Consider the following 72,089-nt stretch of genomic DNA (forward strand, 5'->3'; position numbering starts at 1 on the left):
CGCATAATACCGTTTCAGTGGTAGCTCTAGCCCAATGATTTCTTGTGTAGTGACTTTGAGGAATAAATCCTATAGTCACTTCCCCATATTGTTGCATGTGCCTTACTCCACCATGCATATTGCTACAAGACAATGCATTTTCAGCCACTTTCTTCTCTTTTCCACATGTTGTCCACTAATTAGTAGCATCCCGCATAGATAATCCAATACCGACTTCATACTCATATTCAACCCGAATACCTAGCAAACCAGTTTCCTCTTCAAATTGCAACAATGCACTAGTGGTATCGCCAAGAAACTGACGCTTTCTCTTAATTATGTCAATGATCTCATCATGAAATTCTCACTTGGTGATGCCAAGCACCTTTCCCAAGGTGAATTCCACCCGAATCTTTAAGATCCATTCTTCAAGAACCTTCTTAAGATCTATGGCTGTCTCAATGTCAGATTGCAACTTATATCCTGGCTACTTGCCCTTCTTTTTGCCCTCTTGTTTGTTATCCCGTTTTTTCTCTTGACTGACCTCTTCCATAACATGCTCAGGAGGTGGCTGATTTGGAGCTTTAGGCTGATCCACACTTCTTCTTGCCATTCTTTTAGATGTCCCTGCATTATCTTCATCTCTTTTTCATTTTCCTCCACAAGTACATCCGTGTTTTATACCTTTGCTAAATATGCATACACTGAATATGTATCTACCAATCATTCCCAACTAGTTATGCCACGACTGTATTGCCCTGCATGAGACATTTCACTATCAATGACCTTTCTCTTTTTAGTTGCATGTAAAGCATGTGTCTATATTTCAGTCTTTGGACCATGTTGGCCATGCATTCTATCCAATTGTAGATCAAAAGTAGAAGCATGTACCACCGCATAAGCATTTCGAACTGCCAAGTCTTCCAACAACTTCTGCACACCTCCCTTTCCGAAATTCAAAGCAAGAGGCAATCCCATTTCTTGTGCATGGATCTTGCCATCTTTCCAAAAGATGAGCTGTCATGCCAAGGCCTCCTGATAGGAAGCACAATTCTTTCTCTCATGGTGCAAACTATCACACCACATACATATTTTTCCTGGCTTAGGGGATGCTGCCCGTCCCCTTTCCTCTTGTCCCTTTTCATCCAATTTTGCAACCTTCAATTGAAGATCCCGCATGCCTTTGACCAATTCATCTAAGACATCTTCCCTAACAGAGGGAACAATAGTAGGTATAGCCATAGGGTTAGCCACAGAAGTAGGTGGCTTATTGGATACATCAACTGTCTTGCCCGTAATAGTGGGCAAGCTAGAGACATGCAATCTTTCTCTTCTTCCATCCTTCTTCACAAGTGCAGTAACAGCTTCCTTGAAATGTCTCCACTCTGTTTTAAGACATGTCTCTGTAGTCTGATCCTCCAGCAAATCATCAAGCTTCTATTGAAGCTCAAGATCAGCTGCCTATAAAAACAATTCAATTTTCTGACTTGCAAGAGCTTGCTCTTCTGCAAGATTCAACTGCTCAAATGGACTTTCAAATTCTCTTAACAATTCTATAGCCACAAGACCCTTATTGGGTTGTAAAACCCACTCCTGAAAAGTCTTGCGCATAATGAAATCGGTATCCTCAATGTAAAATTCTTCCCTGAGTGTCTTCTTGAAAGATACCCAATTAGCATCCGGCATGTATAATTCAGTAATCCGCGCTGTCAGTTCATGTACAGCAACACATACAAAATACCGGCTCCATGCAAGTTGAGCCACCCCAAAGAATTCCATCTTTTGAGCATAGGTATGTACATATGCAGATACATTCCTACCATTGAATAACGTCACCTCACGCTCAACTGCTTGCAAAGCATTCATCACAACACTTTCTGTTTAAGAAGAAGCTTGCATCACCTGTTGTTGTTGTTGTTGTACCTACATAAGCATATTCATATTTTGCACCAACTATTGCAAAACATCACTGGAGATTGTGTTCGAAGGTTCTCCCATCTTCTCTTTCCTTCTTCTCATGACCTTTCATGTTAGATTCACCAATGTTGGAGGGGTTTTTTTCAAAAGTTCGAATCTATTAGGGATCAGAGGTAGAACCCATCATGATCACTCCCAACAATCAACATGTCATCAACATATAACACTAGAATGAAAAGACTACCATCACAAGCCTTCTTCATGTAAAGAAAAAAATTTATATCACTATGAGAGTAACCTTATGAATGTATAAAGGCATCAGAATTATGATGCCATTCCCTAGTTGTTTGCTTAAATTCATAAAGACTCTTCCTCAACTTGCACACTAGGTGCTCCTGCTCTTTTTCTTTAAGCCTTTAGGTTGCTATGTACAGTTATCCTCATACAAGTCCTCGTGAAGAAAAGTAATTTTCACATCCATCTTGTACAAGTCCAAATCCATCCATGTAACCAAGGCCAATATCAAGTGTAGGGTAGTCACCTTGACTATAAGATAGATTATCGTATCAAAATCAACTCCCTTCCCTCAGTAAAACCAATCTGGCCTTATATACTGGCTTAAGGTGACCATGGGTACTCTTTAACTTGTACACCCACTTGCATAGCAATGTATTAAGTTCCCATTGGGCAAAGGAACTAAATTCCATGTACAGTTTTCCTCTTATGAATTATACTCAAACTGCATGGCCCTCTCTTAAGAGTGAATATCACCTCTATGAATAACCTCCTTATGACCGAGAGGCTCACTAGCATCTATCACCACAAGATAATGCATAGAGAACTTAAAATGATCAAGATGATGTGATGCTTTAGTAGAGCATCTCAAGACTATTAGTGAGGCCTATATAGCTTGCCCTCTCTGTTCAATATCATGATCTTGCACAATAATCAGATCATGAACCACTACTAACTAGGGCTACTTGTACTACTATAATAGGAGGCTCCTCTTGAAATATCACCTTATGTATCTTAACTACTTGCTCTGGTTTCATATGCATCTATTTCTATGGAATATTACATCATAGCTACAAATACCTTACAAGCTTATGGATCCCAAAGGTAATAGCCTATCTCACCTACATCACCATATCCAAGAAAGATGCATTTGACAAATGCATATTTGGCTTATTACATTTTCCTTTGGGAATATAGAAAAAAGCCTCACATCCAAAGATCCACAATTATACATACAAGGCGGTTTACCAAGCCTACCTCCTCTATAACTCTATCATCAAGAGAAATGTATGGGGATCTATTAACCAAATGAATGGTAGTAGTAACTACCTCAGTCCTAAAACATTGTGATAAGCCTACTTGACTAAGCATACTATGAACTCTTCCTAAATAGTCCTATTCATTCTCTCTATAATACCATTTTGGAGTGGGGTGTATAGAGCGGTCAACTAATGCTTAATACCCCTCTCATCACAAAACTTCTCAAATGTCTTAGAGTCATATTTGCCCCTATTGTTAGATCATAGGTATATTAGTCTATCCCTAGACTAGTTCTCGACTATAGCAAGAAAGTGCTAAAAGCAGCTAGCATCTCTCTGATTTCCACTTAATAGGATAAGCCCAAACTTATGCAAGTAATCATCAATAAACATCACAAAGTACTTAGAACCACCTAATGATAGATAGGGCAATGGACCGAAAATATCTGGATGCACAAGAGCCAAAGGCTCACCCACACACATAAAGCTAGACTTTTTATGAGAGTTACATGTTTGCCTGCCATATAGAAAATGATTATAAGAGTAAAAAAATAAGCAATCAAAAGGTAGAAAATACGACAAATCAATTAGCACTTTTATTCATTTCAAGGACATGTGTCCAAGATGATGGTGCCAAAGAGATACATAAGGAATATTGATCATAGCTGAAACATGATCGATATATCTAAAATACAAGTAAAGGATATAGACTATCAACCTCGGTGCCTCTTGCAAAAACAAGGCTACCATGAGTAGTATTTCATAAGAATTACCAAAAGAGACATGGTACCTATCATCCAAGTATCCAACAAAGACAAGGCTTTAAGTCGTCAAAGCTACTCGGGGAAGTTACTATATGTATATTCTCCATATACATTCAACAACCACTAATGTATGATATGCACCCAAGGCCTTATTACCCTAGAGGGGACAAAGTATGGCTCAAGAGTTGTACAAATGCCGAGTATTTTGATCTATGATCCAGGGGGACGCTTTCTTATATGCATGATGAGCAACAAGATCCTATATGCATCTGTGGTGAGCAACTTAATCTATGCCATGATCCCTTGCCCTAAATAGTGATGATACCTATTGGTTGAATGGCTTTCAAGTTCCTTTTCTTCATCATTGACATATATCACCTCTTCAAAAACCCTTGCTAGCATATCTCTTTGTAGACTAGAATTACTTACTAGCACCTTATAGAGTTCTCATTTTGAATTCTGTTAGTAAATATGGTGGAGATAGCTTTTACATTGGTTGCTCACCTATTGGGATTCTCTTAAGGGACTTTGGATGTGGCTACAATGTAGTTGTGGATTTCTTCTTTGTTTTTTTTACAAAAAATCATCAAATTGACAATAAAATTATTCATATAGCATGCTCCAAAGAATCTCTTGATGAAGAGGTTCTTAAGCATGTCAAAATCCTTGTGTTCAACATTATCTAGGTTGGTGAACCAAGTTTGACCTTTTTTCGCAAGACACAATTTGAAATCTTACGCTCGTTAACTAGAGTTTTGGAGGCTATTAGCCTTATTGCAAAACAATTCAAATTGTTCCACAAAACTATATAGATAATCTCCCACCTAGTACCTCTCAAAAAATTTTAAACTAGAATACTTATTTTGGTTTGGCTTCATGTAGTGTGTATTATACCAAGTCTAGCTAGGAGTGGGGACTAATGGGACACCACACTTTGCTCAATAATTGAGGTTTCTAGCAAGCACTTGGTTAGAAGCTCACTTTGGGTGAGGTCCACCTCAAAGGCTCTCTCCTTGTTAGCATTTCCTTTGGCCCTCACTCTCTCGATAATTGCTAGATTTGATGGATCTCGTTCCACATTATTTATCTTTGTAATCTACTCATCTGGGGTGTTGCTCTTGCAATGTGTAATTGACAACTAATTGTAACATGTCCTTTTCTAATTTTCTCTCCTCTTACAAATCTATAATTATGTCTTCCACTATTCTTGCGTGATGTAATATCCTAGTCTACTAATCATATTGTGTGATTAACTACTAAATATTTGAAGGAAAATCAATAGTGTTGAAATCCACGCCATTTGTATTTGAGTTCAGTTAGACATGGTTACTATCTCTTCTTGTGCAACTGGGGTTTCAATGAGACAGATGAGATTAGATAGGATAACAATAGCTCCTAAATGAAGATACTTATCATTATAGCAGTATATCAAGTGACCATTGTGTTGCACACTAGGTGTTGAATTGATCATTCCTAATCACCCTCCTTGACTATTAAGGCTTGTTAAGAATTAGATCTTCTTCAAGTGTAAACTCGAAGGTATGTTTGATGGTGGGTTCCATTGTTTAGAACATGTTTCCTTGTCTAATCTATGGTCATCAAGTATTTTAGAGATGGATGTTTGATCCCTTTGTTTTGCAATTCCCTTGATTTCCCCCCTTCTCATTTACATATACTTGGTTGCATTTGAGCTATATAAAATCTCTCTTGTGCATCTCCTTCTTAGATTTATCATTTTGGTGTTTAAGTTCCTTTACAAGCAAGTGCTCTTCAATCCATGGAAGTGAGTCCAAGTGTGCTATGGTCAATCATGCTCTTTTTCTTTTTTGTAATAAGTGTGATTTAATGCAATGCAAGTCGTTCCATGGAAATTGTGCTCAATCTAGCTCTTTACTTTCAAATCCAAATGTGATGTGTATAAACAAGAATTAACCATAGTCAATACATTCCAATAGTTTGCAAAATTTTTACTCCCTTCTTAGTGATTCAACCCCTTGTGAATACCTTTTGGGTCAGTTAGGGCATAGCTAGAGTCCTTTTGTGGTTGGTCATTTCCTAGGTATAGTTAGGTTCACACAACTAGTATTGTCACTCTTAGCACTCCTATCACTTGAGATTTAAGGTTTTGCTTGTTCCATTTAGTCCACACCCCCACTCAAGTTATCCTCACAATGTGGTCCTAAATCTTGACTACTACTCTCTCCTAGTTTTATTTGCTAGATGGAGACTAATCTAGCTAAATTTGAACATGAGTCCTACCTTAATTATGGGATTTGAGCAATGGAATCAAACACTAGATCCAAATGGAAATTTGAATTTCTAGGAATAGTTCTAAAGATGATTTGGATACAAGGTTGAGTATCTTGCATGCATGAGGCAATTAGACTAGCAAAGTTGTATGTGAACTTATATGCACAAAGAGGTTTGAAGATTTGTTTTGGGTGTGAGTTGAATAAAATGGGATGCTTAGATTGATAGATCTAAGTACTTCTGAATGCAAGTTCTAGCGGTAGGCTACTTTGGCCATAAGAAATTTTACTTGGAATGCAAGACTATTCTTAATTTGTGAGTAAGACTTGAGTGATTGGTAGATTCAAGTGCAAGAGTAAACTGAAATGTAAGATTTAGCTTGGATACTAAAATTGAGCAATTGATTTGAGTGTAGAGTGTAGTGGTTCAAATCAAGCTAGAGTACTCCTAGGATTTCCAACTTAAGAATAAGATAGAGTAAGTGATACGCCTATCTAAATTGGTTTCTTGCTACTATTTCTGTTGTTTGAAAATTGATCATGCTTCAAAAGCTTTATCAATCAACCTTGGAGGACCCCATTCTTCTTCCTCAAACTCAAGGACTTTATGAGGCTTGCCGAATGTGATGGAGATTTTAGAACCATTGGAAGTTGAGGCAAGGATGCTTATAGAAGCCATTCAGAGATGTGCATGCAAGCTCCTTTTTCAAACTCTATTTGTTTCAATTGAGAAGGCTTGAGAGGCATCCAACTCTAAAAGGGGCCACTAACTCACATAAGAAATTTAGAGACATGGTTTTTGTTCCACAACTTTTGTGATGAAAGGGTAAGGCTTTGTGTCTAAATCCTCAATAAGGGGCAGCAAGATAGAATAAGAAATATTTTGAGTATCTTCAATAGGAGATAAGATTTAGTGCTCAATAGATATTGGCATTCATCTTGAGGTTCTCCAAAGAGGAAGTAGACCCAATCAGAAAATTAAGCTCTAAATTGGCAAGTCGATTCTTTCATGCACTCAATGGAGAACTTGACTCAAAGGCACTTGATTAAAGAAAGGAAAAGACAATGCACATATCTTTGCATCAGGTTCTAAGTTGAAATAAACTTAAATGGTTGATACCTTATGAGGGTATTTGATTCCAAGTCCATTTGAATGGTGTATAGCAAGAGTGGCATTGAACTCCAAGCCATTTTTCCTTTAAGATACTTGGATATTTGATACGGTTTCGATGAGGCATGGAACATTGGCATGGAAAAATAAAGAAAATTGTCTCCCAGTTTAGGTTGTTTGATTTGATTCTCTAGAAATTTAGAGAAGCATCATATTCAACTAGTATTCCTACACATGCTTAGCACACACAGAACTCTAGGTTGTGTCATGACAGAGAGGCAACAAACAAGTGAGGTTCCCGTGCTATCACATAGTAGCATCGCTTAAAAAACACATACATTCTTTGAGTGATGTTTAGAAATTGGAAACCCCCCCGCCCCCCCCCCCCCCCCCCCCCCCTTCCCTCTTTCTCTCTTGCATCAAACTTAAAACTAAATGTAATTTTAAATTGATAATACAAAATGCCAAATATATACACAATTCTTTTATGGATCAAACTTATAAACTTTCATCTATACATGACTGTAAGAAAACACATCCTTGCTTTGTATGATATTTTGAAATAATAGTGCTATAGTGAAACGGATCATAATTCAAACACATATACACACACACACAAGTCTAAGCATCACAAAAGGACTTTCTCTAGGAGCCCTAATCAAAATGGAGATGTCTCCTTTTTCATGGAATAATTTTTATCTCCGAGTAAGACACTCACGACTATAAGAAAACACATCCTTCCTTCACATGATAGTTTGAAATAATAATGTTATATCAAAATAAATCATGATTGAAATAGACACACACACACATGCGTGCGTGCACATGCATGTGCATGCACATGCACACACATCAAAGTTCAATCATTACAAAAATACTTTCTCTAGGCAACCTAGTCAAAATGAAGTTATCTCCTTTTTTGAGAAATCATTTTTATCTCTAAGTAGGACTTTCAAAGGTGAAGTAAAGTTTGACACAAGTTTGGCCTCTTTCTAGTATTAACGCCATGAAGGGAAGGTATAAGACATCCTACTTTCCATTAGCAAGCCATGAAGGCCACGTTTAATACATCCTACTTTCTGTCTATCCATGCTTGATTGTTTTCAAGTGTTACAAAATGGCTTGATGCTAACAAAAAAAGACAATATCTATAAGGAACCTAACAAAAATAGAGCTTCCTTTTCTTCAAGGATTATTACAAAAATCTTCATCCTTGAGAAAAACATACAAAGGTGAAGCAAAGGCTGATACCACAGTTTTTGCTGGTAATGGCGTGGGGGATGTGATAGTCTTACCTCTCTTGTTGGCACTTGTAATTGAAGAAAATCACAATATAACTACATGCAACAACTAAAAAATACCATTTTATTCCAAAAATAGCAATACCTAGTTGAACATTTGCAAACCATTTAGTAGCTATAGATAGACGTCGATGCAATGTCACAAAACAACCCAAACCCTTGGATCCAAACTTAAGCCAATGCCTTGATATCTTATTAGTATGAGAGCATAGAAACTTCTTTTCGTGGTCAACCTCATACATATGCACCTGAAAGTATTGAATGTACCTACAATGTACACCTTTAATTAAAATTGGAATATTAATGTCTATATTGACATCATCATGTAAATGCTCAACAACTCTTGCAAGTGCTCTTTTTATTATATAATTGATCTTCACATAATGTACATTGTAGCTTCTTTTAATAGTCAAAAGCTGGGTAATAGCCCCACTCTAGGGTAGGCATATGCAAATGTCAAGTAAATATTAAAACATACAAAATAATCTACTTCCAAAAGAGTATATGCCAACCAAACATGGCATGAAGAGTAATTCACATATATGCCAAAATAGTGACCCTACATGATTCTCAACAATTGTATTTTTGCAAAAAAGCAATGCATATCACTGCATCTTCCAAAGTACATCCTTGTATTCAATGTTTGTAGTCATATAATCATCCCTTGTATCCAGTAAGACTTTCACACCATGTGAGGATTTCACCCACCATGTGTAAGTACTAGTACTTTTAAATAAAGCCTAATAATGGACAAAGTCTATCCTTATGACTTGTTGATCGTCATAGAAATGCCAATTGAATGGAAAACTACCTCTATTTCATAGTAAATGGCAATTGCAAAGCACTTGGAATAAAAGTAATCTTAGGAGTAAAAACTTGTTTGCCTACATTTTCCCCTATTATTATCTCAGTGTCTCACTTTTCTATTGAAATCCCTACATATCAACCATCTGCCATTATATAGACCGGTTCGGATTTCTAAGGAGAATAATAGATGCATGTATCTCTAGCAATAATAAATGGGAAAAAATACACCTCCAAGCTCTAATGTATCTAAATACTCTACAAAGTACAAAAATGAGTTATCATTTGTCTCTACAATTGAATTTGCACTATAATACTGCCTAACCTCCCATGGCATCAACTGCAATTTATGATCATTTATAGCTACTAGCTTTGTATTCCATGATGTAAGTATACCTGACTCACTGGAATACGTTGTATACTCACCCACACTGTGGACATGTCACTCTAGACACTATTAATCAAGGTTTTGATTAGAGTGCCCTTTTAGTTGGGTGGAACATGTAACTTATCTTATATTTTGGTAATCCCTACTCCATCTCTTATTCCTTGAATGTAACCAATGAACCCATTGTCCATCACATTATGAGCTATTGACACTCGCATATTCCTAGATAGCCTTAACACCGTCACATATTGCCACAAATAAGAGTAACATAGTCTAGCATTAACAATATCCTTAAGTGTATCCTTTACCAAAATTGACAACACCTTCATGAAATTCTCTCCCAATAAAATAACCTTCCTACTAAATGGCTTATCACAACTCATAACGTCTCTTAATGTTCTATCAATTGCTTCAAAGGTACGTTGATGGCTCATAGGAGCCTCATCCCACAAAATAAGGCTCAATTGTCTCAATATGTAAGTGAGGTCACTTTGAATAGAAATATTATAGGTAGATCAATTATTTAATTCCATAGGGATTCTAAATCTAAGTGAGTTGTACAACCACCCAGTAGAAGCTGTAAAAATTACATGGCACAGCGAGAACAAAATCTGAGAAAGAGATAGAGAGTACACAATAGAAGGGAGGAGAATTAAAAACTTTTCTTTATCTCCAAACAACTGATACAAAGATGGCTTTGTCCACTCGTGCGCTTCCAATGTGAAGCTTAGATGGCAATCTAGACAGAAGATAGGTGAAGAGCTTAAGGCTAGCTAGAACAACTTTGATTGGGTGAAAGATAGATGATAGATGGCTGTGAAGGGGTTAAGCTTTTATAGCCTGCAAAGGTGGTTAGGTTGGCCTGACCAACCTACCATATGAGCCTCCACTAGTCAGCCACAAAATATTCCAGGGAATATTCCCTTTACCATCAGGCCGAGGGCACTGCCCCTGCCAGGGGGCTAGCACCAGGGGCTGCTTTCATGGCCCTTGCACCCCAAAATAGGGGCCCCTAATAACTCCCTTAACCTACAACTCAATGTAATGTGCCTCGAGTTGCTACCAACTTAACTACTCTGTCTAACCCAAAGATTAGACCCACAATGGTCACCTTTTTGCCATCCGGTCACATAGACCTCATCTGACATACAAGTTAGGACTCAACTAATATCCAAGCTCACATATGGATTCTCCTCATAATGGGGGCCTTATAACTTTCAGCACCATGGATCATTGGTGGCACCTTATGAGGGTGGGGCATTGAGCATATCTAGCACCCCCCCTCAATGTCCACCTACAAGTGAACTATCTCCTCGGCCCGTCTCTAAAGATGAACTTGAAGAAGATCATTTGTATGTGCTTTGGTGAAGATATCTGCTCCATTATCCTTTGTAGGATAGTAGACTAGTTCCACTATCCCATCCTTGATCAAATCATGCACATAATGATACTGGATCTCTATATGTTTGGTGCATGTATGAAACATTGGATTTTTGGCAATGGCGATGCAACTCTGATTGTCACATCTCACCACAGTTGGTTCTTCATCATGCACTCTCATATGCCATAGGATCCTTCTCAACCATACTGGTTTACATACAGCAAAACAAGCTACCTTGTACTCTGCTTAGGTAGAAGACAATGCCACTGTTGGCTGCTTCTTACTAATCCAATAGAAAATTCATGAACCCAAAAAGAAACAATAACCAAAAACTGACTTCCTGGAATCAGTGTCTCCTGTCCAATCTGAGTCATAGTTCCCCACAAGAGAAGTTCTGGAACTGTATATCATACCATAGTCAAGAGTTTCCTTCAAGTATCTGAGCACCCACATCCCATCTTTCCAATGACTCTCATGAGGTTTGTTTGAGAACCTGCTCAAAACACCAATAGCAAAACTAATATCTCGTCTGGTGTTATACAAGTAGATCAAGCCAACCTTCTATACCTCCTAATGTGTACTTGTGCTGATGTATCCTCAACAGATAACTTTGCATTCTCCTCCATAGGTGTAGCTATCTCCTTGCACTCAGTCATGCCAAATGCCTTCAAGATCTCCCATGCATACTTCTTCTAAGAGATGAAGATCTTTCCTAGCTCTTGCTAGACTTCAATCCCCAAACAATTGTGTAGCAAGCCCAAGTCTGTCATTTCAAACTCAGAACTCAAAGGCTTTCGAGTTTGGTTGATCATATCTTCATAGTCACATGTAATAAGAAGGTTGTCCACATACAGGACAATCACTCTACAGACTTTTCACCATCCCTGTAAACATTCAAGTTAACATCTGAGGCACATCTTTTGAAGTTTAAGCTTAAAAAGAACTTATCTATCCACTGGTACAATGCTCTGGGGGCTTGTTTCAGCCCATACAATGCCTTCTTCAACTTACACACTTTGTTCTCAGAATGGGGGGCCTCAAACCCTGGTGGTGGTGGCTGAGCCATGTACACCTCCTCCTTGAGCTCACCATTTAAGAACATTGACTTAACATTCATTTGGTAAACTAGCCACTGCTTGTGGGCGGCCACTGCAAGTACCGTGCGAATAGTGGCCATTTTGGCAGTTGGGGTAAATGACTCTTGAAAATCAAACCCTTCAATATGTGAAAATTCCTGGGCAACCAGTCTAGCTTTGTACTTTTCTAAGGTACCATCAGCCTTGTACTTTAGCTTCCAGATCCACTTGGTGCCAATAACCTTCCACTTTGCTGGCCAAGATCCACTAGCTCCCAAAGTGTTATTCTTCATTATGTTGTCATACTCAGCTTGCATAGCTGCTTTCCATGCTAGATCTGCGAGTGCTTCTTCTAAGGCAGTTGGCTCCTTTACTTCTCTCATAATCTCAGTCATCAAGGCCATATTGACTATGTGAGCAGAAGCCCTCCTTTGCTCCTCTATTCTTTGAGACCTCCTTGGTTCATCTGCCTTATCCTCAACATATGTAGGCATAGGATTATTGTGGTCATAAAGCTGTTGCACCCCTCCTCCTTAAGGATAGGGACAACTCTCAGGTCATGTTCATAGTGGACTACTTCTTCTCTTGATCATAAAGTGGAAGAACTTGCCTTCTCCTCCTCCATTGTATGCGGCTGCTCCTTGAACACCCCATCACGGCTCGCAATGGTCTTATTTTCCTCTTGGTCATATAATTTGTAAGCCTTCTGCTCATCACTATAACCCAAGAAGATACATTTTCTACCTTCTAGCTTTAACTTACTTCTCTTCTCATCTGGAACATGTGCATAGCATTCACATCCAAAAATTCTGAAATGTGAGATAGATGGTTTCTTACCAATGTAAGCCTCATGAGGTGTTTTTCCCTTGAGATCCTTTGTATAGCTATGATTTAGAATGTAGACTATAGTATTAACAGCTTCAACCCAAAAATGATTAGGCAATCCCTTGCCCTTTAGCATGCATCATGCCATCTCCACAATGGTGTGATTCCTACATTTCACAACACCGTTCTACTGAGGTGTGTGAGGCGTCATCAATTGACGCTTGATCCCTTTGCTCTTGCAAAAGTCTTCAAACTCCTTTGAGTTGAACTCACCACCACCATCTGTTCTAAATTTCTTCACACTTTTCCATGTTTCATTCTCGATAAGTTTTAGACATTCTTTAAACTTACCAAAAGCTTGAGCCTTATCATGAAGGAAGTATACCCACATCTTCCTACTGTAGTCGTCGACAATCAACATAAAATAAGAAGATCCCCCCAAGGCCTGTGTAGGCATCTTACCGCACAATTCAGCATGCACCAACTCTAGAGGAGCATGTGCTCTATTCTTGCTTTCCTATGGAAATGCCTTTCTCTATTGCTTGCCCATCATACAAGCTTCACATGGTTCCTTCAATTCAGTCTCACTACAGGTACGTGAGCAACCATACCTTGCTTGTGCATCTCCTTCAACATTGCAAATCCGATGTGTCCAAACCTTTCATTCCAAAGCTTACTTGTACCCACTCCAATGGTGGCTGTAAGAGCACTTAGCTCATATAGGTTGTTCCTTCTTTCTCCTTTGCCAACAACTTTTTCAGCACTATCGAGAATTTCTGCACATGTCTTCTTAAACCTCACTTCATGACCAAGATAAATTATGGCAGCAAACTGATAACAGATTTCTCCTAATTTTAGGAACATACAACACATTTGAAAGCTTTTTGACTTCACCATTTACAACAACAAAAGAAATAGTATCCATGCCCCTAGCAGGTCATTTTGCATCATTTCCAACCATTACAGTGATGGATTATTGTAGAGGTTGCATATAACTATATAGACCTTTCTTATTGGTCATGTGACGGCAAGCCCCACTATCCAACACCCATGAGTCAGTGGTAGATTCTTTTTGCGTCGAGGAGCACACTTCCTCAATGGTCACCATGAATAACTCCAGCTTTGCTTCAATCGTATTATATACTAATCATATGAAAGATTAGTAGTGTGACTCGTGGTGATTGCATGGATTGAATTGATTAAGAGATAGTATGCATTAGTAGAGATTAGAAAAGAAGTGAAGAATCACTAGTACCAAATTAGTGCAGTTAAACTCAAAAACAAAAATAAAGTAGAGAAGCATTTTAAACCTAATGTAGTTAGTAAAAGTAAGTAATCTATGCTATTTGGAATGTAATAGAAATCACGCATGACATAGAGCAAACACGCTTTTTGGGGAGTGGTGATCATTCATTGCCTTGTAGAATTACTAAACATTTGGAGCAAGGTTTCTGATTTGAAGACACATGCAATTGTGGTCACAATACCTAGATTCAAATCAAAATTTACATTGCATAATCTATTTTAGTTGAGATAATGAAATAGTAGAGAGTACTCAGGGAAGAGTAAGGATATAGAACCACCAAAGACTAGGGATACAAAACCTGCAGTAATAGAGGGGAGAGAGGAGCAGAGATAGAAACATAGAAGATTAGGGATACAAAATAATCTACAATAGTTAAAATGCAATAGAGAAAACACTCAGGTCAAAGAGTTGTATGGAAGAGAGAGGGAGGAGAAGAGAAACTCATTTTGAAAAATCTCATGATTAGTTGTAAACATTGACCTTGTGAAAAGGATAATTTAATGTATGACACTATTCAAATTATTATAACTTGTTACAGAATACGAGTATATTTAGATTTTATTTTGTAATTAATTTTTAATTTTTTAAAAATATTTTAAGTCATGATTTTTAAAATATCGTATAATGGCTATATTATTGACCCTAGATCCCATCATGTTAGGAGTGTTGCTCCCAGACCCCCAATCGGGGGGCATTACCCCCTAGACCCCCAACTAGCGGCGTTGCCCCTAGACCCTCACTAGGGATGCTGCCCCCAGATCTCCATTGGGGGGGTGTTGCCCCGTGGACCCCCCGCTACTGGGGCATTGCCCCTAGACCCCCACTGTGGGTTATAACCCTCGGACCCTACTAGGGACATTGCCCCCAAACCCCCATGAGGGAATGCTACCACCGAGATCCCCTACTGGGGGGGCATAACTGCCAAACCACCCACTAGGGGTATTTCCCGTAGGCCTCCATAAGGGGATGCTGCCCCCCAAAACCCCCCGCCCAAGGCATTGCCCCTAAATTTTCTTATAGGCGTGTTGCTTCTCAATCCCTTGTTGCTACGCTTTCCCCTAGATTGCCACGTCGAGGGATACCCTCAAAAACCCACAATAGGGATACTATCCCTAGATCCACAACTAGAGATATTGCCTACACACTCCCTATCCTACCCTGTTAGAGATTTTACTCTCAAACTGTCACTAAGGTGGCTTCTAAATCTCTAATGATATTACACATTACACATTAGATGCATAAATATACATAATCTTATAGAATATGATTTAATATATTGTAATTATATTTATTAGTTATTAATAAAAATAATATAATATATTTTAATATTTTTAAAAAATATTTTAATACTATATTCCATGATATGTGCATATTATGATATATTAATATAACATGATTTAGACTAAAATAGTATAATATAAAAGCAGATTGCAATGTGATACATTTTACTGATATGAACAAGTAGGTACTATAAGATTTATAAATATTTAACCATGATACAAATTATCTTTCCTTCTCAAATAGCTTTTAATTGATGGTGAGATTTTCTCAATCTTTATAGCTTCATGTCATAGGAAATAAAATCTCATATTCTTTGGAGGTCCTTGTAGTTTCAGCATTTCAGCATGAGGTTAATGTTTCTCATAAAATCTCTTTATCCTTGTTGTCATGTGGAATATATGAAATAATGATTTTGATCTTTTGATCAAATGTTTTCTTATGGAGATTACAAAGACTATTTATCCTTGTTTTCATGTGCAATACATACAATAGAGGCTTTGACCATTTGGCTAAATATTGTTATATGGACATCACAAAGGATTATTTATATCCTTGCTATAATCTAGGTTACATAGAATACATGTTTTGACCATATGGCTAAATCTTTTCTTGTGAACATCACAAAGACTTTTAATCCTAACTCTTGTGTAATATACTTACAATAAAGGTTTTGACCATCCGGCTAAATCCTCTTCTATAAATATCACAATGAATTTTTAACCTTGTTGTATATATTTTACTTAAGGTTTTAACCATGTAGCTAAATATTTTTCTATGGAGACCACAATAAACTTTTATCCTATTTGTCATGTGTGGAATAGATATAATAAAGGTTTCAATCATTTGACTATGTCTTTTCCTATGGAGATTACAAAGAATTTTTATATTTGCTATGGTGTGCTATACATACAATAGATTTTTGACCATGTGGCCAAATATTTTCCTATATTCATTATAAAGGATTTTTATCCTTGTTCTCGTGTTGAATAGATATAGTACAAGTTTTTACCATCTACTATATCTTTCGCCAATGAGAACACACAAAGAAGTTTTTTATTACATAAAGAGTAGCTATTTAAAAAAATTAAAATCAAGGGAAACTAAAAATAATAAAATAATATTTTCTTATTTAGTTTAGGGCATAGTTCATGAGAAATTTTATTTTTGGCCATATGGTCAAATCTATCCCCTTTTTGTAAGATGTTTCCATTAGTACTTTGTATTATGGATGTTTGACTCATTCTATCTAATACTTTAATACTTTTTTTTTCAATGAAACTTGATACTCATTGTATTTATCAACTTCATTACTATTTTCTTATTTTGAGAGATGTGACAATATACAAATTATAAAATCTCAATTTTCTCACTTGTACATGTATCATGGATAACAAATTTTATTTTAGAGAAACTATGAATTTGTTAGTTGATCATGATATTGTTGCGCTTGGGGGAGTGCATGCAATACGTCTACATGAGACATGCCATGGAAAAACACTTCAAGATGGATATATGTCAGTAGCTATTGATAAATTTCTAAATGTAGCGGTATATTTGCCATTCCCAACAATTGATCCAATGAAGGTTCATGAAGGCGCAAATGGTTTTGCAAAATGGGGAAAGAAAGATGTAATGGTTGTGTCAAACTTAATAACAATTCATGACGCGAAGATGATTATGAATCAAACCATGTCCTACCTTTTGAGGATATTGATGTACCTAGCATTTGTGAAAGTTGGAGAGAGCGTAGAATGATGCTATGGATAGATGACAACATGATGTGTGTTGGGACAAAGGTCATACGATTGGCTTTTCCATATGATGTGATAAACTTTGAATTGCTAGGAGAAGAGGATGTTGGTGTGGTGCTAGATAAATTCCTTGATCAAACCACATGAATGTATATAGGTGACAACCTTTATTATGTCACTTTGGAAAGATGGCCTATTGAATAGGTCACCTTCTTTGATGATGGAACAATGTTGCTACAACAACAATTATACATGCAATTTATCTCTATAAATGCTTGTGCCAAAAACATGGAAGATACCATTTAAGATTCTGTTTCTGCAAAAAATTCAATTTTTGTTTTAAAAATATCATATTGTATGGTGAGTAGAAAGCCTCAAAATTTTTCCCCTAAAGGTCCAAACTTGATAACTTCTATGGACTTTATTTCACAGATTTCCACAATTGATTACTACCAATAAAAGTGTTGTCAATTCGTTGATAGAAAAGCAATGCAACCATCACATAAATACTTTTGGGGATTGCAATTTGAAGACCGCACAAACTATGTTTATGACAAGTTTGAGTCATCATGCATGATTGATCATGTGGGAACAAGGAAGTACAACTTCATCTTCAATTGGACAAGTGGTATGTGGAAGGGTGTGGTATGAGATTCATGGAATCCTAACATAGCTTTTTACAAGTACAAAACACAATTTGATCATGGTATGAGGAGGGAAATGCATGGAAACATGAGGGTAATAAGAGTAGCTTGGGGATCACACAAAGATGGGAAGAGCCATCCTTAGAGACTTTGTCAAGAAGAATGTAGAGCAAATACCACATAAGAGTAGAACAATGCAAGATGGATCAAGGGAGGCACAATTGGTCATCCCAGATGTTTACAAGTAGGTAAATATATGGGCATAAGTAAATGCAACATTGAATAGTATCGTATGTAAGCAAATGTCATTGTTCACCTTCAATCGTATTTGGAACATAGAGTTCAAGCATGTAACCTTAGCAAAGACAAGTGAGTTCTCCAAATATACTAATTTTCTCAGAGGTCAAAGAGCAACTTACAGTAACAAAGTGTCGTCAAGAGCAAAATGTGCTTCTAAAAAAGTGTCAATGTCACAATAAAGTTGAGAACATATACTAGAGTTGGCACTTGGCCTCAATATTAAATCCAAATAAAAACTTGTGCATCATACATGATAAGATGGACCAGAAAAAGATAGATATCCCTAGGTTAAGGCTTTGATCAAAAGAGACTAAAAGATCTACTCAACTACGAGATTCTTTAATAGGCATGATTACACATGGACATGGAGAAGGCGAATATGGGAATTTCTCACTTGTTATATGGCCTCACAATCCTAACTTCACAAAATTGCATAATTGTCTTTGTGCTTCAAAAACTTGGAGTGACTAGATAGGCATGCAAGTGGTGATTTATAGGTAGATGGAATGTCAAGATCAACCTCTGTGCTACTAAAAGCCCTCAACTTGAGAAAAGTAGTAGACCACCATCAAGGTGTTGTACAAAATAAAGCATGCATGGAAGATAATCCACCATAGAATGGCCATCATCATTTCAAATGATTGCCAAAGAACTTGCTACTTCAACTTGATATGGATTAGAAATCGCTACTCCTTTACATATCGATCATTGCTTGTTGTATGAGGAACATTCAAGATGATTCAACTTGCGTTTCTCATGGTGGGTTATAAACATGAAGACATTGATGAAATGTTCAAAAAATTTTTAGAGAAGCCCAACATATCTATAATTGCTTGTTGTATGAGGAACATTCAAGATGATTCAGCTTGGGTTTCTCATGGTGGGTTATACACATGAACTAATTGGGATATAGGATACTATGGTAGGTATGAACTTGTTGCTCATCAAAGCTAGAAGTGTACTGATAAGCATGACCATTATTGTCATGTCCATAAGAATTGGGCTGCTAAATTAAGGAAGGTTCACATGTATAATCATGACTATGTTGCTAAAAAGGTCAATGCTCATAAGCATAAGCACGTTGCCCATAATAGCCATTTTGCTACTGCCAAGGTTTAATGGAATGATACTCTACATTATGACATGGTACATCATATCTATAAGCATTAACATGTTGTCCAGATATACTTGCATACTTCTCATGTTCATTTGCATGTTGATATTGTCATATTCATAAGATGCATGTAGGTCATAGTGTGTACCATCAACATATACATGTTGGCCATAAGCATAAGCATCTTGTGCATAATGCCCATGAAAATACTCATCATGCTGTTGATAATACTCAAGGTGATGAGAATCCATACTTGATTCAAGTCTTGCTCCTTTTTCTCTGTTTGCCTTCATAAGAGAAATATATCGATAAACTAAAGCTCCAACTTTATCAATATTACCTTGTTTTTGAATCCAATCTTGTTCAATAGAGCTATAGCTATTGATCTCAGTTGCCATTGTAATCAATTTGCTTTCAAAATATTCCAAAGCATGGTAAAAGTCAACTACAACACTATCACATGACCATGAATCTTCAGAGAATGCAAGGATATCTATAGCAGTAGAAGGTGCAAAAGATAATTCAGGGGCATAGTACTAGATTGAGTGCAGAAACTATCTCTCATAACATTACTACACCATCCACGAATGATGCTGCCCTGGCAACTAGTGGAGGTCCGTGTGCTGCAGATGGTGGCACACGTAGAGACAAAGTGTCTGATGGCACTATAGGTTCAAAGCCCGACCCTTCTCTTCAAGGGAAAAGTTTTGATGATGAAGATGAGAGTGATGCATGTGCTGGTGATAGGCAGATCTCTTTGGAATCCTAAGCTACACATGCTTGCTGCTGCAAAAATGTTCACAAGAGTTGAACCAAATAGCTCAAGTAGTATATCACAAGGCAAAATTACTCTTGCAGATGTTTTTCCAAATTTGAAACAGACATCAAAGAGTCCACTCAACTCTTCTCAAATATCCAACTTACTTCCAACATATGTGGTAAATGATTTGTAAGCTACTGCTCCTTTTGCATCCAATATAAAAAATACATTGCTCGACAATATTATCAAATAACAAGAAGCCAATGTCATGCATAAGGAAGACAAACCTTTAAATGCTCAGATGGGTGGATATGGACAAAGGGAAAGTCATTTTATTGCCAATGCTGCCCTAAAGACTACAGCATGACCTTCCAATGACACTGAAAAGACAATTCCTAGAGCTATAGGTCACCCTTCAGGCATGAGACTGCCACACGGATTTGGTCCTTTACATAGAAAGCTCAGTACAAATGTCCCTATGACTTCAACAGCTCCAGGTTCACAAAGTATAGGAGGGTAGCTGGTTGGTGCATCAGTGCATCCCAAAGTTGTTCTTGATAGTCTTCCCTCCCTTATATGTTATGAGCATGTTGATTATTATGGTTGGTTGGATGGTTATATAGCACATTATCTCCTTTTCTAGGAATGAAGGTCTTTAACTCATTTGTCAATTCCCCTTCTATATTGTAGTAGCAACACCAGATTGCTCATTTGCAACAAGAGCTCTTCAAGAATCAGCAACTTCATCTAGAACAAGAGCGGAAATAGATTCTTCAAGAACATCAAAGGCAGCAAGTGCAACAACTTTACAATGCACATCTCATAGCCCAAAGAGATCATCTCCATGTTGAGCAGTAGCTATCATCTCAAGAGCCATTGTCCCTGCAGCAGCAATAGCAACATTAGCCACACCCCCCATGGCATGGAGCAAATTCAATTGTGTCGTGATGCATTTAGTTCTCATTTCTTGTCTGCAATAAGGTGAAATTGGGAGCCAGATATCTAAGTGATGACATGAAGCGATGTCCAAGCTATATCTAGAAGTTCTTGGATAGAGGTGGGACTATGTATTAATGAGGAAGACTTGAAAAAGATGCATTCAGGCCCATCAGTAGAGATGGAAGCTTGGAAACAACTTTTTTGTAGAAGTGTGGTGTTTCTTTATGTGGGTGTGTGGGGTATTGCATTACTCATCCTGATTGGAATGGGCCGTAAAACTATACTGGTTGGAGCAAGCTAAGTGCAAGGGCACCAAATCAATGTTGTGAGGTCCTATGGATGTCACTTTCAAAGCACTATGACAGCCTGAAGGGCCTATGGATCACTCTGAAAGTGTTAATGGCTCAACTACAAAATTCAATCTTGGTCATGCCAGCTACAAAAAACAATCACAAAGATTGTTCCAAAGGAGCTGAGTATTTGAATGGGATAGAGATAAAGAAACTCTTCTCATGCAGAGAGTGTCTGCCTATTTCTGTAATGGCTTCCAGCTCTGTGTGGATTGTGGCTTGGTGGATGAAGATGAGCTTACAAAGTGAGACATCAAGTTATTCATCTAAGAGAAATTTTTGATACCCTTTCATATTGCATTTCTAAAGAAATTTGCATTTCAATTGCTCATATGGAAAATAATCTTGGAGCCGATGCAATATTTGTGTACACAAGGCATGGTGGGATGGCCTCACTTCTTTCACGTTGCCGACCAAACTGTCCCATCTTTGCCTTCACCTTGCCTGCAGAAAACCTAGACGAGAAATTAAACTTAGTGAACGAGTTTGTGGCAGCAGAATTGTGCATGGTTAGCGAGCAATTCCAATAGACCATAAACTCTGAAATGGCTATTGATGAACTAGAATAAAGCTTTGCTTGTGAGGCACGAGAAGTAAGAGACTATGCAACTATAGGAGCAGAACTGGATGGCATGGAAGATGTTGAGGCTTCATCTGTAGCGTTAAGTTTCATATAATTTGTACCACTATAATTGTTTGTGAAAAGTGACTACACAGCTTGCTTACCATTGCATGTTATCGAGATCATTGCCAAGTGTTGATGTTAATGGCACAGTGGTGCATGTGCCTATTTTACTTTGGCACCTCTGGATCTTGTACCAGATCTTTCCACTGTGCATTAGTGATCAAAGGTGCAAAATGCAAATCCAAAGGAGAGGGTAGAACAACACCCGAACGTTGTTGAGGAGGATTTGCAGGTATTCCAACTATGTAAACAAAATTCCTTTGGATCACGTGAACATTGCTCAAATTCTTTCTTCCTTCCACTGCCTTTGACTTTGCTTTACCATAGAATATTGTTGAGAAGTTATGGACAGTAATGAAGGTGCATCCTAATTGTGTTTAACGGGGTTGTAGAGACTGAGGTATCAAAGCTGCAAGAGGGGATTTTCATCCAAAAAAACAAACTCAACAACCTAACAAATGAGGCGTTCCCAGACAAGGAGACTCTTGATGACCAAGAAGTTGCTGATGCGCTTAACAAGATCTAGTTCGAGAGCTTGACTGACAAGAGAAAGCTCAACTCTTAGCCAAAGCTTTTCATTCACAGTGTTCCTAACAAGGCAACCAACACATTGACCACCTGAAACATTTCTGAAACGTTTTTTGAGGTGCAATTCATGCTTGGTAGAAGGAAAAGGGAAACTTGGGATGCATTAAGCTCTTCAGTACGGCCCTTTGTTGTGCAGCTTGATGCAGAGTTTGATGTTGCCTAGTACTCGTACGTCCACCAATTTGTGGCTTGGGAGGTGCAAGATGCCCAGAAGATCTTATACGGGTCGCTTTGCAATTGGAGCTTTCCATGTTACAGAAGTGCCCCTGGGTTTCTGATGACACCGATTATGCTAGAGCTTATGCAAGCCATAACAGTCATGCTATTCAAAAGCAGATGTTGGAAGATCAACAACTTTTAAGAGAATGAGTGCTCCATCTCACTGGGCCTACAGGTGTAGCAAGAATGGAAGAAGCATTATCTAAAGCTCATACCCATTTTTCAAAAGCACATGAGAGAGGAAGTCCTCCTCCTTCCCCATTTGCATCTTCGCAGAAGTCCAAGGCCTGTGCCCCTACTCCTTTACATTTAATCAGTCCATGTAAATTAAAATGAGTTCTACTCTCAACAAAAGGCATCACATCAAGTGATGTGCTACTCATTTTACTTCTTGATAGCTTTGTGGAGCACTTCTTGGAAACGCGCTTTCACATGCTTCCTTCTGAGGATTCAATCCAGAAGAATAGTCTCACTGGAGCTTCAAGAAATTATGTAAAAGCTTCCTTATGATGTCCTTCATCCACCACTAAAATGGTATATGTCATGTAGCTCTTGATGCTTAGAGGCTCTCTATGTCATTTATTCTTGAAGAGCAAATGGATTCATGGAGTAGAGTGGAGATAATGGGCTGATCTCCTCCATGGAAGCTTGATAGGAGCTTGAAAAGAAAGAGAGAGAAAGACTCTCCCTAAATAGTAACAGTAACTACGCCCTCTTTTACTCGTGTTACCACTGTTTTTAGGAAAATACCTTCAAAAAATAGCCTAAAATGACCAAAAAGTTGCTAACTTGAGCCTTCCTACCACCAAACTTGGTTCAAGACTCCATTAATGCACACCTATAGTCCTTGTTGTGGTCCAAAAGTCCTTGGTAACTCCACTGCTGCTCCATGTCATGTCTATACCTATGTACCTATGGCTCTTAGATCTTTGTAACTAAAAAAAGATAATTGAATGGAATGTTGGCCAACTGGATCAAGAACCTAGGCTCTGATACCAATTTTCAAGGAGAGGATTGGGAGAGAGAAAGAGGAGAGAGAATACTACAAAAAAGAGAGAAGAAGAGAAGCAAAAGAGAGAGAAAGAGAGTGATGAGGAGAGAGAAATACTAGAATAAGAGAGAGAAAGACAAAAAAGGATGGAAGGAAGCCATGAAAGCTGGAGAGAGAGGGTAAAGATGAAGGAGACTTATTATTTTAATTTGATGGTCAAAAATCCAATCCCTTACACCTTTTATACCAGCTAGTATAGTTGGTATTTTATCCTCATTATTTTATTTCCCCTCTCTTACATTTATATTACATGATTCAATTTGGTCTATATTATACCAAATAATTAATTTCTTTTTTTGTTAATACTTTAACACAATACAATACTTGGAAATACATTAGTACTATGCATCCAGATGTTTCAAGTCCTTTGTTCTTACTTCTTTAATATGTGACCAAGTTTAGTATATACAACACCAAAGCTTGAAGTCCATTGTTCTTGCTACTTTTACATAATATCAAATTTGAAGCTACATAATGCCAAATTCTTTAGGTCTTTTGCTCTTGCCAATTTAATAGAGTGTCAAGTTTGTTTCTTGAAAGCACTAGAGTTGGTACTACATAGTCCTAAAATAGTACAAACATTTGATACTTCAAAGTACCAAGTTTGATATTGTATAGATAATACTAGCACCAAAGGTACCATAATTACCACTCACATTTTTAAAAGCCCTAAGAGTACCACCTAAACAATCATAAATAAGTAGACTCCAATGACTTCAATAGTACTTCAGAGTACCAATGCAAAAAAACATTAAAACTTTTATTAAAAAAACATACTAGATATGGCTAGAAGTACCAAAAAGAAGGTTTTGATATTTACAAACTAATACAAAAAAATCAATGTACAATGTGGTAGGTAGGAGTGGCTATGAATAGCAAGGCGATTATACAACTTTTGAACATTGGAAGTAGAGATGGATTACAAAGTACACAAAATGTCACTTACGAGTTGGAAAAAATTGTAGATTTGAAAGGTCAAACTAATATGAATAGTCTTCTATCTCAATTAAGTAATTAGCCACCAATGGTTTGCACTTTCCCAAGAGTGGATAGGACTGCCCCCCAAATGGGTTGAGTTTCCCATTGTGATGGGACCTAAAATGGGCTGGCACTGGCTATGGCACTAGCCGGACCTCATGCACACAACAGACAACCCCACCACACGGCCTCGCAGGCCAGGAGCGTCTAAGCCTCACTCTACACTAATCGATTATGCGTTTATATTGAGTCATAGTCTAACGTTCACCATCTCTTCTCCTTAAAGGGAGATCCCATAACATATAGGCATAGTGCCACGTAACACAAGCATAAGAAAGCACCTCTCGACTAATTGTCGTGGCTCCACTGCGACTCTCCTACACCTCATGGATTGGCCCCAAGATGTGTCGCTTCAACATAAAGTACATGATACAAGTTCCATTTTTTCATTCTGAACATATTCCAGGAGATACTATGTGTCCTTACCAAAAAATTCCCAAAAACGATCAACTAGCCTACAAATTAGGTTGTCTCAAATGCTCAAGTGTAGGTCATCATAATGGAAAATAGGTGCTATGTGTCCAATTCTTCATATTCCAATACCATGATTGACATGCACATGAAAAAGTGGACTATCCTAATGTGCTCAAACATAATTTTCAATCAAAAATGTGTCGTGCACAACCAGGCTTTCCAATGCTCATTTACTAACTCGTTGCGATGATGTAAGGATAGCACCGAGACAACGCTTATGCTACTATCCTCTTAATTGAAATACAGTGACCCTATATCATGATATGCATCAACAAAATCATCAATAAAAAGTACCCAAAATGCATCATTCAAACACCCCACCCCCTACTTTTAAGTATTGCTTCTGTTGCATAGGTGTAGGGGTTCATTTTGTCATGTTTTGATGTATGAAAAGTGATAAATCATGAACTTTGACAAAAAGATAGAGCAAACTGAGGCTAAACCTCGTGCTCCACCACTACCATACATTCACAAACACTCATTATATTTTTTATTATTTTTATGGTGTATTTCTATTTTTTCCTTATTTTCATGCGTTTATTTGACAATAATCACTATTATTTTCTACTTTTTTCATGCCAACCATTCTAACATACTAAAATTTAATTTTATTTTCCATTTTCTTCCATAGGAACACGTTTCACCCACGCGAAACGACACAACCATCATTTTACCCTTAAAAACCGCATTTCGGGTTTTATGGGATTTAAATAGCGCATGTAAATCATTATGAAATTGGAATTTTCTTATGGAAAGAAATTAAAGATGATGCAACCAGCACTCAAACAATTTTTCATCACATGAAAACATCATTTCCATCATAAAATGTTAAAAAAGCTTCATTTCCTTCATAAAAAATAGTCATACCGTGTTTCTATGAAACCCAAGATGCATTAAATGACTGCATGACCAACGCACAGAGTCTCCATTACTCTCAATTGCATGTTGCACATCAAGCTTCAACATCTCCATTAATCTCCATCATCATTTGCTTCAATCTCCTTTCCGATTCTTCCTTCAAGATAATGCGCATGAATAGCCCGTAGAGGGGAGAGGGAGGTAGGAGAGAGAAATACTAAAAAATGAGATTTTTAAATCCTCCATTAAAATGGGCAAGCTTACAACCATATTATTCCTCTTTGCCCTAATCGAGAATCTCCCTCTCTCTCTCTAAACAGGTTTGAATTGGAGAGGCATGGAGCAAAAATGAGAAGGTGCATTGATGCTTCTCTCTATTCAATAGTTTTTGCATTAGTTTCAATGCTTTTATTAAGCCTAAGGTTTAAAACATTAAAATAACTGGTTCATCTTTTTGTATTCACATGGTCATGCAAGTGGATATTTTGGTTTTGAGGGGGCAAACGAACTCCAATTTGCAATCTGACTAGACAAACGACTTCATGGTGTCAAACTCCATCAAGGTGGCCTCTCCCACACACTTTACGGCTTCCCGATCCGGTAGCTGCTTTATAATACCTAACCTTGTGGGGATTAAATGGGGAGTCAAACGACCTCCGATTGACAAATCGAGACTTGCGTTGGATTCTTGATGTCAAAATGCATCTAGGAAAACTCCAGCTTAGCCATCTGCCACCATTTGATTTTTCATGAAAATTGGCTCTTTAACGCCTCTCGAGCACTTTTCGACTCCAAAACGAGCTTCAACGCTTCAAGAACAAATCCAAATCAGGTCCTAAAATCCAGATCTCATTGGTGACCATGAGATAGGGCGACTCAGCCCGTCGAATCCCACGAACGAATTTGCACATGCATAATCATAAAGAGCATCAAGCTGATACAAAATAGATACACAACAAAAGACATCACAGCTCTCACCCTACCCCCTACCAAAACCAAGGCATGAAATCCATGAGGAGTAGGCCTAGCATAATCTAACAAAAAGACCAAATCTAGTCACTAACCGACTGCTCCAACATGGCCAAGCTAAAAAGAACTATCAAAGAGGTCATCCTAAGTGGTGGTCTAAACTACTTACCTAACTCAGGACAACTCAACCAGGAGCTCCTCCTAGGCAAGGATTCCTATAGCCTAATCAAGAAATATTATCTTTTAGCACACTTGTCTATTTAGCCTTTTATTTTCCATACTCGGGCATGTAAAAAGGAGGGAGCTGAGCATAGTGACCCAAGGAGAACAAGGCATCGGCCTCAAGTCCTATCTCAGCACCCAAGAATCTACCAAGTCCTTGCAAGGTGACACGTAATCCTTTTCTAACGCTCACTTTTATTTTCGTTCCAACCTTCTCTTATTCTTATTTTTAGCTAGATGCCACCCCTAGGAAGATAAGGCATCGGCCCCGAGTCTTGTCTTGTCCCCAGGAACCTACCAGGCTATCGCAAGAAGGCGATGCACAACTGCTCAAGGATTTTCTTTCTTTCTTTTGCTATTTTTATAGGGTTTAGAACCCCTTTTTACACACCTTCATATTCATATATTTTCATCTATTCAGGATTTTGCTTCTTTGCATCATCATTTTGTCTTGCAGGCATTTCTAATTGCCTCACAACTAACAGAAACTCCTAGAACGGCCGCCTAGCAGGTTAGCAAAATAAGGTCACTAGGATTTCCTTCTAAAATAGTTCTTTTAATGCCCCACAATGCCTTTATAGGAGGCAATGACTACTCAGACCTCCCACGGGCATACTAACCTATACCTGGGACTTCATGCCTTGATTGCTGGCCCTCAATAAGAAAAGAAATCCCTCACAAGTAACTAGACATATATAGTATAAAAACAAGGTACTCATAAAGGAAAGATATCACATGGATTAGGACACAAGAAGCTTTGGCATAGCAAAGGCTCCCCCCGATTCCATGTAATCTGTTTGGCACAGTACTAAAAGAGTAAACTGTAAAATGCACTTGCACTACACAGACAAATGGCCCTCTTTGCCTAAAATGGATAGGTCATTCTAATCCATGCAATACATGGTCTTCTTGGCATAAACACCACATCCTATCAAACTAACCAAGATACCAGGGATAGCATACAATAGGACGGCTAGCCCCATGCTACTCACGCCACATAGCGCAAGGTTTGATCTTGGGCTCTTGTAAATCCACTAGCCGAAGCCTTTCTACTGATATAACCTCGATATGGCCTATCCTTCCTTGGGTACCATTGGCTAGGTGAATGACATCATTGGGCTCGCATGTCCCACATTTATTGTCATCCAAATGAACTGGTCGTTCAAGCGGCTTAGAGGCTCCTTCGGCAGAAAGAATCACAGCTTGGTGCTCATTCAAACCTTCTCTATTTGGGTTTTGGCATAAGTCAGTGTTGCAACCCAAACTAGGTAGGGTTTCAATCCAAGACCCATCACATGATTGTATCCTAGAGCGGTGCATATTGTTAGATGTATCATTATGGCCTTTTATCACACCTATGTGGGAATTGATCACAATATATCCGCATGGTGTTATTGACCTTGTATCTAATGCACTAGCCACATTTTGAGAGATCTTGGGTTTCCAACCCCATCTCACATCCCTTGTTTCATTCTTAAGCTACCTCAACTGCCCACATTGGTCCAATGGACTCACTGTGGATTTATCACTATTACCATATGGCCTCATAGCCTTATGGCTTCTATTTAGTACAGGTGGCCCTTTGGCATGCCGCATCTTCTCTACGTGAGATGTCTTTACTTTCCTTTGTCCACTCTACAATTGCCTATTTATAGGAACCATGCTTTTACTGGTAGAAACAACATCTACTCGAAAGCATGACTCATTTAAAGATGGCAAAGGTCTCTTTAGAGCCTTTCCACTGGCAAAACTAGAACCTCCCATAGGATACTTATCCACACTCATAGGCCCAATGGTTCTATCAATGTTACTGTCACAACTACCTCTCATAGAAGCATTGCAAGCCTTGATGGGACTTACTAGGTTTGGAATCTTTTGATCCCCAAGGGGTATATTATCCCTACTATCGCCATTTTCTGCTTGGAGATTTTGGCTACCAAGGTTCCCCTCATAGGCTGCCTTGGTATCAACAAGTGAGATGTCTCCGTGTAGAAATGGTTGGAAGGTGGGATGCACTTGTACTGAGTGGGGAAAACTCCAAAAGTTTTCCCAACATCTGTGAATATGTCTCTCATAATCAATGGCATGCATCTTTGCTTCTCGTAACGACTTAGGATTCCGCATTCCCACTTGGATTTTCATGTTAATCTCTAAGCCACTCAAAAAAATCTCACATATCACATCACTTGGCAATGCAATAGCTCTTCTTGGCCAAAGCCTCACAATAGCATCAAAGGCTCTAGTGTATTCTTTAGCAGAAGGATAGGACTTGTACCTAATCTGCATCAATTGTCCTAAAACTTGGGTCATAGGCACCTTCTTCTCATATTCATCTAAAAATCGATCATTCAACTCCTCAAAGGATTTAATAGACCCCCTTAGGAGGCTCCAGTACCATTTTCTAGCTACTCCCTTCAGGGTGCTAGAAAATACAAGCATTCGATGAATATCATTGAACCCACTTGCAAGGCAAGTTAGGCCATATTCTTTTAAGTGCAACATTGGGTCCTCATTTACCAACCCATGAAATACTGGAAGATCCCTATAAGGAGGAGGGCATTTAGTCCTCTCCTTTGGGATTAGCACTAGGCCATTAAAATCTTCGTATTCATGACCTAACTCTAGTGTCTTGGGGTCTCCAACCTCTTCCATTTCCACCTTTACTGGTGTAGGGATGTTAATATTATCCTTGCCATCCCTTTCTACCAACTCACAGAGTGGTCTAGGGAGTCCTATAGCTCTTAGCATGTCATTCCGAACCTTTCTTAGAGGATCTTCCATATCTTGCCCCTTCCTAGGCAATTCCATGATGGCTTTATCTAGGAGCTTTTGCCCCTCATCAAAAGCAAACTTATCCTTAGCACTTAGGACCTGGGGACCGTGCCTTTTAAGCAACGGTTTTCCCTTTATAGCTAGGGATTCTAGCATCCTTGACATACCTAAAATTTTGGCATAATTCCCCACCACATGGGATGTTTCATCCATAATTGTACTCACTGTATGTCGAGTTTTTCCCATGGCACTATGGCTTTAGCATAATCACTTGTTGATGCCATGACTGTCATAGCTTCCAACATACTTGTTCCATGCCCTCTAGGTTGATGGATGGTTATACATGATTTCTCTTGGGTAGAGACCACACTAAGGCAAACCTCGGCCCATGCCATCGCATTAAAGGATGGGGTAGCCACTAACTAGTTACTCTTCTCATCACCTAAATTATCTTCTGTAGAGGACTCATGCTCTACATGACTAACTAAATCCATCAGTAAGTTTTGTATAGGGAAAGCCAAGGTTTTCCATCCTTGAACGTGCCTTGAACGAACCCCATTTTATGGGCAGCTTAGCACACTACTAATGGAAATTATAAACTTAGGTCCCTTTACGACCTAGATTCAGAAATCGCCACTTATAGGCAGCTCCCAATAGACGCACCACTAATGGGACCTAAAATGGGCTAGAACTGGCTATGGCACTAGCCGAACCTCATGCACACAATAGACAACCCCACCACATGACCACACGAGCTAGGAGCGTCTAAGCCTCACTCTACACTAATCGATTCTGTGTTTTTATTGAGTAATAGTCCAACATTCACCATCTCTTCTCCTCAAAGGGAGATCCCATAACATACAGGCATAGTGCCTTGTAACACAAACATAAGGAAGCACCTCTTGGCTAATTGTCGTGGCTTCAATGTGACTCTCCTACACCTAAGGGATTGGCCCCAAGATGCGTCGCTTCAACATAAAGTACACATGATACAAGCTCCACTCTTTCATTCTGAACGTATTCCAGAAGATACCATGTGTCCTTACCAAATAATTTCAAAAAACGATTGACTAGCCTACAGATTAGGTTGTCTCACACACTCAAGCGTAGATCATCATAACGGAAAATAGGTGCTATGCATCCAATTCTTCATATTCCGATACCATGATTGATATGCACATGCAAAAGTGGATGATCCTAATGTGCTCAAACATAATTTTTAATCAGAAATGTGCTGTGCTCAACCAAGCTTTCCAATGCTCATTTACTAACTCGTTGTGATGATGTCAGGATAGCACCAAGACAATGCTCATGCTAATATCCTCTTAATTGAAATACGATAAACCCTATATCATGATATGCATCAGTAAAATTGGCAATAAACAATACCCAAAACGCATCATTCAAACATCCCACCCCCTATTTTTAGGTGTTGCTTCCGTTGCATAGGTGTAGGGGTTCATTTTTTCATGTTTTAGTGTATGAAAAGTGATAAATCATGAACTTTGACAAAAAGATAGAGAAAACTGAGGCTAAACCTCATACTCCACCACTACCATACATTCACAAACACTCATTATATTTTTTCTTATTTTTATCAAGTGTATTTCTATTTTTTCTTTATTTTTTCTTATTTTTATATATTTATTTGACAATAATCACTATTATTTTCTAAATTTTTCATAATAACCATTCTAGCATACCAAAATTCAACTTTATTTTTTATTTTTTCCCATAGGAACACATTTCACCCACCTGAAACGACAAAACCATCATTTTACCCTTAAAACCCGCATTTCGAGTTTTATGGGATTTAAATAGCACATGTAAATCATTACGAAATTAGAATTTTCTAATGGATAGTAATTAAATATGATGCAACCAGCACTCAAACAATTTTTCATCACATGAGAACATCATTTCCATCATAAAATGTCAAAAAAGATTCATTTCCTTCATAAAAAATAGTCATACCGTGTTTCTATGAAACCTGAGATGCATTAAATGACTACGTGACCAGCGGACAGAGCCTCCATTGAGCTATGGTAGGATAGAAAAAGCAAGAGAGAGAGAGAGAGAGAGAGAGAGAGAGAGAGAGAGAGAGAGAGAGAGAGAGAGAGAGAGAGAGAGAGAGAGAGAGAGAGAGAGAGAGAGAGAGAGAGAATGGAAACTCCAATAGTCACAATGTGTGACCAGGCCTTCCTATATTCAAACTGTCACTAAAAGAATAAATAATAAAGTGAGGGTGAAAGGCGTCTGCCACCTGCAGTATGCAATGGCGGGTACTGTCAGTGTAGTAATACATAGGTGGCTAGGCAGAGGCGCCTTTACCCCCAACAACCACCCACTTAAAGGTGAATCTGTCCCATTGAGGAGTGAAAAGAAAAAGAAAAGACAGTACAATGTACACATGTACAACACGATGAGGAAAAACGTCATCTCATCCAATGCCATCAATCTCCTGAAGAAGGAAAAGCGCTCAGTAGTGAGGCTTTTTGTGACCAGATCTACAGGATTTTTGTTAGTGGAGATCTTGACAAGGTCAATAGACTTGTCCTCTACGACCCCATGTATGAAGTGATACCTCGCCTCAATGTGTTTCGTCTTCACATGGAAGACCAGATTCTTGGCTAGCTGAATAGCACTCATAGAATCCGAATGCAATGTAGGTACAGAATCAATCCTAAGTTCATGAACCAAACGGCCCAACCATATGGCCTCCTTGCAAGCCTCAATGACTATAGTATACTCGGCCTTAGTGGTAGAGAGAGCTGTATACTTCTGAACCCTGGACATCCAAGAGACAACACCTCCAGCATAGGTGAATACATAGCCAAAAGTAGACTTCCTACTATCTACATGTCCAGCATAATCGAAGTCTGTGTACCCCACAACTCTAGTATCTTGGCTGCCATAGCAAATACACATATCTATTGTGCCTTTCAAGTATCTCATGATACCCTTCATGGCATCCAAATGTTTCTTGCCAGGTGTAGCCCTAAAGCGAGCCACAACACCAATGACAAAGGCAATATCTGGACGAGTGGCTATCATGGCATACATCAAACTATCCACAGCTGATGCATAAGGGATCTTGGCCATCTAGCCTTCTAATCATTTGTCTGTGGACCTTGTCTATGAAAAATCGACCTATGAAACCTTCACATAAGAAGGTCATGGACATCCAATAGGCTTCACGTCATGTATACGTGATGCCAAGAGGCATATTCCACTATGGATTCCGTGAGGTTTTGCGGTGGATTCTGTAAAATTATATTTATTTGCTGGGGCTCGTACACAAGGTGGATTCCTTATGCGAAAAGTTGATGGGGATGCCTGCCCTTTTCGGGCGTCACGTTAATTTAATGTGCAAGTGGGTGATTCCATAGCGGGTGATTCCACAAAAAACCATATTTAAATTAATGGACGTTTATGAGTTTAGAGTGTGCACTCGTATTAAATTAAGGTTAAGAGAGTTCCAACCTATTTATTTATTTTGTAACTGAAGACTGCTAGGTATTCACCTTTGTCGGTTTAATTTTATTATTTTCTAACAATTGTGAATGCTTTAGTTGATGTGTAGAGCAGGGGACGATGGCGTTGGGAAGCACTGGGCGATAGCATGTATTCAAGTTATTTAGAAGAAATTATCACTTTTTATGGGCGCGCGTCTTAGACGTGGTGCTATTATTTTGTATGCGCATGGGCGCACGATTTAAATATCACCTCTTTTATACTATTCTTGTTTGCTCCAAGTTTGAAATATTTGATTCTATCCTTCTAAGTAGATATGAAAGAACTCTCAAATCTCTACATTTTGCTTGTCGCATGGTAATGCGGCTACATTTGCTAATGATAGTGGAAATACATATTCCATTTGTTTGGGATAAATTAAACACAAGTATGGATGTGATTTTGGAGCTTGAGTGACTTGTTAAAGGTCAAATTTTTGTATTCACAACAAAGAGAGGGGAGAGAGAGAAATAAGCTACCATAAGGAAGGAAAGAGATTAGAAGAACAAAACAAAGGAGTAAAAAAGGATAAAAACTTAGATTTTGGTGATTTGAGTTTAAATTCAATTGTCATTATCATACAATCTGATGGGACCTAAAATGGGCCAGCACTGGCTATAGCACTAGTCGGACCTCTAACATGCACAAGACAACCCTACGGCCTCGCACCCAGGAGCATCTACAGGACACATTGCCCTGCCATCGTACGTACATTTTGCGTTTGTATCGTGTTTGTAGTCCAACCTTTAACCTTCTCAAAATCCTCAAAGGGAGACCCTACATATTTTGGTGTAATTCACCATGTAGAACAACATAGGAGGCATCCCTCGGCTGATTGTCATGGCCTCAATACGACCCTCCTACACCTTGGGGATTGGCCCCTCGATGCGTCGCTAACATATATAACACATACGAAATAGACTCCGCTCTTGGTACCAATATTATATCGTTCTAGGAATGTACCAGTCCTCACTTACTTGTCCCCTTGGACCCACCGTCTAGACCTATAGCTTGGGTGTGCATTACTCTCTCCAACGTGGGTCATTTATAATTCAACCAATTGCTATGCATGCCAGGAATAGATACCATGTGTATGATTCATGCAATAGTGGATGCCTTATTTTGCACAAACAGTTATGGTTTGAAATCAACCTATGTGTCGTGCAAAAACAATCCTTTTAATGAATTTTTGCTAATATGCAATGCTTCATTGCATGAACCTAGCACCAAGGTGAACCTTGTGCTGCTAGATCCATTATTTCCAAATAAACTGCATCCTAAATGTTATGCATAAAGAGAACAATCAGAATGTGTATTATTTCAGCACTTAAACTATTGTATAACATTATCCTTTCCCTCACCGTTTAAACTTTGTTGCGTTACATAGGTGTAGAGGTTCTTTTATGTCATTTTTTGTATATAAAAGCAATAAATACGCACTTTAACACTAAGGACAAGGGCCAAACTAAGGCTTAACCTCATGCTTCAGCCCCATCAGACATTCACATACATAGATCTCGTTTTTTCTTTTTTTTTGAATGCAAGAAATCCATTTTTCCCCATTTTCTTCTATTTTTTCTATTTATTTTTAATAAAAAATAGATATCTTCTGGGTTTTTTTCTGATGACTGATCATTGGAACTGGAACTCAACAATTTTCCTTATTTTACCCCATGTCCACTCATTTCTCCCACTCAAAATCCAAGAAACTATCAATTTCCATCAAAATTTGTGTTTTTTCGGATTTTGAAATTTTATAATTGCTGCAAATCAATGCAGGTTCTACATAACAGTGATTTCAACCCTCAAACATAATGGAAGGAATATTCAAATAAAATTTCAGCTCATGTGCACACCATTTAGACCATGAACGATAAAAAACAAGTAAATTTATTTCATAAAATAAAGCATACCGCCTTTTTGCGTGTTTCGGGTTTTTTGGATATTTAATTAGGACTGTGTATCGATCAACCAACCATGGATTTCAGCATAGATCTTCAACCTTCATCCTCCTCAGCCTCTTGGAACAATCCGGTGCCTCCCAGATAAGCTTCCATCTCCTGATTCTCTTCTTGATTCTTGCCACATGAAGTGCCTCTATGCGGGAGAGAGAAAGAGGGGAGAGAAAGACTGAATTCTAAACAGGTCATTCGGGTAGCCATTTCACGCACGAAGACAGGCAATGAGGAGTGAAGATAAAGTATATCTCAAGCATCCAGGTAGTTGGGGGGGTTGTTTTCAAGTGCCATAGCCCATCTCCATCAATTTTGGGAAAATGGCGCCTTCATTCTCTGAATGGCATGGAAAAAACGCCCCCCCCCCCCCCCCCCCCCCCCCCCACGAATTTGATTTTGTTAGGAGCCCCCCAAAGGGAGCCCCCAAAAGGCATGACTTTTGGGCTCTCTTTAGTCTATTTTCACTTGCCATTTGGCCTTGGCCTCTCGGGCACTCCCTCTTCCTCGTCTGGTATCTGATTCACAATCCAAAAAATCCTAGGCGTCCATCTTAAAGTCCTCCACTGCCGGGCATCTCCCACGGTCTCATCTGACATGCCAAAAATTTATGAAAATTTACCAACTATCATCTAGTGTCTCTTTTAAGCACTTTCAGCCATTGCCGCATAAAATCATACTGATGATTGCCACCGCCGCCTTCGACAAAGTCTATTTTTCCCCTGAAATTCAAAACTTTTGGCTATTTTTAAGCACTTCTCGACATAAAAAATCATCCATCATTGGCGACCACGGAATAGGGCAACTCAGTCCGTCGAATCCCATGAACAAATCTGCACATAAACACAACCACAAAGGGCATCAAGCTGATACAAAATAGATACATAACAAAACACATCACGGCTCTCACCCTACCCCTTGTTAAAACCAAGGTATGATTCCACGAGGAGTAGGTCTAGCATATTTTGACAGAAATTCTAAAGCTAGTCACTAACCAACTATTGCAACACAGCCAAGCTAAAAAGAACTATCAAAGAGGTTATCCTAAGTGGTGGTCTAAACTACCTACCTAACAAAGAACAACTCAACTAGGAGCTTCTACTAGGCGAGAACTCCTATAGCTTGATCAAGCAATAGTTTCTTTTAACACATTGCTCTTTTAGCCTCTTATTTTCCATACTCATGCGTGTAAAAAGAAAGGAGCTGAGCGTAGTGACCCAAGGAGAACAGGGCATCGGCCTCAGATCCTGTCTCGGTACCCAAGAACCTATCAAGCCCTCGCAAGGCGACACTGAATCCTTTTCTAATGCTCACTTTTATTTTCACTCCAACCTTCTTGTATTCTTTGTTTTTCACCTAGATGCCATCCCTTGGAAGATAGGGCATCGGCTCCGGGTCTCGGCCCCGGTCTTGTCTCGTCCCCAAGGAACCTATCAGGCCTTCACAAGGTGATAAACAATAGCTCAAGGATTTTTCTTTCTTTCCTTTTCTATTTTTATAGGGGTTAGAACCCCTTTTTACGCACCTCCATATATTCATATATTGGCTTTCAGATATTTAGGGTTTTGTCTCTTTCCATCATTATTTTAGTCGGCTTCTCTAACTACCTCACAACTGACAGGAACTCCTAGAATGGCCGCCTAGCAGGTTAGCAGAACACGGTCACTAGAATTGCCTTCTAAAATGGGTCTTTCAATGTCTGACAATGCCTTTGCAGGAGGCAATGACTACTCAGACCTCCACCAGACATATAGGGCCTAAACCTGGGACTTCATGCCTCGAGTGCCGGTCCCCAACAAACAAAAGAAAGTAACCCTTACACGCACATATATCATTAATTGCTAAAGGAAAAAGACTCAGAAAGGTGACGAAACCACCTGGAATGGCCACAAGAAGCTCCTTCGTAGCAAAGGCTCCCTCCAGTGACTTTGTCAACCTGTATGATGCAATCACTACAACAAAAAACCATTAACTGTATCAGCACCAAACAGACATAGGGCCCTCTTGGCCTAAAGAAATAGCACATTTCACTGCAAACTAGCTGGCCCTCTTGGCCTAAAGAAATCAAACATGACACGATAAAACTAACTGGCCCTCCTGGCCTAAGGAAATAGATCATTAAAACCTTAAAACAACTGGCCCTCTTGGCCTAAAGAAATCGAGCAAACCAACTCATATAGATCCCTCCTTGGAAGAAGGCAGATATATGAAAATATGCTCCATTCCAACGGGGAAAATAGGGCTCTCAGTCCTAAACTAAATGCATCAAGTTGTGTGACCCATACCTCCTGCATATATAGCAAGAGGCGTATGCATAACATGTCATCTGATCAACCTATGGGTCCAAGATAATAGTGGTAGATGGGTCTTGGTCACTCTTCGCATTACCCATATCAACCATCGCCTACCATATAACGTGTGGTCTGATAACATTCCCCACAAGCGACCAGGTCCCGTCTCATTATCAAGAGCGACATCTACAACTAGGACCACAGTTGAAGAAGAGGTCCTCTTCATAAGTAAAATTAGCTAAGGAATCCGCAAACTGATTCCAATAATGTGGAATGAGCTGAAGAGATACGCTCTCAAATTCTTCAAGTAGGGTTATAGCAATTCGATGATACATACGAAGGATGGGATTTTGGACTCTATATGTCCCATTAAGTTGATGTAAGATCAGCTGGGGGAATCCCCCTTTACCAACAACCATTGAATACCACCTATCTTGGCAATATTTAGTCCCATAATAAAGGCTTTATACTCTACCATTAGTGAATCCTACCTCAAGATAAACCGCTAATTTCATCGCAATTCTACGTCAGGAATCTTGGATAACTACTCCAACACTCCCTTTTTTATTAGGCCCTCGGGACACTCCATCAAAGTATAATGTGTATGTCCATAATGGGTTTACACAACTAGCCATCAAGAACTCCCCTATCCGTAATTATGATAGTCAAAATTCAACATATTGAGAGGATGAACTGACGGCTCCATCCCACCTTCTTCATTAAACTCAACAGGGATGCTTGTCAAAATCTGCAACAAACAGTGATGGTAGAAAACTTTGATCTCCCACACAAAGGCATCGTCTTCTTGCTCAATCACGTTGTATCCTTTTCTCCACCAGATAAGCTTCCCCTGGTGATATCTTTGCTCGAGATATGGGTGCTCCAAATAAGGGATTAGTCAACCCATCAACCTCTATCACTGTTTCCTTGTAGATGTCTGATCAATCGCGCATAGACCTGCAAGCCACTTATGTCATTAACACAGTCAAAAATAATAAGGTTTAATCTTATTAAGATTAATCTTATTCTTAAAATCCACACACTCAAGATCTGCCAATAATATTGTGGATTTATTCTTCCTGATCCTGACAATCCTATAAGGACCGTCCCATTTGGGCTCCAGCTTTCCTGGAAATAATTCTCTACGCGCATAACACAAAACTAACTGCCCCTTTTTAAAGGTATATTTCTTCGCTCTGAGGTCATGCAACTGCTTCAGTCGACGTTTAGCCACTTCTTGGTGCAACAAACTCTGCAATTTAAGTTCATCCAAGTGGGCTATAGTCGTAAACCGCTTGAATAGGGCATCTTCATCACCCAAAGAATGATTGATTGCAAATCTAATGGTTGGCAACTCAATTTCTAAGGGCAAGACACACTCCTCCCCGTAAACTATTTTAAATGGGCTGTGGCCAGTGGCTCATTTGAATGTCATATTATATGCCCATACCGCCACATATATAATTTTGTATCCCAATCCTGCTTCTTTTCAGAGACTATTTTGGATAGGATACCCACAAGCTACTTATTGGTACTTTCAACTTATCCATTTGCTTGTGGATTATAGGGGGTCATCTTGTTATGCTTAATTTTCCATGCTTCAGCCAGGTTTTTAATTATCTTGTTCAAAAAATGGGTTCCACAGTCCGATACCATTTCCTTTGGTGGACCAAAATGGCAGATGATCTGCTTAAGTAGGAAACTGGCAGTCTCTTTTGCATTGTCCCGCCTCGTCGCCCGTGCTTCTGACCACTTTTTAAAGTAATCAATTGCTACTATAATGTATCTTTTTTGAGTAGTAGACGGCGGGGTAATAGGTCCCACAAAATCAATGCCCTGGACACTTCCTATTCTCTCTACTATCATGTCTTTGACATGCATCGCATCTCTTTAGATAGTCAAATGAATCCTGGAAGATGGACGGCCACCAATACCTAGCTCTTAAAGCCTTCTATCCCGTCAGCAAAGTGCCCTCCACAAGCGGAGCCATGGCACTCCTCCAATATAAATGGAACCTCATCAAGCATCACACATCGGTGACAGATATCATCAACACCCTACCGATATAGTGTTCTTGCGATCAAGGAAAATTTCAATGCCTGCTATTTAATTTTCTTCTTCTCCAATTTTGATAAAGTAGCTCCAATCTCTCCCGTAGAAAGATAGTGCATTATAGCAGCATACCAGGAGGGAATAGATGTCGTATCAATCTTGAACAAATTTTACATATCACTTCCTTCAGTCGAGACCTCTTTTGGCTCTCCAAAATCCACAAGACACTTGACAATGCCCTGTAGCTTCGGCGGCTTGCTCTTAATCTCATAATCAAATTCCTGCAAAGTGATTAAACCACCTTCTCATAAAGAATGTAGTGCTTGAACTTTTTGGTCGCAAATACCATCGCAAGGCACAATTTCTCCATATAGGTGTAGTTAATTTCCGATATGCCCAACTTCTGACTAGCAAACGCTATCGGATGGTATCACTTCTCCTTCTAAATTTGGGATAAGCAGCGCTAATACTATACATGGTTGCTGTCTAAAAATATATAGAACATTTCGCCTCTTTTAGGTGCTTTTAAAATAGGTGCTTTGGCAAGCTCCTGCTTCACATCATTAAAAGTCCTTTATCCTTCTCGGGATCAACTTTACTACCAACAGGTCTTAAAGGTCCACCTTTCATATCAAGATTCAGGACTCGCTTTTCCCTGGCATCTTGCTTAGGGCTTCCCTCGACAGGTTTTACAATTCCTTTGTCACCCTCTTTGATCTTTTGACCTCTTGTTACGGCTCATAGATTAGAAGTTTCAGCATCATTGACACGTACGGCCTCAATAAGGCAGACTCCACTTCCATGCGGCAACTCCTCTACAGTAGCCTTTCCTCATTGCAGTATTTGTCTTGGTCCCTCATCTTGCTAGAGATTATTCCCTTGTACGCGATGGTTAACTGGACCTAGTTGTTTACTCCCTTGTTGGAGAGAACTAATCTTACTCCAATAGGTAACAGCTAAGTGGCCAGACTTTTCCCAAATATCGCATTTAACATTCAAAAATTTCCTAGGGAAATGTTGGCCACCACACCACTTACAACTGAATCTTGAGGGGGCACCCTCTTCAGGGCATCGACTCCCTATCAAATTATGATGCTTCTTAAGAAAATTGGCGTTCACAGCTATTTGTCTGCATTGTTCAGAAAACATATCGGTATAGTGCTTCATCATGTCCTTAACTTCGCCAAGGACATTAGAGGCACTCGGCTTATAGCTGCAATCATAGTGTGTGGAAGAAGAAGAAAAAACCAGCAAGAAAACGTTTTGGCCTCCATTTCTCTTCTTGTGTTCTTGAGTGAGCTTCTTCTTGTGTATACAATGTGTGTTTGGCGGCGCAGCTCAAGCAAGTCCCCCCACCACGCGATTCTTGACCTGGTATCAGAGCCATGCCACTGAGAGAGGCTAACTTTGAAGGCTGAAGTAAAGGAGAAGAAGCAAGGTTTGAGCAAGCAAGCCACGGGTAAGAAGCTCTCCCATTCTTCCACTCTCTCTCTTGGATAGTGCTTGTGAAGGCACCGGAAGCAGGGTCGAGTAAAAATCTCAAATTCCTGTGAGATTTGGTGTGCGAGTAGATCACTGTATATTTTGCAAATTGGCCCTTTAGGGCTTTCCCGCAGTTATTTTGGGCGTCTAAGGCCGTTTCAGGCCCCGTTGTAGAGCCGCAAGGTTGCAGACATCAGTTTCAGGGTACATTGTGATTTCAGCTATATTGACCGAAAGTGGGTGCACAAGTTACAGATTGCAAATCTATAATTTTTGAGGTGTTTGCAAGAAGCAAACATAAGGTTTATCTGCAAACAAGTTGCAGATTACATGTACTATTGAGCAATCAGTGAAAAAGGTTGCTTGGCATAGTGCTGTGCATGTGTTGTGAAAGACTGCAGAAGACTAGCTTGATGTATTGTATCCTTGTTTGTGATAATGGTAGAGAATAGTGGAAATCCCATTATTGAGAAGCTCGACAAGAACAACTACCCTTCATGGAAGTTCTGTGTGATGAACTTCCTCATTGGAAAGGGTCTTTATGAGTCTGTCTCAGGTGAAGAAAATGAGCCAGAGCTGGGTATCCCTCCAATTGCAGATGAGTTAAAAGCATGGAAAGAGTGGAATACGAAAGACAAAAAGGTGATATATTGGCTATCCGCAATTATTGATAAAACTATGCTGGGACATATCAAGAATGCAGAAACTTCACAGCTTGGCCAATTTTTGAGAGCATGTTTTCAATAAATACAAAGGCACGAAAGATTCAACTCAAGCAAGAGTTAAATGCCTTGAAGAAAGGGAAAATGCCTGTCAATGAGTATGTGTTGAAGGTGAGGAGCATTGCAGATGCCTTAGCAGCGATTGATGCAATGCCAGATGATGATGATTTGGTTTCATCCACTATGAGTGGCCTTAACAATGAGAAGGCATGGAAATCATTTGTTACTTCAGTATATGTACGGAAGCCATTTCCAAATTTTGATGAGCTTATCTCTCTCATGATTACTAAAGAGTTCATATGCAGGGTGATTCATCTAAAAGAAATGGTGAACAGGTCCAAGCACTTGAGTTTAGGAAGGGGACGTGGAAGATCCTCTTTAAGAGGCCGTGGTATGGGACGTGCCGGTGATAACCAGCAAAACAGGTTCAATCAACAGTTTAGTGAAATGCAGGTGTCTCGAGGCAGAGGAAACTTTAGAGGCACAGGGAGCTCTAGAGGAAGAGGTGGATGGCAGAACAGAGGCTTTGGAAATTCTACTATTGTTTGCCATTATTGTGGAAAAACAAGCCATATTGCAGCCCATTGCTATGCAAAGAAGGATGATATTCACAATGGTAAATTGCAACAAGGAAACTATGCATAGTCTTCATGACAGAATGAAGACGAAAATAAGTGTCTATTTGTTATGCAACATATGATGAATGCAGTTACAGGGAAGGGGATACATGATGATGTATGGTATGTCGATTCATGTCCATCTAATCATATGACCAGTCATGTTGAATGGTTTCGAGAGATGCAGGACTTACAAAACCCGGTTATGTGTAGACGGGTGATAAATATGGCATAAACGTATTGGATATGCAAATGTGTAAAGGCTGAAATTAATGCAGTCCAGAGGATTGGTTACAGGGTTGCCTTCTTTTACAGTTGCAGAATTGCATAAAGTCTGTGAAGCATGCCAGTTTGGTAAGCAAGCAAGACAACCCTTCTTACATGACAGAGAAGTGAGTAGAAAAATACTTGATGTAGTGCATACTGATGTTTGGGGGCCTACACAGAATGTATCTCTTGGTGGCAGCAAATACTTTGTCACATTTTTTATGACTATTCAAGGAAATTATGGATATACTTTATGAAGGAAAAAAGTGATGTATTTGAGCACTTCAAATCTTTTAAGGCATCTATCGAAACAGAAACAGGCTTAAAAGTAAAGTTCTTGAGATCAGATGGAGGGGGAGAGTACCTCTCTAATGAGTTCAGTGGCTTCTTGAGGACTCATGGGATAAAGAGGCAATTTACTTGTAGGTATACCCCACAGCAAAATGGTGTTGCAGAAAGAAAAAACAGGCATATTGCAGAAGTTGCACGGGCATTAATGGCTGAAAAGAATATGCCCAAACATTTTTGGTTTGAGGTTGTCCATACTACTGTCTACATTATGAACAGAACTCCCACATCTGCAATTCATGGGATGACTCCTGAAGAATGCTTTATTGGCAAGAAGCCTAATGTATCTCACTTGAAGGTATTTGGCTGTGTTGCATACGTTCATGTGCCAGATGAGCTACTGAAGAAGCTTGATCCAAAGGCAGAAAAATGTGTTTTTATTGGATACCCTTTAGAGCAGAAAGGGTATCGCTGTTATAACCCTGTCACAGGTGAGTTCAAAGTGAGCAGGGATGTTATCTTTGATGAGATGGGAAGTTGGTATACATCTGCTGGTGATGTTTTGGATGATGATAATGATTAGGACAGCTATGTACAGAAAGATAAACAAGAATCACGGAGTCTTAGTGGACCAGAAACATCATCTAGAACTACACCTACAGTGAGCCCTTGGTCTAGGAGACTAAGGAGTAGCCCCATATCTTTAGGTGGATAGAAAGTGCTGGATGGTAATGATGCATCTACCAGTCATTTGGGATTTGACAGAGATTCCAGTGGTTCAGAGAGTTTGGATTATGAGCTTGGTATTCCTTCACTCAGAACACCAGGTGTACAGAGAGCTCATAGTAATGTAAAGGCTCCATTGAGTGATCCAGTGGTACACAGATCTAACAGGGTCAAATACCCTATTAAAATATTTGGTTTTGAAGGTTATGCAGTTCTCCATTATTATTCTTATATGGTGAAACTAGTTGAGGATATTGACCCCACTTGTTTTGAGGATGCTGTTGGTCATGCTCATTAGGATGCAGCAATGGATGAGGAGATGGTTGCATTAGAAGCCAATAAGACTTGGGATTTGGTACCATTACCTAAGGGTAAGAAAGCTATTAGCTGTAAGTGGGTTTACAAAGTCAAGCATAATGCAAATGGTTCAGTTAGCAGGTATAAGGCTAGGCTAGTTGTAAAAGGCTATGCTCAAACATATGGCATAGATTATGAAGAGACATTCAGTCCAGTTGCTAGGATGGCAATTGTTAGGTGTGTGATTGCCTTGGTAGTAGAAAAAGGTTGGAGTTTGCAGTAAATGGATGTTAAGAATGCCTTCTTGCATGGTGAATTGCAAGAAGAAGTGTATATGGAGTAGCCAGCAAGTTATGAGGATTTAGAGCATCCCACATATGTGTACAGGTTAAAGAAGGTGCTTTATGGGCTCAAGCAAGCACCTAGAGCATGCTTTGACAAGATTGGAGAGTATCTTGTAAATATTGGATTTTGTATTTCTGATGCTGATCACTACTTTATGTGAGAAAGGGAGATGCAGGTTTGGTCATCATAGTCATCTATGTGGATGACTTGATTATTACAGGTGATAGTGACAATGGGATTGCTAAAGTTAAGGACTTCTTAAAGAAGAAGTTTGAGATGAAAGATTTGGGTGAGATGAGATATTCTCTTGGTATTGAAGTGATAAGATGTGATGATGGTATATGGCTATCCGAAAGGCAGTATGGCTTGGATATGTTATCCAAGTATGGTATGAAAGCATGTAAGCCTCTTTCAGTACCATTGGAGCAAAATGTGAAGTTGAGTGCTGATGTTGGAGATGAGAGAAGACCCTACTATGTTCAGGAGGATAGTAGGGATTTTGATTTACATGACTATCACAAGGCCAGACTTGAGCTATGCTATTGGCCCTGTCAGTCAATTTATGCAGATGCCTAGAAAGCCTCATTTGGATGCAGTTAGACATATATTGAGGTATGTGAAGTCCACTTTACATTATGGACTTTTTTATGAGGTAGGTAAGGACGTACAAGACTTTGGATACACAGATGCAAATTGGGCTGGTAGCATGTTGGACAGAAGATCTACAAGTGGATTCATGTTTTTCCTTGGTACTACAGCAGTTACATGAAGCAGCAAAAAGCAATCTACAGTTGCTTTATCGAGTACAAAGGTTGAGTATAGAGGTGCTCCTATGGCAGCATGTGAGGTGGTATGGCTACAAAAGTTATTAGGCGATTTGGACATGCAGGGAGATGGTCTAGTTGTCATTCATTGTGACAACATGAGTAGCATACATCTAGCTAGGAATCAAGTGTTCCATGCTAGGACAAAACACATTGAGGTACACTACCACTTTGTGAGAGAGAAGGTACTTGCAGGAGAAATTGACTTGATATATGTCAGCACACAGGATTAGATAGCTAACATTTTCACAAAGGCATTGGGTGCAGAGAAGCTTCGAAAGTTTCGAATCTTACTTGGAGTTGCAGAGATAGAGTTGAGCTTGAGGGGGTGTATTGAGATGGCAAGCTCAACACGTGCGGACATTGATGATGGACCGCTTAGCTAGATAGGTCTGCACATCTACACTTAGCACGTTGATGGTCATTATGATACTCACATGGCCACTGACTTATCACTTATTATATTTAGTTTGTTACACCTACCTACAGCTGGCAAAGACATAGCACCAGTCGATTAGTGTAGTCGGTTATGCATTGTTTGACTTAGTAGGCCACTTTCCTTTATGTTGTATCTTATCTATACTTTGTGTACATTGTATAGTGTGTGGAAGAAGAAGAAAAAACCAGTAAGAAAACGTTTTGGCCTCCATCTCTCTTATTGTGTTCTTGAGTGAGCTTCCTCTTAGGTATATAGTGTGTGTTTGGTGCTGCAGCTCAAGCAAGTCCCCCCACCACGCGATTCTTGACAGGTATGATAGATGCTATGCCTACACTGCAATTGGATTCTATGAGTGCCATTCAGTTGGCCAAGAATCCGATCTTCCATGCGAAGACGAAACATATTGAGGTGAGATATCACTTCATTCGCAAGGTCATTAAGGATAGGTCTATTGACCTTGTTAAGATTCCAACTGAGCAGACTTGCTCACAAAGAGCTGCACTACCAAGCACTTTGCCTTCCTCAAGAGATTGATTGGCATTGGATGAGATGACGTCTTTTTCCTCATCTTGTTGTACATGTGTACATGTTGTACTGTCTTTTCTTTTTTTTCTCTCACTAGGGCAGATTCGTCACCTTTAACTGGGAGGTTGTTTGGGTTAAAGGTGCCTCTGCCTAGACGCCCGTGTATTACTACAATGACAGTACTCGCCACTACACACTGCAGGTGGTGGGCGCCCATCACAGTCACTTATTCTTTATTATTTTAGTGATAGTTTAAATAAAGGAAGGCCCGGTCACACATTGTGGTTGTTGGAGTTCCCATTTTGAGTTTCACTCTCTCTCTTGCTCTTGCTCGCCATCCGCCATAGCTCTCACCGCCAAGCTTCTTCCTCCTGGGTTCCACTTCCCTTTCATTGGAAATTGAAGAACCATCAAGACTAAGCAAGGTTGATATTATAAGCATTTCTTTGAGAACCTTAAAGAAGGCTATAATAGCTAGGAGTATAAAGGTGGGATTTACATCTCTAGCTATTTTGCCTCTCAATTGAGATGCACTTTACTTTACTCACTTCCCTTGTGTCCACATGTAATTTATGGCCATAGAAGTCATCATGCAAGAAAAAATGTTGATTCTTTGGATAGTCAAGCATGTATGAGGTGCCCACTATATTAGATATGGGAAATGAAGAGGTTGATATTGCCACAACATTGACTAATCTTTGATAGCAAACATTAAGGTTGCATGTGTTGGTGGGAAGGGTTGGACCATATCCAATATATTAGATATGGGAAATGAATAGGTTGCTATTGCCACAACATTGACTAATCTTTGATAGCAAACATTAAGGCTGCATGTGTTGGTGGGAAAGGTTGGACCATATCCAATATCTAAAGTGCAAGCCATTTTGGTTGAAACCCTTCCACAAACACTACCACTAGAACTTCTAAATGTGCCTCATGTTCAGGTGGGTGCACATAGGCCTATAGGAGAGGCATTTGTGGATTGCACCAAGTCTATCATGGATGTGTCATGTCTGATGAGGTTCCATTTGACTATGCTTGTGGAAGGCACTTTGCTGGATGGTTGACTAAACATAAACTTTGAGAGCTAGATATTTGTGGCCACCTATTTTCCAAGATACATTTGCATATGTCAAGAGATGTAATACATGTGAGAGACAAGATAATAGGGAGAATAGGAAGTGCCCCACTGACTCCTATCATGACTATACTATCATTTGATAAATGGGACTTTATCAACTACATGAAAGCGTTATATCAATATGGAAACACACTATTTCAGGAAGTGGTTAGAAGCTTGCACTATGAAGGATAATGCCCATGAAACAGGTAGTTTTATTTTGGAATAATTTTTTGGGCATTTTGGTCCACCTAAGAAGCTTGTGTCTCATCATGGGACACATTTTTTGAATAAAATGATTGAGTCTTTGATAGAAGCTTTGAAGATTAAACATAATAAGACTAGTTTTCCTAGATGCATTTTGATGCCATGAATCCAACACAAGTATCCATTTGTAATCGAAGTCCATTTAACCTACCATTTAATGGCCGCAAGGTTTGGCATTATGCAGCAACTACTAGAAGTCGAAAAGCATGTGACAAAGATTAGGTGATAGATTTTGATGCTAGAAAGCTACCCGTCTAGTTGGATCGCAATTTTGAGACTATTTGGCCCTTCAATCGAATTGAAAATAATTATACGTAATTATGAAAAGCCAATAATGGAATTACATAAGTGACAAGTTAAAACTTATCATTCTTAAGGCCACACAAATAAAAAATTCATCATGAGATGTCAAGATTGTGGGAGAGAAGGAAGGAGTCTCACTTGAAGCTTTCTTGCTTGCACAATGGGGGAATACACACAAGGGTGGAGGTTGAAAACAGTTTTCTTCTTCTTAGTTGTGTAAGCCAAAAGAACTCTAGTACAAAGAAATAGAAGAACCCTATATATGGGTCTCAAACCAAACACAACTAACTAAGGTGGCATACTAACTGAGCCATGAACTAGAGTAGATAAGGATAGCTATCATGTAGCTATTATTCATGGGCGGTGTACCAACCGCGTCTGCAACAACTGACAAGTCGGTGACATAAATACACAACGGTCACCCTAGCGTATCACGAGTGGAGCTCGATATCTCAACACTCCCCCTCGAGCTCAATCCCAATTCCTGCACACCAAGTAGGTCTCTGAACTTGCGCAGCTTCTCTGCGCCCAATGCATTCGTGAATATGTTAGCTACCTGATCCTCTGTACTGACATAAACTAGATCAATAAGACCTAGTAAAACCCTCTCTCACACATAGTGATAATGCATCTCAATGTGCTTTGTTCTAGCATGATAGACTGGGTTATTTGCCAAGTGTATACTACTCATGTTGTCACAATAAATGACAACTGGCCCATCTGTAGACTGATGCATATCATAAAGTAGCTTATGCAACCAAGCTACCTCACATGCAGCCATTGTTGTACCCCTGTACTCAGCCTCTGTGCTCGACAAGGCAACTGTAGGCTGTTTCTTGCTGCTCCAAGTGACTACAGCACTCCCAAAAGAGAACACATATCCACTGGTAGATCGTCTATTAGAAATACTACCAGCCCAATCAGCATCAGTGTATCCATGCAACTGTATCTGAACCCCAGTCTCATAAAATAGTCCATACTGCAATGTGGACTTCACATACCTGAGTATGCGTCTAGCCGCATCCAAATGTGGTTTCCTTGGAGCCTGCATAAACTGACTTACCAATCCAACAGCACAGCTCAAATCTGGCCTGGTAATAGTCATATAAATTAAACTTCCTACTATGCGTCCGTACATAGTAGGGTCTTCTAGAAGCTCACCTGTATCTGTGCTCAGCTTCACATTCTGCTCCAAAGGAACTGAAATAGGCTTATAGCCTGTCATCCCATATTTGGACAGCATGTCCAATCCATACTGCCTCTGCAAGAGCTGTATCCCACTTGGTGATCTAATCACCTCAATGCCCAAGAAATAACGCAGCTCTCCCAAATCCTTCATCTCAAACTTCTGCTTCAATAGCATTTTCACATGAAGGATATCTTCATCACTGTCACCTGTCATAATCAAATCATCAACATAAATGACAAGCAGCATAATACCTTTCTCTGTTTTTCTCACATAAAGTGAGAAATCTGCCTTGGAAATCTGAAAGCCAATAGTGACAAGATACTGTCCTATCTTGTTAGACCATGCTCTAGGTGCTTACTTCAAGCCATACAAGGCTTTCTTCAACCTGCAAACAAACTCAGGATGAACAGCATGCACATAACCTGGTGGCTGCTCCATATAGACCTCTTCTTGCAAATCACCATGCAAGAAGGCATTCTTTACATCCATCTGATATAAATACCATCCCTTTGATGCAGCCATAGCAATGATTGCTCTTACGGTTGCCATCCTTGCAACCGGACTGAATGTTTCTTCATAGTCAATGCCATATGTTTGTGCATACCCCTTGACTACTAATCTTGCCTTGTATCTGTTCACAGAACCATCTGCATTGTGCTTCACCTTATAAACCCACTTACAGCCAATTGCATTTTTACCTTTAGGCAAAGGTACCAATTCCCATGTAGCATTTGCTTCCAAGGCATCCATTTCTTCATCCATGGCTTTCTCCCATTTTTCTTTTTCCATGGCTTGCTCAAAAGAAGTGGGTTCTGGTTCCTGTATCACTTTAACCATATATGCATAGTGAATGGCTATAAATCCATCATATTTCAGCCTATCCACAGGATACCTAGCTCTCGTAGACCTGCACAAGATAGGTTCACTCCCAGGTGCTCTCAAAACATCCCTGGTCTTCCTTACTCCAGGTGTAACAATAGAAGGAATACCCAACTCATCATCAATGCTCTGTTCTGAGCCACTGGATTCACCATCCACATAAGAGTGACCTGCATTCACATCAAACATGGGTTGATCAACCTTCTCTTTTCCTTTTCGTGATACCTGCATACCACTATCTGCATTACTTTGAGAAGATTCTCCTGATCTCAATCTGCCTGTCCATGGTGAAGAATGTGAACCACTGCTAGAGGACGCTCCAGGTCCACTAATATTTTGTGACTGCTGCTGTGAATTCTGTGCAGCATTACCATTTTGTGCATCTACATCATCAATCACATTTACTGGTTTATACCAGCTACTCATCTCATCAAAAACAACATCTCTACTCACTGTAAACTTACGAGTAGAAGGGTTATAGCATCTATACCCTTTTTGCTGCAGAGAGTAACCAATAAAGATGCACTTCTCAGCTTTTGGATCCAACTTGGATCTCAACTCATTTGGCACATGTACATAGGAAATGCAACCAAAAATTTTCAAATGAGAAATATTTGGTTTCCTACCAGTATACCTCTCCTCTGGAGTCATCCCTTGTATTGCTGCAGTGGGAGTCATGTTCATTATATAGACTGCTGTAGCAACTGCTTCAGCCCAATAAAAATCTGGCATGTCTTTTTCATTGAGCATGGCACGAGATAGCTCTCCAATATGCCTGTTTTTCCTTTCTACAACTCCATTTTGTTGTGGGGTATGACTGCATGAATATTGCTGCTTTATGCCATGCTCCTGCAGGAACCTTGCAAACTCATTTGAGAGGTATTCTCCCCCTCCATCTGACCTTAGGCATTTTATTTGCAGGCCTGTTTCTTTTTCAACCATAGCTTTAAGAGTTTTAAAATGCCCAAAAACTTCACTTTTCTTTTTCATAAAATACACCCAAACTTTTCTACTATAGTCATCAATAAAACTGACAAAATAATGACAACCTCCAAGAGATGCAGCTTTAGTAGTCCACACATCAGAGTGGATTAATTCCAATGGCTTCTCACTCACTTGAATATGTCTAGGAAATGGTTTCCTTGCCTGTTTTCCAAACTGACAGGCTTCACATACCTTATGCATTTCTGCAACCTTGAATTTGGACAATCCTGCAACAATATTTTGGGCCTGCATTGATTTAAGTCGCTGTACATTAACATGACCAATGTGTTTATGCCAGATATCAATATCTGCAACTACACCGGTCCCATGTGCAAACATTGCTGCACTCAATTCAGGCATGTCTGCATCCAACGTAAACATTCTGCCCTTCTTCTTTCCTTTTGCTATCAAGTGACCTTTATTTTTCATATCCTCAACAAAGCATCCATGAGGATTAAATCTGACCTGCAAGCCTTGCTCAACCATTTGACCAACAGAAACCAGATTCTTGGTGATACTCGGGACATGAAATACATCGGACAAGTATTTCTTTTTCCCATCCTGCATAAACAAAGGAATTTTTCCAATCTGCACAATAGGATGTGCAGTATCATCACCAGTCTCCACAAATCCTGGTCTTTCCATTTTCCTTGCATCCTCCATCCATTCTGCATGACCTGTCATGTGGTTTGATGCACCTGAGTGAACATACCACACATCGTTGCTTTCTTCTGCACTTGTCACAGAATTGTTCATGTGCTGCACCATAAACAAATGCTCATTTCTGTCATCACCCTATCTACTAGAAGATGCATAATTCCCGTGTTGCAATTTTCCATTCATGATGTCATTCTGCTTTTTATAACAGTCTTTAGCCATATGATTTTACCACAGTAGTAGCATTCAACATTACTGTTTGCATTTTGGCCTCTTTGCCATCCACCACGACCTCTTTGGCTCCCCCTGCCTCTAGAGTTACCACGTCCTCCTCCATAGGACTGGTTTTCTTGAGTTTGCTGCATATTCTGATTTCTACTACGGCCTCCATATCGGCCTCCTCTACCTCTGCCTCTACCTCTTCCAGCATTTGAGTAGAAGACAGCTTCTTTTGAAGTTCCTCCTGAAGAAGATGCACCACCATTTCTCTGCTCCTCAGAGATTAGAAGAGCAATCAACTCCTCAAAATCAAGAAATCTTTCACGGATGGAAATGGATGTTCGGAACTGTGCATAATCCTTTCCTAGACCATTCAAGGTCACGGAAACTAAATCATCATCTTCCACTGGCGACCCAATGGAAGCAAGTGCATCTACAATCTTCTTCACCTTCATGTGGTAGTCATTGATGCTCATACTTTCTCTTTGCACATTATGCAACTCTTGCTTGAGCTGCATTTTCCTGGCTTGCATATTTGTGCTATACATTTTTGACAAAGTATCCCATGCCTCCTTTGGCGTACTTGCATCCTGAATATGCACAATCATAGAGTCTGAAATGCTGATAGACAGCCAGTACATAAATTTCATGGCTCTCTCATGCCATGCTTTAAATGCCTGCATTTGTTGTTGATTGGGAACATAAGGAAGAACTGGTTCTTCTTCATTTCCTGCAACAAATTCCCAATATCCTTTTCCCATAAGGAAATTCGTCATTCTAAACTTCCATGCTTGGAAGTTGTTCTTGTCAAGATTTTCACTGACAATCTGTGAGAGAGAATCAGACGCCATTACAGAACACTGAAAAAAATTTTGTCACTGCAAAGAACACAGCTTCAGCCTCACAAAGGTAAATCTGCAAAACTGACGAAAGTGGTATTTGACCACACAGTCACTTCCTAGTGACGATTTTGCATCAACAGGCAACAGGGATGATTCTATAACTCCCAATGTCTCTGCGCACAAGCATACGATGCAATTTCTACAGTAACTTTTCACCGACCTGTAGAACAGTGGCTGCACAGCATAAAACTGGGCCTTTTCCTAAGTGCGTGCAGAAAACTTCCGCCTCCAAAACAGGCCCCGAAATGGCCTCAAATCAAAAAAACAAGGTCGCCGAGGCCTAAAGCCCCCTCCCGCAGCATATACTCCCCTCTTGCTTCACCGCGAAGGGCGTCTCAACCTGAGACAATGCACTCCTGTATTTTCCGGCTGTGCTACCTACAGAGATCTGCTCCCAAAACAGAAAATGAAAGCAACACTACTCCTCTTACCAGAACACCGCGAGCTTGGCTTGCTTTCTTGAGCTCCTTACCACGAACAAGGCTCTGATACCATGTCAAGATTGTGGGAGAGAAGGAAGGAGTCTCACTTGAAGCTTTCTTGCTTGCACAATGGGGGAATACACACAAGGGTGGAGGTTGAAAACAGTTTTCCTCTTCTTAGTTATGTAAGCCAAAAGAACTCTAGTACAAAGAAATAGAAGAACCCTATATATGGGTCTCAAACCAAACTCAACTAACTAAGGTGGCATACTAACTGAGCCACGAACTAGAGTAGATAAGGATAGCTATCATGTAGCTATTATTCATGGGCGGTGTACCAACCGCGTCTGCAACTGACAAGTCGGTGACATAACTACACAACGGTCACCTTGGCATATCACGAGTGGAGCTCGATATCTCAACACGAGATGGGGAGGTGCATTTTTTGACACCCCTTCCTCCCTCGAGAAAATTGATTTTCTTGAACTGTAATCATCTCCCTCCTACTCTGGGGCCTGAGATCCACCATTTTTTTGCTTTCTATCTCTCGGATTCTCGTGTAAAATGATGTAGCAATCAACAAAATCCAATTTCAATCTTTCTATCTCATATTTCTCTCTCCTCTTTGTTCCTTATCCATATGGCTATTTATATGTGTGTGTGTGTGTGTGTGTGTGTGTGTGTGTGTGTGTGTGTGTGTGTGTGTGTGTGTGTGTGTGTGTGAGAGAGAGAGAGGAATGGTTGATTTGATGAATCAGTGAGATGGATGAGGGTTCGGAAGCATAATGGCACATAGATAAGATGGATCAACACAAGTTGCTCAGACAAATTGGTAAGGAGGGGTGTGGCAATAGAGAAGCTATCATCCTGACTTGTGAGGGCTAGTGGAATGAGACCAAGGGACTTGTCATCTTCTTGAGTCTCCTCCTCCTGTTGGTACTTTTGGCCCTTCAACTTGAGGAGGGCAAGTTTGGTGGAGAGGCTGGTGTGGCGAAGGTGGAGTTTTTGGGAGACTTGGGGGTTTAGGGCTCCTAATGTGGCTAATCTTACTTTATGTGCTGCTTGGCAATGTCTTTATCAAACTAGTCCTCCTTTTTGAGGAGTTACTCTTCAAGGCACTGCTTCATAGGGTGCTTGAAAGGGTTAGGGTTAGGTTCATGCACAATTCCATTCTAAGGGTGAGATTAGCTGATGTTCACCCCGCAAGTGATGAGAGTTGACAGGGAGGGTTAAGAAGAGTAGATGGGGAGAAGATCAAGATAAAGTGTTATCCTCCACACAACACATTCATGGTTTTGATGGAGAACAACATGTGGCATAAGCGTATCACCTCGACAAAGAGGCACTTACAAAGAACAATGATCTGAGCAATGGTGGGGAGATCAAGAGGAGAGAAAAAGAGAGAGGCTACCTTTTTTGAGACATTGAACACATTGGCCTATAGGTAGAGGGCCTCAACTAGAAACCTCAAGGCATCAAGCTTGGGTTTGTGGGCAACTTCTTCAATAGCCATGGTGAAGAGTGTCTATGGATTATGGTCACCATGGCTAGGCAAACACAACTTCTCTTGCACTCTCTTTGTAGACAAGGTATATTTGTAGCCCTAAATGTGGATTGTGGTGCTTGTGAGGAGCTACTCTAAAATGGACTAGGTGTTGGAGTGGATTGGAGTAGTGCTCCATAGGGGGTTGATGAAGTTGGTGAGTTGCACGGAGTTGAGGGTGTCTATATGGTTGGGTGTCTACAAAGGCCTTGGGGCTTGGAGGGCAAACCTCCTCAATGGTGAGTTGGAAGGTTGCGATGGCATTAGGATGGAAGAAGGGTGAGACACCAAGAAATCAAGAGAAGTAAAAGTAGGTTTGAGAAACATGGCAATGAGCACAAGTATTGGATGATAAATAAGCATGCTAAAAAGGAGAATCTTTCTCAAAAGATTGTTTAGTTAACACAAAAGGGCTATTGCCAATGCATGTGCACCATGTCAACAAAACAAGCCATAACAAGGCATGATGAGAATGGATTTTTTGAGATATCATACCATCATCGAGAGTATAAGCTAATGACTAGGGTTCATAAATGAGCGCCACATCAATAAGACTAGCAACTTCTAGCAAAGCAAATTGATCTATGGTGAACAACCGATAGAGAAAAAAATCGGTAATTTGATTGCAAGGGAGGAGTAAGGAAATCTAATGCACTCAAAGCCTTTAGGATGATAGTGACACAGTCGAAATCCATTGGCAGGCTTCAGCAAAACAACTCACCCTATAAATGGATCAAATAGAAAGAGTTATTTTTGGAATCATGAAAGACCTAGAAAGGATCACTCCATCAAAATTTGAGTTTCCCTTGAAGCTTTCCCATCCAAGTCTTAAAGAGCAAACCAAGTTGGCCCTTCTAGAAAAGTGGTTTGAGCTTGAACTTCAGATAAAATGTAGGTACTATGAATCTAGTCTTCTTCTAGTTATGTAATGGCTTCCATCCAAAATGAAAGAGATTCCTTTGGAATGAGCTGATCTTGTACAACTGTCAAGATCTAAAATCGTCCCGACACTGGCTCTAGAGCTCTAGTTGGGCCTCCTATGCTTATCAAACCACCCTCAAGGCCTTGTAGTGCCAGGAGCATCTAGAGACTATGCACTACTCTAAATAAATCATGTGTTTGTATTGATCTGTAGGCCAATGTTTTTTCCTCTTCCCAACTCCAATAGGGGGAATATCCAAATATATAGGTGATCAACACCTCAATTCACATACACAAAGAGCTCCCCCAATAGAATAGGCCTCCTATGGCTCTCCTATACCCCAAGGATTGGCCCTACAATGTGCTGACTTACACATAGAATATGAGTGTAATAGAGTCCTCTCATAATATAAACATAACGATCTAGAAGACTGTATATTTCCTCACTTAATCGATTTTCCCTAGATATCGCACTATCCTACATCAAAGAGGAATCTTACACTCTCAACGTTGATTGTCACCTAGACATACAATTACCATGCATCCAGGAATTTGTCTTCTGATACCATATTTAGATTGTGCATGCAAAGTGTATGGCACTCTCTACTCAAACCACTTAACTAAGAACCAACCAACGTGAAGTGCACAAACAGCCTTTTTATGATTTCTTTCTAATTGCGTTGTGCAGTGTTGCTAGGGAACAGCACTGGACTAAAATGTGCTACTTACTGAACCCTTTAAACTTAATGAACCATGGCCTATATGCTTAGATATACAAAGAAATCAGCAACTTAATCGAATATCTCTCCATTTCAATCAACATAAGTATTCTTCTAATTTTTCATAATTTTTAATACATAAAATTTATTTTTTCTTGAATTTCTCTCTTTATTTGACTATTTTTCATGAAGTTTTCCATTTACTTCAACAAAATTTATTACTTTTTATGAGTTGGTTTTCTCTTTCATTATTCTAGTATTGCTACTACAATAAAGACTACAAACCTTGCAATCTTTAGCAAAGAGTGGAGGAAGAGATGAATCATGCTTATCAACACCCAATGAGACCCAAACACGCACCACCTTACTTTCAATTTGTAAAGAGCTGAATCATTAGCATTCACCTCTCTTTGGTGTCACTCAGCATCATGATACTGTAATATTTCCACGCAATAAAAGTTAGTTGGTTAGTTTGAAAGTTAGTTAATCAATTAATAAGTTAGTAAGATTACTAACTAAAGACTAACTAAGATAAAAATTGACTAGCATTAATAGCTAATAATTTTTATTCAATTAAAAGTATATTTTAAAAATTTGAGAGTCATAAATCTGACATTTTTCTCAGATTAATAAGGACCATAGCCACCCTTCACGAAAAGTACAATGTGAGCGGGACTTATGAGCCATATTAATCACTAGTATTAATGTGTATAGTTTCAATGGTCCAAAAATATTAGATTCTTGGGGGGAGGGGGGGGAGGGAGGGAAACTATTATATTTTAGATATTATCCTAAAAAGATAGAACTAAAAGTCATTTAAAAGAAAAGACAAGTGATGTTTTAGTTTGTTTTGGAGAATTTATAAAAAGAAAAATAAAGAAAAGTGATTTGCAAAATCGCGCGCGCCGCGATCGCAGTCTACAGGCAGTAGACAACACTTCGAACAAAGAAAAGAAGAAGTGAACTAACAGCTTTCTAATCAAGTGTCTTGGGGTTTTACCCCCCTTTTGGAGCCAATGCAACCATCAGATTTATGATCTGAGCATCAGATTATTGTGTCTTCTAAGAGCCCCTCCACTCTTGTCCTCAGACTTATCCCCTCCTCTCTAATTCATTATAAATATGAGGCATGGGGAGGCACAAGGGAGCATAAGGAGACCCCGAAAGGCTACAAGAGAGAGGAAGAGAGAGAGTATACCCCTCCAAGAGATTGTGAGAGAGAGCTTGAGAGAGAGAGAGAGAGAGAGAGAGAGAGAGAGAAGAGTTACCCCAAGAGGCTGCACAATTTCCCTCTATCTCGATTCTCGATTTAACCATCTTCTCTTTCACTCTCCCATCTCAAATCTATTCCCCCTTCTTAATCTCTTGAGTCTACTTGCAGACGATGGCCTCCAAGCGAAGAATGTCGCATGCGGATGACAATCCTACAACTAGAACAATAGAGCTTCGAGCAAAGGCATCACTATAAATCCAATTGCGGTACCGGTCATAAGTAATGTATTTTCAAATTGATAGATGCTTGTTTTAATGCTCACAAGAGATACATTAGGCACTGTACCTTGTGGTGCTAGAATAGGTCATTTGAAAAGGATAAATCGCATCTCAAATATTCAAAGATGAAGTTTGTGAAGTGCTTGTATCAAAGGGAGTTAAATTGCACCTAGTTGCTATGTGATGAATCCATGCATAGCATAAGCAACATATGGGACACTAAAGTATTGAGCATCGATGAGTCTTTGATTAATCTTTACCAAGGATAATATTGTTTAAGGTTCGCAAATGCATATATACAATACATACATGGGAGAGATTATGTAAACTTTACATCGATGACATGCTACTCCTTGCCTTAGGAGAAAGGAAGATAAAGCCAAGAAAAAAATGTTGCATAGTAGAGAAATGCATAATTGTCACTTAGAGAAGAGGCATAAATGCTCTTGATAGATTGATTAATTTGCACTGGAATGATAGGACTTACGTCATGTATAGTATTGGAACCTTTAGCATATGCCTTAGGCTAAAGGAGGAAATATTAAGTAAATTCTACTCTTTGGCCCCAAGGGGGAGAGCGAATATGCGATGGAATTATTGTCGCATCTATTATTATATTGTTTGGGAAAAATACAATTAGTTTTGTTGGTTGATTGAAAAACACCCTAAATGTTTTTCTTTCAATCAAGGGATTGTTGCATTGTGAATTGGATAAATATTCCAAGGCTTGTGTTGATGGAAAATGCATGGCAGGGGCCTGTAATGACAAGTTGCCATGGGAATAAAGTGATGTTTTTCTAGAATATGATATTAAGGCTGCTTGCTTTGATTGTGCTTGAATTTTAATTGGATTAATTAAGGAATGATATTTTGCATGCATGGATCATCTCCAAGATCACATCATGGATTATCCCGAGAGTGCATTGCTCGATTCACAGGCCGATGGTCGAGTGGTGAAAAGGCCAACCACGAAAATGGCATCTCACTCCTAGACCACTTGTGGGTCAGGTGGAGCTCTGGACACCCCTTGCCTATCCAGAATGGAGGTTGGAGATCCCCGTGAGCCCAATGTCTGGGACTGCTTGTGGGTCCTGTGGAGCTTTGGACACCCCTTGCCTGTCCAGAATGGAGGTTGGAGATCCCCGTGAGCCCAATGTCTGGGACGTTGGAAGATCCTATTCTAGATAAAGGATGGAAATTTCGGTGCCATGAGATTTGGACCGGGTACTTCTGTTGGACAGAAGGGATCCATAATTCTCCTGTATGGGCAGGAGACAAAGATTAACTTAAAGATAATTTAAGGAACTTATTTGATAAAAGGACTGCTTGTTTTGTTTTTGTGTATGTGTTGTAAATAACGTGAACAAACTCTGTGCCCTAAAAGGCTTAATTAATGAAGCTGATTTTAAATGTCGCACATAACTGTGGTAGGACCTAATTAGACAACTAAAGCTATCAAGGGAAGCAGGTGGACGGAATCCCCCGACGGGTCCGTCCTACGGTTGGGTGGTCCCAAAGAACTGGGAGGCTTCTCACAAGGATTTACCGTCGTATGACTTTAGGTATTGTTAAGTTAGAACCCAATTCATGCCATTTTAGGGGACCGGAATGGCACTATGCCCTATGGGTAGAGAGGTTGAGCGGTGCATCCCTCTCGTTTCCCATTCTATATGAACCAAGTGCAACATAAATCTGCTTTGACTCTGTTGTTCCTACTCAAAGTGGGTCATCTGGAGCTCGATGCTAGCTACTTCCTAGAGACTTGGCTGATAGGAAAGAAACCCTGACTTCAAGTCGGGGTCCTAAGTGGGAACGGCCGGATACTTCCGCTTCGAGGCAAACTCGAGAAGACCTAGATCGCAAACCATGTGACATTCCTTGCGAGTGCCAAGTGGTGCTTTCTAGACTCCCCTCCCAATGGGTTGCTAAGACGTGTCCCACAAGTGGTCAAGCGGACATGTTACAGATACAAAGCCCATGGCTACATATCATAGAATCCCAAACTTGATGTAGTAATCAATACCCAACACTTGAGAGCAATGAAAAACTACCTACACCGCTCGAAACATTTCCTTAGAATAATCAGCTATCTCTCCCTTGTGGTGGCCTACTCTACCAGCTCATCAATAAATACTTTCAAATCTTCTGGGAAAATATCACCAAAAGTTTTATCAATTGTACATTGCCAAGACCCTGCCGCATTGCATAGGCCAAAAGCCATAACATGATACACAAGGGTACCAAATACAATTATAAATATTGTTTTCAACTTATCTTCCTCTGCAATGGCCATTTGGTTATAACGAGGTTATAAACATTTAAGTAGTCTATAAATATATATATATATATATATACACACCCAAAAGTTGATCTAGAATCTAATCAATAAATGGTAGCATATAGTAATCTTTGACTGTCTATTTATTGAGCTTCCTAAAAACCTACACAAAGTCAAATTTTGATTATTTTTTTCTTCCTAATAACTACAATGAACATCACTCTGTGTGTTGTATAGAAAATATCCAGATAGCCTTACGTAACTTTTGTAGTTCCTCAAATAGTTCGTCCCTTAGCTCAAAAGGCATATGCCTCACTTTTTGTCAAACAAGATGGCTACCTTCCTTTAGGGGAATAGTATGCGCAGCCAAATTAGAAGGAGTAGCCCTCAATTCATCATAGCTCCATGCAAAAATATCATAGAATTAATGAATCAAGGATACATAGTCCTTTCTCTCTTCCAAACTAAGCATAGATCCTCATTTAATCAGTCATGGATCATCCAATGTACCGAGATATGTGTCAGGACCTAAAACAGGCCTGATACTGGCTCTAAGCACTAGCTAGGCCTCTCTACACTCAAAGAACACCCCCCTCGGCCTCATGGATAGGAGCATCTAAGGGACACACTACTCTAACTTCTATCGTAAATTTTGCTTTTTTTTTGGATTGTAATCCAACAGTTAAGCCTTTTCCACACTCCTAAGAGGGATTCCCTACACATATCTCGCAATGTAAAACACCTCATAAGCATAGATAGAAGGAAGCACCCCCTGGCTAAATGCTATAGCCCCACTGCGGCTCTCCTACACCTCGAGGATTGGCCCCTCGATGCGTCGCTAACACAAATTACACGTACGCCACAAACTCTACTCTTTTTTTCAAACATTCCAGGAGATATAGATATTTTCCTCACTAAATAATCTCCAAGGAAACCGATCGTCTAAACCTATAGCTTAGGTATCTCACATACTCAACGTAGTTCATATGCATAAATACAATTGCAATGCATCCAAGAATAACACCATGAGTTTCATGCAATGCGATTGTGTATGAACCATAGTGCTCAATCATTTTATGATTTAGAAATTAGCATTGTGAAGTGCAAAGACATTTCTTTTAATGACTTTAATTTACACGTAATGCTATGTTGCTAAGGGTCAGCACTGAGCATTCTCATACTACTTGACCCTCTTAAAGTTAAACCATGAACGTCTTATATGGTATGCACATGCAAATAGATCAAAATTTCAAATGTTATCAACAACTAATCACCCTCAAAACCCCTCTGTCTCCCCTACCATTGAGATTATGCATGGGTTGATAGGTGTAGGAGATATTTTTTCATGTGTTTTTCTTGTAAAAGCGGTAAAAACTACACTTTAACACAAAGACAAGGCTAAACTAAGGCTTATCCCTCATGCTCCAGTCATGTCATACATCCATGAACATAAACCATATTTTTCCTTAATTTTCTAAAGCAAAATCATTTTTTTCTTTTTTTACTATTTTTATTTATTTAAATAAAAATTATGATATTTTTTATTTATGGATTGGGACTAATCACAATCACTGAGAATTAATTTTATATTCATTTCTAATCCACTTGAATCCCAAAATCACAAAACAAAACTCCCAAAAGTTATCATTTCTATGAAGACTGCATAATTACGGGTTTTGCATGTTTTGGTATAAATCATTATATGAATAAATTTTCTAGTTTTCTTCAAGATTTCTGATAGATTTCAGCATTAAGACCCAAAGGCAACCATTTCCAAAAAAATTCATCAAACATCTATCATAAAACAAATGGAATGATCACTTACACATAGAAACATGCTTTTGGAGACACGTATTTCATGGTTGGGAGACCGAGCCCTCGGATACCCGTGTGGGGCCCTCTCTTGACCCTGTCTAGGCTCTAGAGAAGCTCTAGACCCATTCCTCAACATTTCCATTTCACCACGTCAGCACGTCACATAGGATATCCCAACACGACACGAAACATTTCCATTTCACCACGTCAGCACGTCAGCACGTCACATAGGATATCCCAACACGACACGAAACACAACATGTCTCACAGTTTGCAGAATGGCCCATCTTGAGGGCAGAAAGTCATATTCATAGCAAAAGAGTATTTACAAGATAGTCGGAGGCACAGTAAGGGACTTTGTGGAGCTATCAACGCTCTACAACACAGCTCAAACCATGTGGGGTGACAGAGCTACACCGCTGATGCCCGTTCTTGGCTGTTGAGGCTCTCTCACAGCCCAATCTACGATCTCCTTTTCTCCAACACCACATTCCATCAGCATCTTTCATCAAACCCCACCCCCTTCTCGTGCATATGAACAAGTAGCAAGAGGAGAGAGGAGAGAGGAGAGAGGAGAGAGAAAGACTAATTCTGCATCTTCTCCACCATGCAACCTTTTTGCGGGCTAAAGGTGGTGATGGAGAGCAAAAAAATCAGGAAAATGCCAAGCATAATCAGTTGGGTGGGTTGTTCTTAGCCCCCTATCCCTCCTTCATCAAAACGATGACACGGGGGAAAGCGTCTCCTACTTGCACCATTTTTGAAACCTCCCCCCCACACACATGAAAAATTTAGGGGCTTTTTGGACCCCCTAAAGGCCATGCCCAATGTTTCCTTTTTTTTTGTCAATTTTGACCTTGGTAATGATCGGCTTCTCACAACTCTTCCGTCCAATGACCAATTTAGAATATGAAAAATCCTACATGTCCAGCTTAACATCTCGAACGCCAAGAAGCTATCTTCCTTCAACCCGACTATTGAAAAATTTATGAAAAACCTGCAACTACCACAATGGTCGAAGTTTGCATTTCGGTCTTCCTCGATCTCTTAAAATTGTTGAATCTTCATGTTCCTCTTCCATCGGCTTTGAATTCTCGCATAAAATTTGCATTAGTCTGCTTCTTTTTGACACTTTACAGGTGTTTAAATGCTGCTCTCATTGGCGACCACGAGATTGGGCGACTCAGCCTGTCGAATCCCAAAAACTGATCTACACAAATAACAACCAAAGAAAGCATCAAGCTGCCACAAAAAATATGCTCAACAAAGCACAAGAATAGCTCTCACTCTACCCCCTAATAGAATTAAGACATGAGAATCCACAAGGGATAGGCCCAGCATAATCTAACAGAAATCCAAAGTGAGTCACTAACCAACTCCTCTAACACGAACTGGCTAAAAAACCTATAGAATAAGGCCTCTTAGGCCCTACACTAAGTACATCAGGTTATTAGCTAACCCCCCTACATAAATAGCAAGGGGTGTCCGACAAATATGACTATACGCAATCCTATGCGTCCATGACAGAGTAAGAAGGTACTCACTTGCTACCTGACTCATAACCCAAACTAACCATCGGTGGCCAAAATATGACGTGTCAACAAGAAGACCCCAAAGTAGTCCAGGGCTAATGCTAGGAGGTAATTGTAATGGCTCCACTGGACCACAATTGAAAAAGACATCTTCCATGAAAGCATAGTTAGACAAGGAATCCCAAAGCGATTCCATTGTCGAGGAACTAACTGACAAGTCACCATCTCAAAGATATGCAACATATCCAAGGTTACGCAATGGTACATCCGTAAGATGGGATCCCACACTCTATAGGTCCCATTTAGTTGATTGATTACTAACTGTGAGTCACCTTTAACCAATAATCAGTGGATACCACCACATCGGGCTACATTCAACCCCATGATCAAGGCCTTGTATTCTGCCATATTATTAGTAAAAGAGGGTCCTAAATAGACTCCCATCTTCATAACAACCCTACATCGGGGATCTTTAATGACCATACCAATGCTCATGTGTTTAGCAGGCCCTCTGGAAGCTCCATCAAAATACAGAGTATTAACCTAGGCTTCATTGATAGGCCATGCCATAATAATCAACTCACTTGTACATATGATAATCAAAATCAAGCCGAGAGAGAGAGGATGTATAATAGGCGCAATCCCTTCATCCTCGCTGAACTCGATAGGAATGCTAGTCAGAAGTCGTTGATAATGGTGGCAGTAGACCTTAATTTTCCATGTAAATGATCCATCTTGCCACTTAATAACTTGATACCCTTTACTCCACCAGATCCCTCAACCTTGGTGGTAATGTTGCTCAAGATAAGGATGCTCCAGATAGGGAATGATGCATCCCATCCGCTCATCTTGGTACCTACTGCATGTTAAAGTTTGTTGAGAATCAGCAATCACACTCAAACAGCCTCTTTGTATGGAGTCTCAGGGTCAAGGACATGCAGGCTAACTTATCCCATATGCACAATGGTGCCTACTGCAGTTTCCTACTTTCCTATAAAGCATTGTACTTGCTTCCTTTCTTAATGCAATGATAGTACTCTTTTCATTTCAGTAAAGTGTCAATGTCATTGTCCACATACACAAGATTGTGTTTATGAGTCCAAGTCTCAATCTTGGAACCTAATTCACTTGTGTAACAAACAGTGTCCATTCCATCATGAGTCTACACTTCTCCTTCCATCCTCCATAGCTTCCGGTTATGTCATGCTCTAGATCCCGCATTTCTAACATGGTATCAGAGCCCAGTTGGGCATGGCATTGCTTCTCCAGCCTCTCTTGATTCTTCTGAACCTCCATCCAGCTCAGTGTTAGTGTATGACTTCTTTTCTCAACTCTACTCTCACTGAAGCTTCCATGGCAGCCATAGCCAGCAGCACCTTGTCAGATTGAACTGCTTATATCTCACTCCACAGGTCAAATCTCTTGGAGCTTCCTTCTGGAAAAGTATTCCCCAACTCATAAAGCTTCCCTGTATCACATCAATCCAGGACATTGGACCATCTGGAGCTCAGCATTGTGAAAATCCCCAATCTATGTTCTGTGTCTGCCATAGCCAGACAGGACCTACCTTGCTTGGAGCTTCCATAACTCTTCAACCAGGCCATTTCAGCCCACGATTTCTTCTGGAGAGTTGTTCCTCTGCTCAAGGCGCTTCATCTTGGCACAATAATCAATGACATTGATGCTCCCTGGCTCCAGCATTGCAGAAATTCGACCTCGCTGTCCAGATCTGCGTCGATTCTGTTCGCGGCACCTGCGCGCTGCATACTAACCACGATCTGCACAATCTCCATGGGGCTACCGCCCATGACATAAGCTTCCTAGATATGCAAAAATTTTTGAAAATGATGCACTATAGCTCCTGCAATAAGCAAAAAACCAGGCCCCTGTCTCAGAAACCCTAATTCCACCATAGCCAAAAGCTTCAAAATCTTGACATTTTTCACTGTTTCTCTCACTGAAGTTATCAACAGTGATTTTAATCACTGAGCAATACTCTCTGAAGTTCGTTAAAGTACTGTCACTCAGATCTGAAGACATCAGCATCAAATCAAGAAGGGGAAGATCACTTGGAGTAAAAGACTTTTGCAGATTTGGTATTCATTGACACTCAGTTAGTGCTTTTTAGCACTTGTGTCTCTCAATCAATTCTTCTGTTGCTCAAATCTAATAAAGTCTGAAGTTGATTTGCTACTGTTCCCGTAAATCTAACATGGGCAAAGACTCGCCAAATGCTCGATTCAAAGGAGTCGGATTCCACACTTGGCAAACCCGCATCAAGCTCATCCTGATGAAGAAGGGTCTCTGGGCCATCACAAATGGCAAAGAGAAGAAACCGCGGGACGCTGACCTTGCAACTACTTGGCAAAAGAATGATGACAGAGCCCAGGCCATTATCAAATTGGAGCTAGATGACAGTTATATCCATCACGTGGATAACTGTGAGACCTCACAGGATACATGGAAAAGACTTGACACCCTGTTCGGTGCACAATCTAAATCATCAAAGTATGGTCTCCTAATTGAATTCTTCAGGCTTGAAATGAAGTCCAGCACATCACTTGCCACACATCTTAATTACATGGAAGGACTCCTAACCCAACTTGCAGGAATCAACATTAAAATGGATGAAGATGTTTGCATCGGTGTTCTACTTAAGAGCTTGCCTCCTGAATATAATAACGTATCAACAACTTTAATCAACATGCCAAATCCTGAACTTGTTGATATCCAGGCATCACTGTTAGAAGAAGAAAAGAAGCTAAAAACTAAAGAAGAACCAAGTACCTCTAGAGATGAGCATGCATTATATGTTGGCAACAGGTACAAAGGCAAGAAAGATCAGCTCTTTTGTGACTTCTGCAAAAGGACCGGACACACCGAGAAGTTCTGCCACGCAAGAAAGAGATCCCAAAAGGCCTATCTAGTCGCAGTCAAAGAAGAAGAAGAAAATGAAGCAAAGGAAGAAGAAGATGAAGATCACCAGGATCGGAAGGACAAGACTCATCAGTCCTTGTACTCTCATAATTCTGATAGACTATTTTAATAGCCTTGTATTTTTCCTTGCCCTAATGCTTCCTGCCATAAGCTATGTAAACTCCTTATGTAACTTGGCATTACAGTCCCTGTACACTTTGTGAGGCCCCTGTTACAGCCTCTGGATGTCCACCATGTTTATGGTACCCACACTTAGCTTTTTCTGCGACAGCCTCTGGTGTTTTGCCATGTCTGTGGTATACCCACACTTTGCAGGTGGTTCTCATTACAGCCTCTACACACTTTGTGCCTTTCCTAGTTGTGATTGAGGAGGGGTGTTGAGAATCAGCAATCACACTCAAACAGCCTCTTTGTATGGAGTCTCAGGGTCAAGGACATGCAGGCTAACTTATCCCATATGCACAATGGTGCCTACTGCAGTTTCCTACTTTCCTATAAAGCATTGTACTTGCTTCCTTTCTTAATGCAATGATAGTACTCTTTTCATTTCAGTAAAGTGTCAATGTCATTGTCCACATACACAAGATTGTGTTTATGAGTCCAAGTCTCAATCTTGGAACCTAATTCACTTGTGTAACAAACAGTGTCCATTCCATCATGAGTCTACACTTCTCCTTCCATCCTCCATAGCTTCCGGTTATGTCATGCTCTAGATCCCGCATTTCTAACAAAGTTGAATCCTGAAGAACTTGCATAGGCACTAAGCACAACGTCAGCCCTTACACATAGTAAGGCTTCAGCTTATTAAAGTAAACTTTAGTCTTAAACACCACCCCCTGCAAATCTACTAAAAGGGCCATAGAGCCATTATTTCCTAAATGTACAATCTTGTATGGTCCATCCCATTTGGGTTCTAATTTTCCTAGAAAGAGCTCTCGACGAGTATCATAATACAGCACTAATTGACCTTTCCCAAATTTGTACTTCTTAGCTTGAAGATCATGAAGGGCTTTCATTCTCCTCTTTCCTACTTCTTGATGTAGTAAAGCTTGATTTTCGATACTACCTTGTATAAGTTTCCCTCCAATTTTTTATTTATACTCTCAACCTAACCATGTGCTTGAGGTTAATATAGGGTAGTCTTATTGTGCTTAATCTTCAAAGCTTCAATCACAACCACTATAACCTTGTTCAAGAAGTGTGTCCCTTGATTAGACACAATCTCCTTCGGTGGACTGAAACGGCAAACAATTTGCTCCACAATGAAAGTGGCCATCTCCTTAGTATTGTCATTCACCATTGCTCAAGCTTCAGACCACCTTGTAAAGTAGTCCGTTGCTACAATAATATACCGCTTTCATGTAGTTGATGAAGGGTATATTGGCCCCACAAAATCAATACCCCATTTTTCAAAGGGTAACATAACCAAAATGGGATTTAGAGGTCACCTACAATTTCCCCTCGCATCATGTCTTTGATAAACATCACAGCTCTTAACATAAATGAAAGCATCTTGGAAATTTGATGGCCACCAATAACCAACACACTAAGAGCTTTTTGGGGGGTCAATCGGCCAGCAAAATGTATTTCACATGCTGAATCATGGCACTCCTTAAGAGTCCCTACATATATCTTGTTGTAAAACACCTTGCAAGTACAAACAAAAGAAGGCACCCCTCGACTAAATGCCACGGCCCATTGCGGCTCTCCTACACCTCACGGATTGGCCCCTCACGATGTGATGCTAACAGAAATAGCACGTACGTTACAAAACACTCTTGTTTTCAAACATTCTAGGAGATATAGATATTTGTCTCACTAAATAGTCCCCAAGGAAATCAATCATCTAAACCTACAGCTTAGGTATCTCACATACCAATGTAGGTCATATGCATAAATACAATTGCAATGCATCCAGGAATGACACCATGAGTTGCATACAATGTGATTGTGTATGAACCATAGTGCTCAATTATTTTATGATTTAGAAATCAGTATTACGAAGTGCAAAGACATTTCTTTTAATGACTTTAATCTACATGTAATGATGCACTACTAAGGGTTAGCACCGAGCATTCTCATGTTGCTCAACCCTCTTAAAGTTAAACCATGAACATTTTATATGGTATGCACAAGAAAATAGATCAGAATTTTGAATGTTATTAGCAATTAATCACCCTCAAAACCTCTCCTTCTCCCTACCGTTTAGGTTATGCATGGGTAGTAGAGTGCTAATGCTTAAGGTGGAGCTCTCTCAGGAAAAAGAAAAATGTAGCTAGGAGAGAGAGAGCACAATGAAATCTTACAAGAGAGAGAATGATGGAGGACTACCTATGAGGAGCTACAAGAGGCTATGGCTAGTAGGATGAACCAAGTAATTTCCTTAGTATGCACAAAAATGTACAATAGTCCACCTTGATGAAATGTCCACCGACCTAGCCACTTCATTATATGAGAAGCTAGACTCTCGACTCAAGCTGGATACTTAGAAAATTGCCTTTAGTAAGTAGCAATAACTATACAATGAAGTAGCACTTTGAATTTGAGTGCCACAAATAGGTGATCTAGCTAAGCTTAAGATTCAACTTGGGGTAGCTTTGAGTATGAAAAAAGGCATGAACCAGGCTAAGGGAGTCAGTTTTATGAGCATCATGCCCACTTAGAGAGATATCATATCTAGCTCTAGCAAAAAAAAAAAAAAAAAAAGTGATTTGTGTGCCATAGGCCTCATACAAGAAGACCTCCCCCCTCCATCTCCAATGGCCTTAGAACCATCGTCAACCATGACTCCACCCATTTGGAGGACTTTGACTTAGGTGATACTCCCCAAGGAGCTATAGACAAGACCCTCAAGTAGATAGAGCCTATAAAGCCATGATTGAGTAGTTCAAAGTGCAATCCCAAAGGGTGGAAGATCAGTATTCTCCACTTGAACTATTGAAAGAAGAAGAGGAAGACAATCATGAGAAGGTGATTCAAAAGTATCAATTGGAATCAATAGTGTTTGATTTCAAAATAAGTGAACAAGCCAGGTTCGGGGAGTCGTTGCCACCACAAGTGTAAGAATTCTCAACCGAGCAGTTGCTGGCATAGTAGAAAAGCAGGTAGTGTAGTTGGATATGGATGCCTATAGAGAATCTTGTCACCTCACCCAAATCAAAAGCCACTATCTCGACATGAAGCCACAAGAAGCCTGGCTAGAACAACTAGAATGAAGGTACCCCATTCTCAAGAATGATCAAAGGGCTTGGGAATCTTTCATTTATGCTAGTGACCATGCCTGTACCAACCCACTCATATGTCCCTATCCACATTGACATGGAAAAAACTACAATGAGGAACAACATGGGAAGTACAATTTTCCCAAGATCCCCATCATCAAGACCATGCACACCAAAAGGATCTACTTTTTCTAGACAAATGATCTCATCCCCTCCTTCAGTAACTTCATCAAGAAGTTCACCAAATGCATGGACCACTCTTTCATCACTACCTGCAATTATCTTCGCCTCCTCATTGTATTGTTGCAACAACCCATTACACCTTATGAAGAAAGGCTCCCTCCACTATTCTTTGACGTTAATGTAGGTATTGATCAACTGGCAATGATATGATTGCACATGAGGTCCATACTGCTAGTGCCTTATTACATTGAGCTACTACGAGATATGGTAGATAGCAAATTTCTTATCTGCACGCACCCTTCTACCTCAAATTTGATCGAAAACTTTATGCAGCATGGAAGGAGTACTTGGTCAACAAAGGATGCTTACTCTATTTACTTAGGCCAGTCTCTGAGTAAGGATGTACAAAAAAAAAAGCATGAACAACCATAACACTACACCTAGATGTCTCCACATCACAATTTTAGGGCACCTCAAGGGTAGGACAATTCAAGCTTGCTCGATAGACTTGTCTCCTTGAAGTTAGCACAACACCCTAATATTTCATGAATTGGGTCCTCAAGTGTGGGACAACATTTCAAGTTTACTTAGAACTCGACCCATCTCCCAATTCCACTACATGAGCACCTTGCACTTCATGGACAGGTAGTCACCCCTTTAGAGAGAGCATAGTAATACATACACGCATGCTCAAAGAACCCAACAACATCAGTGGCCCACACTCAGCTCCTCGCTCTTCCCTTTGTCACCAATAATCCTCAACACAACCTCCTTCACCTCACTGCATTAGGGGGAGCTTCCAGAGACATTCTCCTCCATTTGTCCACTACTTCGCAGCATCTAAGTGAGAGTGCCATGGAACTGGCACTTCTCTAGAAGGGGGGAAAATGTTGTTGGGGGTAAAGACGCATCCACCTAGCCGCCCGTGTATTACTGCACTGATAGTACCCGCCACTGAACATTACAGGTGGTGGGCACCCATCACAGTCACTTATTCTTTATTCTTTTAGTGATAGTTTGAATAAAGGAAGGCCCGGCCACACATTGTGGTTGTTGGAGTTCCCACTTTCAGTTTCACTCTCTCTCTTGCTCTTGCTCTCCATCCACCATAGCTCTCACTGCCAAGCTTCTTTCTCCTGGGTTCCACTTCCCTTTCAACTGGTATCAAAGCAAAGGCATTGGAGCTTCTACCGCATTCTCTTCAGCCCAGATTTGAAGAGCTTCAGCCCGAGCTTCAATGGTAGCCATGGCACCTTCATTTTCAGGTATGTTTTGATCTCTCGTCTCCTCCCTGAGCTTCCAGCCTTCCATTGGCACCTTGTAGGGCTGCATCGGAGCCCCCTCAACAGCCAAGTGCTCCAAAGCACTATTGAAGACCCCTTAGCCCCCAGGGGCAGCCAACACAAAATGCAATGCTCTTTGAGGGGGCTAAGCTTATCTGTTCCTCGCATTTCCAGCTTCTTCCCTGACTTCCTGACACTGTTGGCAACCTTCCCGATCATTGTTGGACTCCCCGGCATTAGTTCTTGGCTCCCAGTGATCAATTTGAGTGCTTCAACCCTTGCTGTATACACTGTCCCATGACTGTCAAAATAGGGCAGCACTTGACATTTACTATTCGGCAAGTGCTACCAAATAGTAAATGTCAAATGGGCAATGCTTCTTGGCATTGCCCGTTTGATGCTTATTGATGCCCAGTGATACCTGGATGTTATGGGATGCTATGTCTATACTTTGGGACTGATTTGGAGCAAATTTGGGCACCGATTGAGCTTCA

The sequence above is a fragment of the Lygodium microphyllum genome, chromosome 22 (assembly GCF_053477565.2).
Source record: "Lygodium microphyllum isolate KBCC chromosome 22, Lygodium_microphyllum_v1.1.10, whole genome shotgun sequence".
Classification (NCBI taxonomy): domain Eukaryota; kingdom Viridiplantae; phylum Streptophyta; class Polypodiopsida; order Schizaeales; family Lygodiaceae; genus Lygodium; species Lygodium microphyllum.